Source organism: Strix uralensis, chromosome 2 (genome assembly GCF_047716275.1).
Source record: "Strix uralensis isolate ZFMK-TIS-50842 chromosome 2, bStrUra1, whole genome shotgun sequence".
In the NCBI taxonomy this organism is placed as follows: Eukaryota; Metazoa; Chordata; class Aves; order Strigiformes; family Strigidae; genus Strix; species Strix uralensis.
The window spans coordinates 118,816,954-118,886,960 of record NC_133973.1 but is presented as its reverse complement, the minus strand read 5'-3'; the positions used below and the strand labels follow the sequence as shown (position 1 = coordinate 118,886,960).

At 42.0% G+C, this 70,007-nt stretch overlaps 1 protein-coding gene across 1 annotated transcript; it reads right to left on the bottom strand.

Annotated features, from left to right (window-relative positions):
• Nucleotides 1-11,731: 11,731 nt before the first annotated feature.
• On the bottom strand, nucleotides 11,732-63,579 carry LATS2 (large tumor suppressor kinase 2). Its single transcript, XM_074860060.1, has 8 exons — nucleotides 63,411-63,579; nucleotides 58,511-59,090; nucleotides 26,104-26,236; nucleotides 20,670-22,207; nucleotides 17,316-17,898; nucleotides 16,502-16,684; nucleotides 15,146-15,252; nucleotides 11,732-14,391 (listed from the first exon to the last, which is right to left on the bottom strand). The coding sequence occupies exons 2-8, from the start codon at nucleotides 58,847-58,849 to the stop codon at nucleotides 13,897-13,899; spliced, it is 3,378 nt and encodes a 1,125-aa protein (XP_074716161.1). The 5' UTR covers nucleotides 58,850-59,090; nucleotides 63,411-63,579; the 3' UTR covers nucleotides 11,732-13,896.
• Nucleotides 63,580-70,007: the final 6,428 nt, after the last annotated feature.

Genomic DNA, 70,007 nt, shown 5'->3' with positions numbered 1-70,007 from the left:
ACCGCTGTCACAGAGGGCGTTTGAAGACATGGCAGCTGCACTGTATGATGCTGTGAAATGGCAAGAGCAAGCAGGGAGAGGCAGGATGGAGCACGAGGAACACTGGAGGGATCCCTTCAACAGCTGTCATTGCTGGAGGCAGCTTCTCATGAAACGCCATGACACTGTTCAGAGAGAGGTGGGATCCCAGGGGCAGAATGGGATCCCACCCTGGGATCCACCTTCTCTCTATTCGTGAAGCAGTTTTGGCACAGTGCTCACTCCCATGCTGGTAGCAGCCATGCAAGCTTCCCAGCTGGTCAATGGCATCCTCGACTGGAGGAATCTCTTCTAGAAACCACAGCACAGTTCAGCCTCCATGACCTGTTTAACTCAGGACTGTATCCAGACACTGCTAGTAAACTTGTCTGTGGACTACCTGAAGCTGCCTAAGAGAACACTGGCTGCCTGTGTTTGAATTCCATCCTTTTCCTCATGTTTTCTTTCCATGTAAGGCCTTACTCCAGGGGTGCTATATATTTGCAATGGTGGAGGGAGGCAGAACAGCTGCTCTAGCACAACTAAAGGCAAAAGGAAGATTGTCTCCTCCTGTCTGAGCGGAGCAATGCTCCTATGCACACTCCTCCTCACCTGATGCAGGTGAGGTGCTCCCCAACATCAGTCTGTGCTGTTACATGACCACAGATGGGAAGGAGTTGGCTGGGGACAATCACCCCAGAACTGGGGTCCAAACTGGGAAAGAGCAGGGTAAGGCTGACCCATCAAGCAACAGCAGTCCCCAGAGTAATGCAGTGATTCATCCAGTTTCTCTGGCATGAAGATAAGATGCCCTTCCCAGGTGTCTTTTTCCTTCTTTTTTTTTGTACCGAAACTATTCTTCAAATGTTTTGCTGTCACCAGTTATTTGAAGCAGAGGATTACCTTAGAGTCAACTCTGTCAATGGCTGCTTTTCTGAAAACTGAGTATTGAAAAAACAGGTAAGTAAGTGCCACTTGTTAGATATCGATATTAATTAAGCTGTAAGTAATGATCCAGCCTACAATGAGAACAATATGTGAGTAATACATAATGTAGTTCAATTTGAAGGCTTTATTAGCAAAAATCAAGAAATTAAAGCAAAAAAGAACTCCTCACTGTTTTTTAATATTTGGAAAATTCCAGAAGACAAACATTTTACTGTTGTTTACAACATGGTGTAACTTTGTTTTAAGCACCTACTGAGGTGACAGTTATCTTTGCTCTGCTTCGAAGGAAGACAAGCTGCATGTGTCCTTGCGCTTTGGCCAGAAATGCAGCAGCAGAGTATCGCCATCACAGTTTCAAAGGTTATTCAGATCTGACACTACTATTTTCAGTTCCTTGACTGGGCATACAACAGCTGCCGTACAACAGCCTGCGATGCTGTTCCAGCGTGAAGATGATGACCCTGACTGCAGTAGCCTGTACTTAGCAGATTTGTTATAGTCTTGTTTTAGCTTTCCATGGAGTTGTCATAACTATGGTGTTTATTTTAAAAAGTATTCTTGGACACCATTTTTAAAGCTGCCAGGCAATTAAATTTAAAACCTGAGAAGTTTCTAAAATCTACCTGAAAAAAATAAAATTCATTTTTCTTTGCAGTCCAGCTTAGCCTGTTTCTGGGGCCCGACTGTTACTTGGCCATGTTTGCAGACCCTTGCCCAGTCTGCGTTTATTGGAAACACAGTCATCTTCATTTCTGGATTCCTAACACAGAAAGGTTGGGGGAGCTGAAATTATTCTTTTTTAACCTAATGTCATCTCCTTATGGACTGTTTTAAAATGACTGTACAATCGTCTTACCACAAGATGGCCCTTACCAACCGCAGCTCACGTGTAGCTGACCACTGCGTGGCAGCCTATGGAAGTGTGGACCATTGGCTTCTCTTCCTACAGGGTCTGGGAATTATTATCATTATGTTTTACTCTACAAAACACTTTCCCAATGTATCAAGCCTATGGGATGTGATTACCCTTGTCTCCACAGTGACTAAATGCCGAGTCCTCTCTACCCAGTTCCTGAGGTGATAAACATAGCAAACATAAATTCTTCACAGAGTTAACTTGATTGTAGTTATGTGAAGACTGCACAATGTCTAAAGTGATCAGATTTAGGATGAGATTTTAGCACTGTATCAGCAGGTCCCTCAAAGGCAGTGGCTGAGGCATTTTGTGAGGAGACAGTCCAGCGAGAGGGACAAGGCCCACACAGGATGCTCGTCCTGAGAGATTAAATTAGATTTCCAGAGCATTTTTCCTCTCCTTGGCTGCTGGAGTGGGAATGTCTTGATCAGCAGTTACTAAGGTTAGTGCTTAATCTAATGAGGTCACGGGGTGCTCTCAGCTCTCATTAGCATCAGTGGTTGCTGAGGACACCCAGACCTCAACCTTAAAGATCACTGAGAGTACACCAACGAAAGGGACATCAGTGCCTGAACTTGTGGTGTCACTTATTATCTATAGCCTTAAATTACATAGCCATGTCCCATAAATAATTCTTAGAAGCTTATAATAAATACTGTCCTTTGTTGAGGGAGCCACCTGAAACAGCCCAGTCTGATATAGAGAAAAAAAACAACACTTATGTCACCCATTTGGTACCTCTGTCCAGAGATCTGCATCTGTTCATGGGCAGTAGACACCCAAAGTCCAGCTTTCTTACCTGGAAACAAATAGGAAGCTGCTTTCACTTGAACGTAGTCAGTAGCCTCAGGGGTGGACGTGGGAGAGGGGTCTCATGTTGGACCTCTGCCTCTCCTGGGGCCAGAAGTTTCTCTTATCCCCCTTGTGACAGTCCACCTCATCAGACCACTGGCTGTCATATCATGGAAGCTCTCTTGATTTCACATGTTAAAGATTTTATTTTGTATAAATAGCAATATTAAGCTAGAGAGGGACCAACTCTATTTCCAGTTAATAAGACACTCCTTTAAAAGATGAATACATGCCCTTACCAAAAAAATCTCTTGCAAAAAACCCGTATGAATTTTAACAGGTTATACAGTAGCATCTGCCTTCAGATATGGAAGAAAGAACTGAAAAATCTTGCTCTGAAGCAGAAACTTCACTTTACACCCCACTCCAGTACGCTAATGAGTAACACACAATTAGCCACCCTTTGCCTTAGAGATACCCAGAACATGACTAACAAAACTGACTCTGACACTCAGGTAAGCAGTCCCTTGTCTAGCTTTTGTGCCAACCTGGCATCAGCTTGAAGAAGGACCCTCAACAGCTTGTAAGGAGTGCGGCAAGGTTTGGCATTTGAACATCTTTGTCCCATGAATTCAGGGACCCCATGAGATTTGGACTTAGGGGGGCCTTTTGTGGCAGATGTGCAGCAACCTGAGAGTTGCCAGAGCTGTCTATATGAGGCAAGAGGCAACTGTAAGCACCTTTTAGGAACTGGGTTTCAGCTCCTTTCAAAGATATGACACGAGTCATCCATCTTTCAATCCACTGCTCAAAAGTCTGTTAGCGAGAGCTGTGATGGGGAAGGGAAAATAATCCTAGAGACAAGCCTTTGGCTCTCCTCTGCTTAACCTCAGTGATAAAAGTGATGCCAAAGGCAAAGGCAGACTGAACGGATCACTTGACAACACACTTTCTGAACCTGCATCTCCTCTCCTTTGACTTTTTGTCCATTGACAGCAAGCACGAAAGAGGAAGGAAAGCGTGCTGCCCAGGAACAGACATTTTCCAAAAAAATCTCCACTGATTGCATACTGGCCACCTTGTGCTCCTTCTCAAGGGAGCCGATCAGCTACAGTTGCCCTGTGCAGGGACTCAAAGGGAAATGTTTCACCTTTGGCTATATCACAGGATTCAAAAATAAACTAGAAGCTGATTTGCAAAGGCACAGGTGTTCTTTAATGTCTTTTCACTGGGCTTTAAACATCCTTCTCTGCCTTTACATTTCTACTGCTTTTGTCTTGGGACATTTACCAGTATCTGCTCTGACAGATTCTGGTATCCCCCTTGTGAGCACTTAACTGCTGTTATTTGCTTTAAAAATAAATACAGACACTAGAGGAAAGAGTCTTAATAGAAGCACAATATGTTCATGTTAATATAAGTACATATTAACTCTGGGCTTCCCAGAGCAACAGAAAGCCGTCTGAAAATCAGGCTACAGAGACTGAATAAACCTATGCTATTCTCCCTGGTGTTCTGTAAGCAATTAAAACTCATGCCGACAATATGACTTTGTGATCCACAGTGTCCTGCAGCATGGAGTGGTTCGGTGCCCACAGGAACTGTAGAAGAAGAACAGTGGGACACAGAAACTATCACTGACTGTGGAAGTCCTTCATAGGCAAGCCACTGTTAATTGTAAAGGAAGGTACAAACAGCATGTGGAATTTGGGGTATTAAAGTATATTTTGCTGTGTACAAAACCATTCCATCACTGTGCTCCCAATGCTGAGATAATTCAGTATCTGTTGGTGGTAGAGTATCTTGCCAGAGCAGTAATTATCCTACCCAAAAGAGGGCAGCAGTTAAACTTCTATAGCCTATTCCATGTTATATTAAAAAATGGTTTTTAGCAATGACAAATGTTGTTTCAACTACCTCAATAACTGGGAACTGTGCCAGAGCCTGACAGGAGAAGCTGTTATTTTATTGATATTTCTCAAAAGGAAGTCAAGCCTGATTATGCATGTTGACACTCAGAAAATTCAAAGTAACATTTAAATTCATAATAAAGGGATGAAGAAGCTTTATGTAAGAGTCAGGATGTTAATAATTTAAATTGTCGGTCATTTAGCTGCAAAGTGAATTTGAATGTATTAGAAAAGAGGGGGAAAAACCAGAGATCTGCAATCTGTTTTAGAACATTTCTTCCCTGTCCCTTGAACTCCAGCTGCTGTCGCTGGGGTTGTCCTTTCTGTACTGCACTACAGCTCTTCTTTAGCAGGGAACCACAAAGTTACTTCAAGGCTCACTAAACATCACTGTTTTCTTCTTCTCGCTGGGTACAGCCGTGCTTCATTTTTCCTGCTGGTTCTCAGCTGCTAGAAAAGAGGATTTTTCCTTCCAGATGATAAACCATTTTCCATGTTATTTACTGATCCTTTTTTCTGCTGCTGAGACTTCCACCCTCTGGACAGGGGAGCCTCCAGCAGGTCCTGGCCATCCTTGGCCCAGAGCCACAGACTCCTCCAGGTTGGAAGGGGCCCCGCAGGTCTTTAGTCCACCTCCCATCCTGAATTCAGACCGGGCTGCTTAGGGCAGCGTAAGGTCACCTCAAGGTGTCTTACCGCTGAGGTGAAACAGGAACCAAAGCCGGAATGTGCTGGAAGCAATTTACTCTGCTTTGACAAAACCACTTATTAAATCAGCTGATTCCCAAATCAGCTGTTAAAAATTCCTCCAAGCAATCTCCACACTGAACAATTATAATTTTGCAGCTTGTCACTAAGTTTCTCACCCTATGTAGGAGGTTTTGAAGTAGGCTCAATTTAATAGAGACCAAACACAAGAGTAAAGCACTGTAGACACAGAGGCACTGCAATCACGGCTGCTCAGCAGATTGCCTCTAGTAGGTCTCCTCCAACTTGCTTGATGTTCTTCATTTTACTGTGACTTTGAGTAATTGGGCTTCAAGGTCGTTGACTCTATTAATTACCAGGGCCGAGCGCAAGACTGTTAGGAACATGGAATTGGCTTTGGCTAGGGAGCTACATGTGGCAGGGATTGCTCTCGATTGCTGTGACTATGTGGGCTTTGTTTTCAGTCAAGGAACACCAGGAGGCCCCTCTGTCAAACAGCAACAGTCTGTGGGGGTAGGAAAGATGGTGGTGCCCCAGAAAGCTGCTTCCTGTGGGCATCACATGCTGTGCTCAGCCTGACATCTGCCAGGCACTCCATGTGCCATGCTCATCTGTGAGAGGGGAGATGAATGGCTACATGTCCCCCTTACTGTGTCTTTCTGTAACAGCGAGATGACAGATCTCCTGGGCTGTGACCATCCACTGCTCAGCTACTCACTGGCCCTGTGTTAGGCTGTCCCAGCTAGTGGGGACAGAAAAACATCCCTGGAGATGGGAGGCTAGTCCCAGCCCGTGTGGACACAAGCCCATTGGGTACCACTCGGCTTTCAGGAGCAGTGATCGGTCCCAGGTTCACTACTGTCAGAACAGGTATAGCCCACACCGAAGTCATGCCCTTGCAACATGCTCACTCCTTCCTCTCTGCTTATGGCCTTAGGTCAGTATGCTTTAAATTTACCAACCCTGAAATGCTTTCACATCACTGTGTCTTGTCACCTGTATTACTTTTTACCTTCCATTGGGAAAGCTGCAAATCAAATCTGGGCAACAGTTCATTTTGAAAACAACAATAATAAAACATTCCTGCATTGCTGCAAACACACAGCCACTCAGGACACTGATTCCAGTGACCACCATTACCCTGAGCTGAATCATAATAGAAAAAAACCACTTACAAATCAGCAGACAACAGCATTTCAGTAAACTAAAGTCAACTGTGTGCACAGTAGTGTCAATCCCTCAGCTACGAGCTTGGGAAAATAAGCTCTTGCCTGTCTCATGTTGGCCCTTTACAAAGCGATGCTTCCCAGCGATTGGCTCTGCCACGGGTATCAGCTGCTGTGGTGCAAGTCTGGCTGCTTGGCTTAACCCCCCATCGGTCAGGGTGCTGTGACTGTGCTGCTGTGTGTGCATGTGGACTGGCCCCCTGGCATGTGACACCCTCTGCTGAAGGATGGTGTGGACACCGGCCCAGCACATCACAACCTCGGTACCGTTTCTGCCGTGACCCCCAATCCTAGCCCTGGCTGGGTTATGGTTTATGTTTAAAAAGAGGGCAAGAAGACTGATGGCATCAGAGTTACATGCGAGATGAGGTTGTCAATTAATTTCATTTTAATTTCAGATATTACTTAGATTTGTTTGACCTCTTTTGTTATTTTTAGAGCTAGTTTAAATTGGCAGGTTCTGTTATGTGGGAAATTGAATGTTAAAAAAAAAGTCCTTTAGGACTAAATTGGAACGCACAGTTGGAAATTTCCAAGAAATTATATTTCCAAAATCTGTTCTGGAAACATCAAAATGACCTAGTCACAGCAGTTCATTTATATTTTTATAATTTTGAATATAATGTATTATATACAATAGAAGACCTTGGTCTTTTTATTACATTTTTTGCTTTGGTTTTTTTGGAAACAAAATATTTTTATCATTTTTTGGAAGCATGATTGTAAACGCACCAGTAGGTTCCCCCAAAATATTTCCATTTTGTCAAAACAATATTTTCCTATGAGAAGCGTTTTCTTTGGGAAAAAAACATACTATGGATTTGAAGTTGCCTCTTTCTGCCCAGTGAGTTGGTCTTCAGTGACACAAATAGAGTTCCCTGAGGGAAACGGCCTGTCCCCACCCGATCCCTGGGAACGGAAAGACAACTTTCTTCTGGGAGATACTTTTATTTAGATAATTCCTCCAGTATTAAGCATTTGGGGGGCAGAGCACTGACTTGTGTCAGTGTTACAGTCCTTCTGCGCAGCCCGGACAAGGCATACGTTGAGAAGTTGAATATAGAAAAGGCATCACTCTCCCTGGTGACGTGCCACGGGTGTCCCGCAAGGCTCGCAGCAGATCATCGTCATGCCTACCAGTGCTCTGCCATTCCTCTGGCACTTCCATCTGTGAAATGGTGTCCAGTGGCTGGCAGTCACCCCATTTACCTACAGCTATGTGGGTGCACATTTTCTGAAAAGGATCCCTTTTAGGTGAGACTGGTGTTCTGGCTGTGCATGGCTCTGCTTAGTGGTGGGCAAAGTCTGGGGACGTAGGCAGGATGATGTGTGCACCAGCATCTCAACAGCTTTGTAATCGTTCATGCACCCCTTTAGCTGTGCTTTCTTTCCAGATCTGTTTGCTGGACGTTGCCTCTCCATACATTCCTCCAGCTACAGTACAATGCTCAACGGCGATACGAGGCTTTTGTGCAGTGCCACAATGCCAAGAACACCACCACTGCCAGGCTTCTCTGAAGGGCTTGGAGAGCAACAGATCTGGCTGATGACAGCTATCTCCTCCTCCGCTCAGCCTCAGCCCCTTGTGCTGGGGGAGGATGTGCCATCCCCAATGGCTTTCGCTGGATAAAGCGCTGGCTGGCCAGACCCAGCACTGGCTGTGGGCCCACAGTGAGTAGGAGGTCGGACTGTGGATCTCCAGAGGTCCCTGCCAACCAGCACTTCTGTGGTCCTATTGTTTATTCACCCCTGGCCCCATCCAAAGCAAATGCAGCTGTGAAGCCCGCCTTGATACCCACTGCTGCTTCTGTCACTCCCTGTTCGGTTTGGGTATCTGCAGTCTCCCCAGTTCCCACCCAAATTAGTTCCTTCTTCATGTTGGAGTTTCATCATAACATCAGGTTAAACTACACTCTATGCAGATGCTTTTGAAGCTGTTATCGTGTAAATCAGTCCTGAATTTTGACGTTTCTTATCTGTTAGATTTCATGTCTAGAAAACCAAACCAAACCAAAAAAACTTACCAATCCCCCAATGTTGAGCTAAACCCTAACACTATAACAGCTGGTGGACATACCTGTAAGATATTGGACAACTGAGCCTTTCGTAAGAATGTGCTGATCAATGTTTGCCCTTGTGATGAGGTCCCAGTAGCAAAGCTAGACACATAGAAAGTAAACGTGTGTTCCTTTCTTTCCTTTTTGATGGCTGTATTATTCAGCACAATCAGGTATCTTTTTAGTGAAATTAACTACTCTGAAATTGTCATCAGACCAACGAAAACCCCAGGCAGTTACTGACCCGAGCTCACTGTTGCTTTTAAGGCCAAGAATGACCAATGCTATGGAAAGCAATTATCAAAAAGACAAGAACTCATCAGACCATGAGACTACTGCAATGAGAGGCTGAGATATTGCCCTCAGGAGCAGTGATTTAATTTTCAGACTTTGCATTACTAAAGGGATCCTATCAGACTTGTCATGTTACTGAGTGACCTGCAGATCCTTCTCCTCTCTAGCCCAACTTCCCCTCTGGCCACAGAAAGTTATCGCTGCTCCCTTTGGAAAGGAGCAGAGTTGTGCAGTCAGCTGTTGTGCTGAAAAAGAAAAAAAACCCCAACACCCATAGCTACCCAACAGCACAGAAGTAGGAAAAAAAGAAAAGCTATTACTTATAACAAGCATATTTATGGGACAGTTGATGCAGCCTTCAGAAGCACAGTCAGGAGTTTAGGGGAAAAACTTACCATCTGTGGTAAGCACTTCATGGCAGATGGTGAGCTCGTTTGGGGCACGCGGCTGGGTGAACCAGCAGCATGGTAGTGAGCTATGGCTCTGCTCTCCTTGCAAGCAGCCCAGGGGTGGAAGCTGTGTGGGAGCTGGGTGGCAATGCAGCCGCTTTCTTCCCCGTACAGCGTGACCCAAAGCTGTGGGTCTGGTTCGCTACGTGACCGTGTGCGCAGGCTCCCTCCTGCCCCGCAGGACGCTCTGAGGAGGGCGGTGTGTGCTGTTGTGTGCTCCCAAAAAGCCTAAGACGAACAGGAGGTGCCGACATAAATGTTCCCCTCAACACACGCGCCCCCGTGGGACAACCGCTGCACGCTGCAGCAAGGCTGGACCATCTTTAAAGTCTTCTTCCTGGCTGCCACTTGTGATCTAACACCATCAGCTGTTTCCCCTCACCCATGTGTACCCCTCACATGCAATTCCCCCTTTTCTTACAACAGCCAATGGGGCCAAGTGCCTGGGCTTTCCTGGGTCATGGAGATCCCAGGACCAAGACCAGGAGATGAGATAGCCTTACACCCTGCTATTTTTTGAGACGCACTGAAGTTTAAGAAATACTTAAGATCACAAAGGCCTCCTTCATGAAGTCGCATTTTCTCCACATTTCTAAAAATTAACAGATGCTGGCACAGGTATTTTTCATCTCACAGAACTTCCAGACCACGAGAGCTGACAAGTCAGTGCATCCATCAGTCCATTTAAATGTCAATTGTCCGTGTCACCAGGCTCCAGTTTCTTCTGCAGGGCTTGGAACTACTGTTGCATTTGCAGAAGGTGACCACAGCTTTATGGATCAGATCCTCAGTTTATTTTCATAAGAATGAGCCCAGGACTCCATTTTTACCGAGTGCTGCTCACTGCTCATTCACTGCTCAGAACAGAAACCAGAGGAAGGCACAATTTCCATGTTCGTGCTGCAGCAGATTTCTTTGCCAGGAAAAACATTTTTACACTTTTTTTTGGTGTGTTTTAACGGTTGCTATTTCTACATAATCTATTCCTGAGATTATTTCCTGTGGGAAAGATTTAATATTTTTAATTCCAATAATAATTTTAGTAACAGTTGCCATTTTCTGCCAATGTTTCTGCATTTTGGGATAGAACCAAATTATATGTTCTAAATTCACTTCTCATTACAGTTTCTCTAGGAAAGCTTTTAAGGCAGTTATTTCATACCTCAAAAATTACAGGGAGAACAGAATTTTTTTTATGAGACTGAGTTTCCATCAAGTTCCAGGCTATCGCCTGCTTCCTGCATAGTTAACCTCATTCTTCTATTTCCATTTAAAAGTCAAATGCTTCTCTTCCTCACTTAGCTTTCATGTTATTCAAGCGAGGTACCTGGTTATAACTTCTACTGCTAGTTCTTCTGCATCCAACTAGGAATAATTTCCTTATCAAGAATTGTTGCTGCTGCTCGGCAAGTCTGGCCACACTGAGGAGTACAGGTGTGACAGGCTGCAGAGGCCCTTTCTGTTCCTGTGCCACTGGCACCCTTGCATTATAGTTTCCATACTGGAAACAGCAATTACTTACACTTTTTGAGGTGATTATGTACACTTTTGTACACAGAGTAAGTGTGTACGCACATGTGTCTTTGCTGAAACCCAGGAATGAAATTCCTGTCTTTCTGAGATCGGTAGCAGGTTCAACCTTGACTTAGTAAAGTTAGGGTTACATCTCAAAAGCCACCTGTGGCCTTAACCAAGAACATCACTTCAGAATTAATAAACTCCTTACTTTCAGTCTGGAATCTGCGGGGCTTTTTGTTGTTTGTTTTTTTAAAAGGAAAAGACTTTTAAAATACAAATATTGAATCGATATAACTTCTTAAAAGTAGATATTAGATGCTTTTTGCAGAAGTTCAGCAGAACCGAAAATGCTTAGAGCCAGTCCCAATATATGGCATATTGTTTACTTGTCCAAATTTCATAAAATTTACTCCAAGTTTCTGTTTACCCCTGAAATGTCTGCAAAGGATGTGAACCTTCCAGAGACGGTGCCTGATAAGCTTGAAAGATTTGTTTTTCAAATCAGTTCTTCAGGTGAAAAGGGAGTTGGCTTCTGTTCCCTGCAGCATAGATTTTAAATGAGTAATATACTGATTGTGGAAGCACCTGTTTCCTTCTGGGCTAGTTTCCCTTGTTTTGCTTAGTTGCAAAGATTCTGTATTTGCAGGTGAATTATTTACATTTTAAAAATACATCAGAGGCAACAGCCAGAGGGGCAAGCACACGGGTTGTGGTTGCCCTGGCAGAGCCACCACTGCAGAGGAAGTGACTGTGCTGAATTTTATGCTGCAGGAGAGGTGAGATTCGGATCTCATGTTTGTAGCTCAAACCCATCACTAACATTACAAAACCAAACCCATTAAAAATTCTGCCTTAAAATAGGCAGAAAGCATCCTTTCCAAGAACACATAACACATTTTAGATTTCGATTCCGATTTTTAATAAATTGTGCCAGTAGAAGCTTTCAAAGGCAATGATATATCAATAAATAACAGTTAAATTGAGTTCCTGAGAAAGGACCTACCACATGAAAGAATGTCAGATAGATGTAAATAACAAAAAATGGCATTACTATATAAAAAAGCAGTAATACTGAATCTTACATGAACTGTCACAACACAAGCACTGCATACCTCAGAACATTCCTTTCATACAAATGTAAACAAATACACAATCATTTTTGTTTAGTTTAGGCTGATGAATTTATATGTTGTTGCTTAGATATCTAAACAATGGATAGGATAGGATATGCTAAAACATTAAGGAATAATATGTGGAATAATATATGGAAAAAATAATGAAGCTCCAGATTTAAAAATAAAATAAAGCAAAAACACATTAAAGGAGTGTTTTCCTCAAATGTTATTACGTCAATCACTTTAAATAGGACTGTTACACTAATCTGAATTAAGGATTTTTGTGTGTGTTTACTTATTTAGTTATATATAATATATATGCAAATATGTATGGCTTAATTATCTTTAGTATTCTGATATCACCTTGAATAATTCTCACTTATACATATAAGAAAAATGCCTATTTTAACATAGTTAAGAATTGATATTTCAAAGTATGCCTATAATTTGACAGAAATGAAGGACTATTGTGCTCCATCACAGCAACATTTTTACCTACAGACAACAGGACAGAATGAGCTATGAACAATGTTAACATTTTCATATGTCAGTGCCTAAAACATTGGGATCCTAAACAGATACACAGCCAGTCACACGTAGGGATCTGATGTCTGGAAAAGCCACGTACCTCCAGGTCCCGCAGACGTCCGCGGAGCTGCATGCACTCAACATCTGCCTCATCACACTCAGGATCTCGATGTGCTACAGAGGCACAGCATTCCACATTCTGTTTTGAAGATGTTGAGCTACATCTGTTAGTACTGGTGCTCTGCATTACTGCTAGTATTAAACAATGGACACTGTGCTGCATGCTACGTGAATAAGCCCGACCTAGACTGTTGCCACAAATCAGCTTTGTAATAATGGTCTTGCTATTGATCCTTTGTGGGGATACGTGTGTGCCGATGATACATGTTACTAAAATGATCTATTACATCAGACCACAAAGTTGCTATTCAGTTATAACCTTTGCAATCTGTTTTACAAAATTAATATTGGATACAATCATAAAGAGGAAACCATCCACACAATACATTATCAACACACGGTTTAAAATGGTCTAATTTTAGACCCTCAGTAAAAATGGATCCACAGGACCTGCCTGTGAATGGCAAGAAAAGGCCATTTCAAATAGAAAAACACTGCTCATGCAACATTCTTCACACACTAGACAATGAAATCACACCCAAATTGTCACTTGCTCACACTTTCTATTACACTCCAATAAGCAGAAGGAAGTAAAGCAGCTTTAAGGTTATGTCACAATTTTGAAATGTGGAAAATACATACAATAAACAAAAATCACGGTGCGAATACAATGGCATCAGTAAATTTAGAAAATTAGAGAGCAGTTTTCTTTTTTTCATTTTTCTTCTTTTTTTTTTTTTTTCTTTCTTTCTTACATTATTGCACAGAAACCTTTCATCACATGTTCTTCAGCTTTATGCATCTTCCTAAATGTGAAATAAGTGCTATGGATAAAATAAAAATGTAGAAAGGAAGAACAGCAGCATGATTTGTCAAAGTTAATCCCTATAATTTAGTAGGAAAAAAACCCCTGCTATAAACAAAATATAAGTGCTCTTTATTTATTTAAAAAATAACGCTGACAGTTGCAGAAGTCTGTAAATGTTAATCTGAGTAGGGGGATGCTGACCTCAAATAAAAATAGGCCTAGAAATGATAGACTGCTGGCCTTGCAGATTTTGGTGAAGACCAGGATTTCAAGTGTAATTATCAACAAAGTATTTACAGTAAAACTGACCTGAACTTTCAAGAGTGCCATTTTCAGGACCTGGCCCTGCAAGCTTCTGACTCCCCAGGATGCCTCCAGCCTCAGCTGAAGTTACACCTAACAAGCGCTGCAGGATCAACTCCTAAAGGATCAGTTAAAGGCCCTACTGGATCTGAGATTAGTCTTATCTGGAGTACTCTATACAATAATTTACACATATACAGGCTGACAAGCTCCAGTCTGATCCACCACACCTTTGTCTTCTACATCAGATTTCTCAGACTGGCCAACTTCCATTCCAGAAGGTTTGGGATACCTGAACGGATACCCATTGTCATCAAAGAACCTTCGGAAAGTAAACTCGTAGAAAGCATGTTCTGTGTGTTTGCTATTGGAAGAGGCTAGTGGATCCCACGTCCTGGTGCTGTCACCGCTAGCATCGTTCCAAGGACTTTCTTCTTCAACTGGATCAAAATTTGAAGTGTCCATTGGATGGCTGATCTTTGGAACATAGGGAGCTGGCTGCCTACGGATATCGGTAGAGAAGTCCATAGAGTGGAAGAAAGAATGGGCCTTAATATCATCTGCTCCATTTCTTCCAAGCCTGTCCTCAGCAGCACAGCAGAGCTTTGTGATGAGATCAGTTGCCTCAGGGCTTAGCTTGATCTGTGAGGGAATGTGCAGTGTGCTTTCCCAATTTATCACCTGGATGTAAGAAAGGTATTAAACAACTTCTAATCCTCCAATCAGCATTCTTCCAATTGCCAACATTAACTGTACAGAAGTATACACGTAACTAGTCAACTCACAGTCTGTGTATTTATTTTAGAGGTTCAAGAACCCAATGATTAGATTGCATTAGCTGTTAATAATTAATGAATCAAGAAATACTGACAGATAGCAGATAAAAGGAGCAATTCCATTTTTAAAGAGGCAGATTCCTTCCTGAATGCTCCCAGAGTCAGATTTGAGAACATATTCAGTTTACACATGACTTAATGGAATGACTTCAAGGAATTACTTCATTTTGTCTCCAAAACGTAAACTCGGAAAAGTAGTTGAGATACATCCTTTCTAACAAAAAACTACTCACTACTTGACTTCGAAACACATTACCAACTGCAATTATCACTGGCACATCAGCTTACTTAAATCTGATAGGCACTCTAGGGAATTTAGATGGATGAACTTGTGCTTAAGAAATCAGAATTGTGCTGAGAAGACTCATAAAACTAGTAACTATCTATGCAGTTGGACAAGTCAGTTCTAGTCTGATATTCAGTACCTTCATTGATTGGGAAAGGAGTTGTGCCTGCATAGAGCTATTTAAAATCAGGCTTTTGTAGTCACTACTCCCTTCTCTAGTAAAACAAAAGGAGATAGGTCTGTGCATGGAGGAGAAGGGAAGGGAAAAGGTTAACATTTTGCTAGCACAGATTGGAATTTTGATTCAACTTACCTTCAGTTGGGTTTCAGTGGGTGTAGGAGCCAGAAAAGGAGGCTGTCCCACTAACATCTCAAAGAGGATCACACCAACACTCCACCAGTCGCAGAGCTGAGTGTATCCTGAAAGGCAAGTCAAAAGGTTGTTCTCCACCAGCCAAGGAGAATGTGTATAGAGCTACTTGCAATTAAGTATCAAAACATACAGCACAGATATCCACCTTCATCATAAAGCTGCTTCTGCTTGTTGACCTCAACTCTACTGCTGTAAGTAAAGATCTAATCCTGTTGTCTGGAAATCTGTCTGAATAAATTTAGTTCTCAACAAAAGTGAGTGGTGAAATCGTATAACTAGAAACAATGAAGTTTTTTTTTCATGCCCTGTCCCACAACTACATCACTACACAGCACAAACTGGACCTCAAAGAATAACAAAAAAGGTTTAGTGACTGATGTCCCCCCTAGGTTCAGTGGAAGTGACACCATGAGTTTGAAAACTTGCTGAAAGACACAACCTGGCTCTAGAGACGGAAGAAAGCAACAGATGACATTTTGAGCAGGTTCCAAGCAGAGGAACAATTTCAGTCACTTAATTGCTGTGACAAGACAAGTAATCTGTATGTTTGAGATCTCTGAAAAGGAATGGAGGATTTAAACACTGATTTCAATGGAGATTTGTGTCATTGGATGATGTAGGGTCCAACATGAAATCTCTCAACTTGAGAAAGATCAGGCTTAGGATCTGGCTTGCAGACAACTGAACATCTAATCTCCTTACTACAGTGACCACGTCTGTTCTGCATGGATAGCCATCAAGTACTGTCTAAATTCCTCAGGATGAGCTTTTCCATGGAGGGTGTCCATTGTAAATTGTGGAAGACTTTTTGTTGGGTTTCCTCAAGATTCTGGCTGGGCATCTGGAGGACATGTTTCCACAAGTTTACATCATCCATATTTAAGTGGCCTGTCTGAATCAGCGATTCAGAACCATCAGCTGGCTACTCACCAGCCTATGTAAACTTGCTAGCAGTCATAGTCATACTCCATGAGTTCAGATAATCTGCTTCACACTTGAAAAATATTACTGCCAATATCATCTGACACATTTACTGGCAGTCTCTTCCAAAGGCCTCAGAGTGTAGATATACACAGACACAGAGTATGACCACCATCAGTGTCAGTGATGTGATGTTAAACAGTGGAGCGTGTAGAAAAATCTCTTCTCCTTAATCTGACCTAAGTGTTTGTGGCCTTTAGAATGACAATCTTCCACAGCAACAAGCTTATTTAAGGGGAAAAAAAAAAAAAAAAAGTAGTAGTATTTCAAAGCAACGACGTTCATGTAAACAGGAGAAAAATACAGGTGATCTACCTTTACGAAGCAGGACTTCGGGAGCAATATAATTAGGGGTTCCAACTAATGAGTGGGCTAGACATCTCTGATGTTGCTTCTTAGCTCTTTGTTCCAATGTCTTCAGCCTATCTCCACATCTACAATTGGACACATCATCCCATAGATCACTGGGCTCCATGCTGTCTTGTCTGATATGGCTCCCTTTCAAATGGGAGAGAAAGTTTACATTAACAGTCATAAAACACAACACACGAAGAGAAAAATATTTATCTAGGTCTAGCTGTGCCCTCTTCTACTCTCACTGAAGAACATAATTTAAACTTTAAACCCAAGGCATTTCCTTCTGACCTTGCCTTCACAATTGGTTTCCCATAACCAGCAAAATGTCTCTGTCTCAGCTCAAGGAAGCATGCTCCCATATGGGAGGTACAGAACAATGGAGTATATTTGAGTTAGCTATACCAATTGTTTATGACCTTTTTGCCAATAGACGCCAATACTCCTCAATGGCACAAACAGGACTACTTTAAATCTGTGATTAAATTATTTCACCATCAAAAGAGACCCTCCAAACAAGTATAAACTGAAAAATTGCTGCTACTGCAGTGGTCAACCACATTACTGATAGGGATTTGAACAGTATTGGAAACAAAAGGCTGGAAACAAACTGACTGAATGAGTCAGAGGGAGACAGACATAGCATGTTGTCATTGACTGTTTGTCAAAGTACACACCACCTCTGCTTTTTGAGCTGGCATTTCTGCCAAGAGATTCACATTTGTTTCAAAATAAATAACACAGTGCCATCACAAATAAAGTCTAACAACACTACCTTTCTGATAGTATTTTGAATTGTGAGTCCACCTGAATCCAGTACACAGTCCAAAGTCAGTCAGTTTGATGTGCCCATCGAGGTCTATCAGAATGTTGTCAGGCTTTATGTCTCGATGAATAAACCCCATTTTGTGCACACTCTCTATAGCCAAAGTGAGCTCTGCAATATAAAATCTAGCCAGACGCTCTGGAAAGACCTCCATCCGAATCAGTAGACTCATCATATCCCCACCAGGGATGTAGTCCATCACAAAGTACAAGTTCTCTTTATCTTGGAAGGAATAATAGAGTTTAACCACCCATTCATTGTCTGCCTCAGCAAGTATGTCCCTCTCCGCTTTGACATGAGCCACCTGGTTCCGGTTTAGCACATCTTTCTTTCGCAGAGTCTTCATGGCATACAGGGCATGGGTATCCACTTTGCAGGCCAGGCATACTTCTCCAAATGCACCAATACCCAGAGTCTTGATTTTCACAAACATAGATTTGTCCATTTTGGCCCTTTTAAGTCTGTTGTAGTTGGACTCCTTCTGGTAGAGAATTTTCCTCATTTGCTCCTGTTCTGCTTCACAAAGGCCAGCCTTTACAAAGGAAAGCAAACCACAAGAGCTAGTACTGTTACATTCATAGCAACAGAACAATAAACAAGCGTTCCCAAAACACATTTCTCAGCAAAATTAACCAAGAACCTTCTAGACAAATTCATGAGAGACATATTCTCTTGTCTGTCTGTTGAGGTATTTCTGAAATACTGGCAAATTCACTGTGCCCTAACTCATTACCTGCATTTGCTGTATCTGAGATTGGTCTGCATTTCTCTTTTGACGGAACGAAGAGGCATGGGGCAATACTGTCAGAGAGGACAATATAACATACCAAACCTGATCACAGGATTTGGTTTACAACTTTCAAATGTGTACTTTGTCACTGCACTCCACTATATGTAGACACACAGGGGTACAGCTTAACTTAAACTGAAACTTAAACCTAGACGCAGCAGTCCACTTTGTTCATAAACGGTTCTCCAGGGCAACTCACATGAATAGTTCCTACCTCAAGTGCTGTTTGACTGTTGGTTTCTGTGTTGTAATTAAGAAGCTGGTTTTGACCTACATGTTCCCAAGTTCCTTGGGAACCTTATTCTTTAGAAACTTTTTTTTCCTCTGCCGTATACAGCCTCCACTCTCAAGGTTTGCAGATCTCCTGACCATCTGTTCTATAAACTTCTCCCTTTTCCCTCCCAAAACACGTGTGTATAACCCTCAGGTCTGGCCTCTCCCCAGACACTGCAGTCCAGACCCTGATGCTATTTCCCCCCTAAATGTATTATTTCCCCTCTGCATCTAAGATGTAAAAAAGCTGCTTATTTACCTCCTGTCCCCAGAGAACCTCCAAATAACTGCAAGTAACATTTCACATGGCTGTGGGAAGAGACCTCCTGAAAAGGGGAGAAGCAGCAGTATCCAACCAGACCTTCCCCACCCTTCAAGACAGAGCCTGCATACTGCCAACTCTGCCAACTTCGGTGCCTGTCCCTCTCCTGAGAACCACTGGTGGTCTCCACTAGCAGAAGCCCCTGGGCTGATCCCCAGTATCCTCTGACAACTCATCCTCTGCAGCATGCCCTTTTCTTATTGCATACCCCATTTCCAAAATCCTGAATTAAATGTCACCAATTCAACCACTCTGAGAGGAAGATTAGTGCCTGGTGAGAAGGGGCAATGGGGAGGAGGGCAGAGGGAGTTGAAGTTGACTGATTAGCAGGCTAGAAACCCACGCATAGGCCCACAGGGCTGCTGCTTAGATTGATTTAATTTCACATCTGTAGTCTAGCTCTTTAAAGGTGAATGTGGGCAGTTAGACTATGCACTGAGATCCCCATGGTATAAAAATGAAATCTCTATAAGGATGGAGGAGGTTTGCAGAAACTTGCAGAACAGGTAGTATGAATTTTCATACTCAACACAACAGCCATATCAAAGCAAGTAATAACTGTTTTTAAAATGCAAGGCAAGTACATCAATCCATAATAAATGAAGTGTTTATTATTTTAAGGCAAAATAATTAGTGTGTTGTGTTCTTGGTTAATTCTACAATAATGTGATATTCAGATAGCCAGAATCTCCAGAGTTTATTATTCCAGCCAGTGATGAGGTTGCTAGGGGAAGGAGTTGTTTTTGTTTATAGCTGAATTATCTCTGAGTTACGGAGTGAGGGAAAGCTGAAGAGTCAGAAGAGAAACTAATGCAATTAGCTGCTGCTTTACTTCTCTAGAGATCATTCCCTATCTCAATCTCAGGAAAATATTCACTAAATCCAAGCAATGCAACACACTCTGTACTTGCAGTGAGGACAAACTGTTAACTGTCACTAAAATGCCGACCTTTCAAGAGATTTTAGAAGCGTATTTGTTTAATTTTAACCTCAACAAACAAATGGCTGAGTTTTCTGGAGCAATGTGAGCATCAAATTAATTGACTCTGGAAATTGACTGTGCTAGGGAAGATTGGGTAGTTAATTATTATCCATTATGCATTAATAATAGCTTTCTTTATAGAGTTTATCCTTAAATACAAAAGTAGACTAGTCATATTCTAGTCATGCCTGGGAAAAAAACCTCTTCCACATTTAAAAATTAAAACCAAAACTGCCAGAGCAACCATCAGAACTTGTCAGGTTTGTTTTAAGCAGTCCTGTCAGTGAATCAGCTTAGGTCTGAGAGCTACAATTAGGCATGAAAGAAGCTCTCTCACTGAAGTACACCTCCCTGAGATCTGCTTCTGCAACAAGTTCCAGCAAGGGTCCCCAGACCAGTTCAAGCTGGCCAAGATATGATTACTTGCATGATCTTATTACTTACATGAGTTCAACAGACAACCTCCAGTTAAGTATTACATATTCATCTAAAAATATGGCACAGTGAATATACTGCCAAGTTGAACCATGGCTTTGGTGAATGAGTGGCTATCATGGAACAGGGAGGAAGAATTGGAGGCAAAGGGAAAACATTTTTCAGTGTTTTGAAAGAGCTGCCAAAGTATTGCCAGAGTTACCTCAGTCTCAAACCTGGCTGCTGAGTTCTTGCCTAAGCAAACCTAATGCTTTCCTACTATGGGGGATTTTGCTTCATTTTACTTTTCTGGTATGAAGATACATTATTTCCCATTTCAGGTTTTTCAAACAGCCTCCCAGACCTGCATCCATGCTCCTAAGTGAGTATAGTCTGGCACAGGGAGGTGTTGGATACCTACTGCTTCTGGAGTCTACCTTTATACATTTCTTGACTGATTAAAAATAGTAATAATCAATTTGACCCCATTATCTTTTATTATAACAAAACAAGGATAATTACTTTAGCCATTTCTTGCTCCAATTGTAATCTTCTGTTAATTTTCTGCTGGTAGGTCTTTATGACATTTTCTACATGTTGCTCCATGTAGAACTTGAAGGCAAAAGGTGAGTAGCTCTTTATTCGGGATTCTCGCTTTTCCTCATCTTTGCCATTTTTTCGTACAGGCACTGGAGACGTCTGAATCTGCTTTTTATCCTTGCTTGGTTTTTCAGCTTTAGTGTTCTTGCTGCTTTTATCATTTCGCTCACTGTTCTCCTCAGCCTTATTGCACGTTGAACTGGGGACTACACGGAGGGTCTGCTCTACACCCATGCACAAGCAGTTGATATCAAACTGCTCAGAGCTACCGGGAAGTAACAAATGCTTGGGATATGGTGGTGGTGGACACCGCAGTTCCTGGTTACCGTAATCCACATCTAGTTGATAGGCATTAGTGGCTCCAACAGGTGGCACATGCTGCTCAATGATCTCCAAGCCATCCACAGCCGGTGCCTGTGCAGGTAACCAACCAGGATGGGAAGGTCCCACCGCAGTCTGAGGCTCAGGTCTCATCACTCGCATGCTCTTCACTGGCTGGAGAATATGAGCAGATGTGACTGCTGTGATCGTATTTGGAGATGTAATTGAAGGATCAGGTTTTCCTGGAGGAACCTGTCTTATAGACACTGTCACTTGTGGCTGTTGCTGGTGGTTGTTAAAGGAGTTTGTTCTGCTCGGCACTGTGGCATCAGGTCTGAAGGATACATGTTGCCGTGGAGATGTTTCTATTCCTGGATTTTGTAAAGAATCTCGGCGCGATGGCGTTGCTGCCTGCCACTGCTGAACTTGAGGATTATTCATGTCATAGAGGTCCATGTTTAGGCTATTTCTAGACGGAGTTAATAGATTTTGTGGTGGACTGTCTGAAAAATCATTAGCAAAGGCTGGACCTCTGGATATCACATGCATCTGATGAGAAGAAGGACTTGTCTGTTTGTGATGAGAATGTGATATATACAGGCTTGACGTTGCCTGCTGAAATGCATGACCAGAATTATTCTGAACAACTGCCCCTTTATTTGGGAGATTGGTGTATCCTCCCTCCTGCTGCATCTTGTTTTGGAAGGACGGGCTCCGTTGAACACCATACCCCATAGGTTCCCCCTGCACCATCATGTGCTGCCTACTGTAATGCTGGCTGTTGGAACCATGGGATGCCTGCAGCTGCAAGGCTTGACTGCTGTGATTAGCCACTGGGTAATTAATCACAGAAGACTCAATATTTGCAGGGTATGTTTTCTGCTGATGGCTTGTTGGTGTGCTGTGAGTGCCTACTCCAGAGGGTCGCTGTACCGGAGCATTCATAGCTGTAGACTGTGAAGTAGAGATTAAATAGTCCATGTATGGCCTTGGAACTTCTGTAAGCATATTTGCACCTTCTGCTCCAAAGCCTGTCCCTTCATAGGCTGCATTACTGATTTGGTGGTAGGACGGAAAAGATTCGTTTGATCCTTCAAAGCTTGGCCTGCGGGTTACATTATTTGGCACAATACCCTTTCCTTCATAAAAAGAACACAGAAGAATGTTAGGAAACAATTCAGGTGAATCAATTACTTTGCATTACTCATCCATCTATACGTACAGACATACACACACACATGCACACACGCTGTGTAGGGAGTATGTGTTATAAAAACACCTTCCAAAATCTAAATTAAGCACTCTGAACATTTAAAGTTATAGGTGCCAAGTATTACTACTGATAACAAGCTACTGGCTCACAACACTGCGCGTGCCAGGAATCATCAGGGAGTCCTATCAAATAATGAAAATAGAAGCACAAAGTCCTTAACTGTTAAATCATCAGATTACACTACAGCCTGGTTTTTAAAGCTGGAGCAGTATTACCAATCATTACTCACAGACAGGAGGAAGCTACAGACCAGGGGGTTAAGTACAGCACCAACGGGAGGAAAAAAGCTCCTGGAAGGACTGTCACTACAACTTAAAGTCAACATTACTATAAGCTACTAGGTCATCACATAGTCCGCATCTGTACACTGAGCTCACTGCTCACACTGGGGATCTGTTTACATCTCTCTGTTCCATCGTTCTCCTCAAAAATCCTTGTTTCCCTCTCCTTCATTTACAACAAAGGCATCATCCAGTTTGTCCTGTATTCTTTCTAATGTGTTGGACACAACAGTATCCCCTCATATTACTTATCTTCCATCTGTTTGGAAGGCAAATCTTTCAGGGTGTCAACATGTTAATCTTAGCTTGAAGAATGTGGAGAGACAAGATAGCATTCCTACAGTGGAAGTGTTAACAGCACTTTTCATCAATTCTTTGATCTGAGGACAAATTGCAGGTGTATAAAGCACTGGCTGTGCTAAAAAGACAAGGGGAAACTCTGTGCTGTCACTGGTTTTTTGTTCCCCTTCTGGTTCTTTAGTTTTCACAAATCACAGGACTATGCCTAAACAATTTCCTTTTAAAATCTTGACTTCACAAGATCTGCGACAACAGTCGTAATGAGCTAAGAGGCTTGAACAGTGGATTGAAAGCTTTTCCAATTATCTGCTTTACAGCATGTTCCAGCCAGGCCAGATACAGCACACCTGAGCATAGCTGTGGACTCCTCACCTTGACACACAAGCCCTGTTATATACAGACACACAAAGATGTACATGTTATTAAGGCAGGTCTATGCACCATCTCTGCACACTGAAGAGGCTGCCCCCACACTAAACGACACTTTCATAAACAACGTTTTGAAATGTAATCGAGTTGGACAAATAATCAGTGTTCTTTAAAGTGAAATCTATAATCAGCAGCTCTTTTTCCCATGATAGCACAAGGCCATTCTTAGTGAGATTGTACTTATAACAGCACTCCCTTGATAGCTCATCTATTGGGACACAGTGAGATGCAGTGATGAGGCTGTGGCAATCCAGAGCATCCTAAGAAGTGGCTACTCTGGTCTGGAGGTGGGAGGCAGCCATAAGATCCATTTGTCATCTGCCAGTAGGATTCATGTTGAGCCTCTGGGGCAAACCAACTTTGTTTTTCCCTATCTGAGGCCATGAAGAAAAGTAGCAGCAATATTTGTCCTCCTTTGGGACACATACTTAAGCTGTGTAAGGAAACTTGCTGATGTAAGGAGATACAATGTCCACCTCCTAGATCTGTATAGCAGTAAGTCTGTTCTGGTCTGATGGAGGAGTATTTGGATTTGTGAAGATACCAAATGTGGCAGTTGCAGATGATTCTTTTTTCCACACATTCCTATCCAACACGGTAACTGTTATGACTATCTCTTGCCTGTGAAGATTTTAGATCAGAGTGTATTCTCAAGATTAATCAACTATACTCATGGGATCATCTATTTTTATACGTAACTCTCTGTGGCACAGTAATATCTGGTAAGTTTTCAGTCTTGTCAGTATGCTGAAACTCCTGTTAGCTTTACTAGTTAAGTTAAAGCAGGAAAAAATTTGAAAAATCTACTTCCATACACCAATATATGGAATTCAAAAACAGAAGATTTAAATTCTCAAACTGCAAATGAAAAGTTCCCAAGCAGCATTACATGCTTCCTAATGAACTAGAGGAGACCTATGCTATCCTAGCACAAACAATACCAGACCAAACAAATCAGTATGATTTCGTGGCACCTCAGGCAGGCAAACATCAATCACATGATATTTAAGTTTTGCATCCTGCGTACCCTAAAAGCAAAGGTGGATCTTCGACTCAAAAGGTTAAGTATTCAAAACAGCTGCATACATTGGAACATTAAGAAAGCAAAACCAAATGCAAATGAAAGACAACTGAGTAATAGAAATGTTAGCCTAGAAAGATTTTACAACCCTTTCAGAGGAAATGTATGCTCTTTAGAACTGAGTGTGTTTTTTCACTTTCAGGAATAAAGCCTTTATAATATAAAGCAAAATACAGTTCAGTAATTTTGTCAGTTATTTTAAATTCTCCTTAAGGCCCAGTTGAGGCCACGTTTGTGCATGTATTGGGACTGAGCGTACCCTGTGGGGTAACACACTCGGAAATGTTTTCTTATGGTTTTCCAGAATTTCCCCAAATAATAGAACAGGGAGTCTCAAGACTGATAGAAGGGGCAGCTGAGCTGCTCCTTACACAGAGCCACCACCCTTTCCCACCACATCTGAAGCTCCATTCCTGAGAGTGACCACCTGGAAAATAAGTTTCTTCCCCGTTTCTGTCTTCCCTAAATGTGGATAACCTCAGAGTCTACCAGGAAAAGAAGTGGCTTTACTGAAGACCTCCTTTCTGTCCAGGGATTTCTCTTTGTAGACTGAATGGGCTTTCTCTTCCTCAGCTTTCCTCATCTCTGGACATGCCTCTCTATCAACTACACCAAATTTAACACCCTTCCCAACAAAGATCTTCGGTTTGATCAAGAGGCAAGAAGGCAGGTGCTGCTGAGGTGGCCAAGAAGAGAACTCTGTCATGGGGAAATCACTTGCACTCAGTAAACTCAATTTATGACCACTCTTAGAGATACATTCAAACAATCTGATTACAGTAGTATGGATTTGTTAGTTTCAACAAGCCCAACACAGACAAGACCTTCAAGTCTAGATGTTGCCACTGATACAAGAGGAGTTCCTTGTCCAATGAAACAGGCCCCTGACAACAGCTCTCCAATTCGTTCAACCCTTTGTCCACTAACTCCTTGAGCAGCATGTAACATGTGATTACATTACCATGTGATTACACAGGTTCAGCCCATCAGAGGACAGCTATTTGTCTGCTTGGCCCATTTTTGAAACTGAAAGAAGATAAAGGTAACAAACTGTATGCAAACCAGAGTGTATCCTGATCGCAGATCAAAAGCATTCTGCAGTGCTGTAAGTGCTAGTATCTGAATGAAAACAACTCATGAAAGGCCTTTTTTCAGCTGTGGTCTGATGTTTGCTGATGAGGCATACACAGGGCCCAAATCCTCCAATTTGCTAATTTACATGAAACAGAGCTGAACCAGACTAGCAGGGATGAGTGGAAAAGCTTCTGCTATCTTGGCCCAAGCTATTTTTGCAGTGTACTTACAAGGCTGTTAACATGAATGAATTCCTATGAAGTGAGCTATCTCACAAATCCACAGCAATTACCTATGCACAACCTTTTACTTCATGGTAAACTTGAGATGATTGAGCTGACTTGCACCAAATGATAAAAAGCTTTCTCTTTAAGAAGATGGACTAAGAACGTGCACATGGACAACTCCTGTGAAGCAGGTGAGTTGTATTCAGCTCCCAGCCCAGCCCACCTTGCCAGGCCATGTTCACTTCACTGTCTTCTGCAAGGCTACTACTGAATACTGCCAATCCACTACTCACCAGCAATGACTCTACTTTAAAAACTATCTTATTGCAAGAAAGAACACAATTTTTTTTTAAAAGAAGTTCATGCTTACCTGGTGAGGTCTGCTTAATTACACGTACTATCTGTTCATTCCTAGGATCCAAGTAGCTCATCTTACTGATATACTCCAAAGCTGCCTCAATACTTCTGCTACCCGTCTGCTTCAGTGCTCGGACAGCCATCTCCTGTATAAAGCAAACAAGAACTGCATCACATTGAGACAAAACCCAAGCACTGTACTGCAGGCTAGAAAGCAGTAAGAAACATTTTATAATTCACACCAGATCACAGCTGCCTCAAGCCAAACGGACTCATATTTTGAAAACATTTGCACGCGTTATACAACACAAAAATTAAAATAAGAAAATAACAGAAAACACAAGCTACCCAAACTCCAGCAGTTAAATAAGCATCAAATTGAAACGTGTTCTTTAAGATTCCTTAAAATAAACTTTGAATCAGGTCTGGAAAAGGCAGCATAGTTTGACATAGGATGAAATAGAATGAAATATTTAGCTTTTGGTATTTGAAAGCATGCCTCTCAGCCACACCCGAACACAATAAAGCTTTACCCTTTCACAGATGCCACAAGAAGCTAATTAGGCAGGGGTTGATTTCTGCTGACTAGAATCAATGTGGAAGAAAGACTGCTGTTTTCAGTACAGCTGGGACATCATTCACTATCTCTTTGCAAAATGACAAGGCACACCAAACTGCATGTGGCATTGTTAGTCTTTTTAGTTGTATTTTACTGGGCGCACATCCATCACTGAGAAGTTAATATGGGTCCCAGACATACAACCTGAAAACTAAAACTGGGGCAAATATGGATGTTCTAGTTAAACTAACACAACCATAGTTAGCACCCCCTGCTCTACAGCCCGCAAGTCACACTCTCCTGCAGTTTGTTTATACTTTTAACTATAGCTCAGGTATACAGAATACCTTTCAACAATGACTCTAGCCTCTGGTCACAAAGCAAAATTCACAAACCCTCACAAGGCTGCATGGTCTTTTCTGAAATGATGGAGAAACTGAAATCCAGAGCTTTAATGTTGAATTCAACTCACTGAACTTCACCCATTAAGAAGTTAGATACCTTGTCAAAAGTAGTTGCTGAGAACCTTTCTATAATCACCTCCAAAAGGCAATTCATAAAATAGGTATAACAGGAGATACACTGACCTTTGGTGACAGAAGATTAGTGATTTGAACCAAACTCCTAGCTCTTAGAAGACTAAAGTTGGATGAAATGAACATCACCATCAAGGACTTGCCTGAAAATATCAGTATCCTATTATCTTGCCACTTTACAGCCATTTTGGGGGGAATTCTGTCATTGCAACCTGTCCACTGAGCACTGAATCAGATGGAGTTTGTGCCTTCCTGGCTTGGCTTACCAACTGCAGATGTGACAGCCAGGTTGGCACAAGTGCGCTGCTCTCCCACGGGTCAGTTCTGCACACTAGCTAACAGTCATGTAGCCCCAACATATATGTCCCTTTCAGTATCATCTGCAGAAAAGAGCAACTTTGCTTGACTGAACTGCAAGTACATGTAACATACTCGCTAATTGTTTACTTAGCAAGGGAGGATCATCTCAGATGACACTAATTCACACTTAGCACAGAGCCACATGCTGGCACTTGGCATTTTGATTTGCTTAGCTCAGTCCCCTCCTACTCCCCCCCAAATGGCAGCATTTTCTCCATTACTCAGAGGTTCTGCTTAGGGAATAGCTATAGCAAGTTTGAATATTTTTCATACAATTTATGACTCATAATTCATAGAAAGGCAGTAGTTGGTTTCACATTTCCTATAGCTGAAATATTTCACTGGCATCAACACATTACTAAGGGCAATTTTAAATCAACAGAAAACTATTATGTATGAAGGAAGGAATTTCCCACAATGGTTTTTTCCTCTCTTTCTTTCTTTTTTCTTCTTCTGGATGCATTTCTAAAGTATTAGCAAATTTGCATCCTCGCGCTCAGCATTCTCATCATCCAGGGACTCTGGGCTTTACAGCCCAGTTCCACAGGGCTGCTAACATACTCTGCCCATTTACACCAGCCTTAGATCACAAGTCCTAAAATTTCCTAAACCAATTGTGCTCCATACACACATTTGGGCTGGCTTGGATATTTTTTTGGGTTTTGTCAGCAATGGAGTACCAAGAGAATAAATGCTCATACAATCCATTTCTCTCTCTTAGCTGTGTTGGCTATATACAATTTGAAGGGGCTAAAATAGGTTAGTTTTTTTATCACCAACATAGTGGTATCATCTCTGAAAACAATCCTTTCCCCCCTGCTATACTGTGGCACTCCTTTCTCCTCTTTTGCCATTGCCTGTCAGAAAAGCAGAGTAAAAATGACACTGGTCTATTTGAAGCCACATGTTCTACCTTCAGCAGATATGTTAGGGGTTTCATATTTAAACTTCAGTTGGAATAATGGGAGGAGAAAAGCCCAACACATTTCACTGTGGACTGTATAATAACCTAAGAGGGCCAGCAAGAACTTGGGACCAGCAGATGTGTCACTGGCAATCTCACCCCCGCAAGCCCGCAGTGCCGCAGCAGCCCTGTGCTCCAGTTCACTGCCTCTCATCTTTCATTAGGTCAGCTCCCACTCTCCAAAGTTTCCTCATTACATACCCTGTTTCCTTAGTATTTACATTACTGCTGGAAAAAATGAAGTAATTTTTTTTGTGGTTCAAAAGAACACCTGTGATTCTCCTGTACACCATCCCATAGCTTTGGCACTTTCCCCCGTAGCTATCACGAGACACAAATAGCCCTAGTTTCTGATGCTGGTTCACAAAAGCCTCGCATCATCTCCAAGCAAATGGAGAGTGACCAACAAAAAATACACATTCCGCATAAAAAAGGAAAGGGTTCTTCTCAGAGGCAGATCACATAATCATAATTCTCCACCCAGGAGACAAATCCCTCTGGGGGTATGAGATACTCCAGGAGAATGGAGGGCAACAAGAAGCTCCAGCATGGTTATAGCTGGCCTTTTGCCTCCTCTGCACTGTTTTTCCCACTGCCATCCTCCATGCCCACAGCGCTCTCCTCTCTGGCAGCCACCTGAAAAGCACTCCACTCATTCCAGCAGCTTTTCATGAGGGAGCGGGGACAAGCTGAGGCATGGCTGAGGCTTGTGGAGGGTGTGCTCTGTGCCCAAGGTGGCTGCTGGCTAATGGGGCATGGTGACCCTCTCCTTCCTACATGCAATGTAGCGATGAGCTCTGCTGAGTGAGGGAGCGTGGCTGGGACAGGCAGTGACGGGCTGGACTCCAGGAGCCTGGTGAAGGGAAGCTGGCTCCCTGCTGTGGCAGGGGCCAGAGCCTGGGCTGCATTTGCTGGAAATCGATACAAGGACTGTTTTGAATGAGGGGAAGAAGGGCAGAAGATCAATTAGGCAGTATCAGTAATTATAACTGATGGAGAGAAGAGGCTTAAGTGAAATGGAGGGTGTTTGTGAGAAGCAGTAGAATGGCTCCAGAAGGAGGAGAGAAATCAATGCCAAAATCTTGCAAACTAATATTGTAGACAGTAGACAGCTGAGGAAATAAGAGGGCAAGGACAAAAGTGCACAGCTACACTGACACAGAGAGAGCTGTCTTGATTTTACACCACTCTAAGGTAAGTACATTTTAGAAAGAGAAGGGAAAAAAGACCAGAAATGAGACATGGAAAAAAAAAAAAAATCTGCTCGGAGCCATATCCACGCCAAAACATTCAAGTAGGCACGGGATCAAATCCAGCTCCCACTGAGGTCAACAAAGATTTCCATTAACTGCAAGGTACACTGCATCAGGCCCTCCGCTTCAGATTGTTTCCTTTTCACCAGGCCAAATGCTGTCAGCCGCAGTATGGTTTGAGAAACCTGGCCGCTAGCTGCATTCTGCTAACCCCACAGCCAGCTGTCAGGCTGCAAGGAGAAACACAAGCCACTGGCAGCGTGTACATAAACCACAAGGGAACAGACCGGTCCCGGCCCCAACTCATTCTTTGCATTCTGTCTACTCCCTTCCGAGGATTCAAACAACTCCCCATGCAGGCTTTTATGCACCTTTTAGCTTTCAGACATCACTAGCTATTGGTGAAAAAAGAAACCAGAAAAAGGTGAAAAGCTACAAGGGAAAAATATCTTTTTACAATTAACTCTAATAATTTTGTAATTAATGTTACAGCTGCAATATTAAAATGAGGTTTCAGTGGTCAGCTGCGGTTCTGGACAGATGTAATGGAAAACCAGTCAGGCCATGAACCATGAAACAGACTGAGGCAACTCTGCAAATTTGTGGGTTCATAGAGAAAAATGGGGAGCGGGTGTTTCCCAGCTAGTTCCTACAGTGTGCTACCCAAACCAGACAGCTGCAGGGTCAACATGCTCTCCGTTACTTCCCCAGTCTCGGACTAGTAGAAGGCAGCTTTCCAACAGATTTCAAGACTTTGCTAGAAGGAAGGCCACCTTTGAGCTCAGATGCTCAACAGGGAAAATCCTTGTTTGATGGTAAACAGATATTTGGATGTGTACATATACAGACTTCATCTCACTCTGCTCTGTAGGCAATGTGAAAGGCTTTCCCCATTTTACCCTCCCGCCTGGCTGTACTCCACCAGCATTGGCAGTGGCTTGCGTTCTTGCTGTACTACAGGGTTGTCCAGCAACATTTTTCATTCAGAAAGCTCCTCGTTGCCAAGATGTATTTATCATCCAAGTGAAGATTGCACAAGAGGTTACAATAAGTAAGACTTTTTCCCAAGAACATTGTGTCTGAAGGAGACAATAGATCCTCCAAGATTTGGCAAGGGTAATTAATTGTTAACAACAATAAAAATTAATTACTTGCTTTCCATTCACAAAGAAGGATGGGTGACAGATGCAGGAAACAGATACAGGTTCCCTGCGGAAGGAAAGAAACTAAAGCCCATGCCAGAAGAGATGATCCAGAATTGATTACAAACCTTTCTGCGATAGCCCACCATTGTAGGAATTTTCATTCATTATTTTAAACATACAAAATGTAAGAAATTCAGGAAACAATGCGTACAATATGCTCTGTCAGGATTGCTGCAGCCCCACTGAACAGAGAAATTTATTTGTAATATTCTCTATCTGTAATTATTCTCTAGTTGGATGCTTCATCCACTTTTGTACTCTACTTTTGTTTTGCCTATTTTCAGGTTGCTAACACCAGGGGCTAAATTTTGCCCACAAATTCCCATGCCTAACTATAATCCTGATTAAAATATTCTAGCCACGTAATGAAGAAGCTATCCTGAGAATCATTAGCACTCTTCAGTTTTAGTGTATCAAAAAGGCAGGAGGAAATCAGCACTCAGAAACCTACTGAGTGCCCATTTGTTTGCCACAAGGTCACTTAGACCATTCATAAACCATGTAACCCATTCAGAAACTAACGGAGATCTACCCCACCGCTAGTTAAGTTTTCTGCTCCCGCTGCTCCTGTTACAAAGTTCCTCCAAAGCCCTCCTGCTTTGGAGGTGATAAACCTCCCTCTTACTTTCAGCCCAAATTATGCAGGGTGTTTATTCCCTCTGCCTTTAGTTTCAATTGTCTTTTAACTTCAGCAGCTCTGCTGTTATCTACAGAGACCAAGACCTCTTCATCCTAACGGATGCTTGCATCTTGGCCTCCTGGGCTAAACAAACAACATTCTTTTCATTTTCTCTTGTAAAACAGGCTCTTCACTCTATCACTGTAGTAGCCCATCTCTCTATCAAAAAAGATCAGACTGGGACATGGTTTTGTTAAGAGCTGCGCACACCATTGACGATGTGCAAACAGTGGTGGAAAAATTATCCTCGTGGTAAAGTCATTCCTTTTCTTTGTTGATTTCAGCAGAGGAAGTTTGAGTTTGGGGTTTTAATCCTGGCTTTTAGTCCTTGCTTTTAGTCCTTGTTTGCAGGATTTCTACCCTTTGTGCTCCTGAATTTATTTTCAGTTCTGGTAGCACTCCAGCCCTTAAGGTCATCCATTATTTTGATAGGATGCTCCAGCCCTGCTTTGCACTGACTGTCCGTTCCCACTTCACATTGTCAGAGTGCTTCCTTTTTCTTTAAAATACCAGATTACTAATGGAAAAAGTATGCAGAAGAGTACATAAGTTGGTACATATTAGTACATAAAGTTGCGGCAGACAGAAAAAGAATATGGGTAGGTGGTGAAATATAAGTGTCACCAAGTCACATCAACATACCAAAAAAATAACGGACAGTAAATTAGGAATGGGAAATTACAGGTAAGGAACAACTTTAACAGGAAGGTTTTTATATAATGTTTTCAAGGGACATTTGAAGAACTAACAAAGGGAGTATGCCCAAAAGATAGAGGAAGGATTCTGGACATGATACAATGCTCTGGTAAACATCCTATCAGAAGAAAAACATAAATAAAAATAAAACTAACATGACACTCCCTGCTATGCCACTGCTCATTCTCCTTACCATCAAACTCTTTATTTTATTTAGATAGTCACCTACAGAAGGTAGATGTATTTACTATTCTGTGTTTGTGCAGCATCCAGTAAAACAGGGTCCTGCTATTGTTCTACTTATGGCAGTATGACAACTTACTATTAATGTAATTAAGTCCAGCCCAAAATATTCAACTTGTAGTAGTAGGCAAAAAGATGGTGGAGAGCTAAAGCGTCAATTCTCCTGGGTCCCAGGTTAGAAACCCTCATATCGCTACCACCAAAAACCAACCCTGAAATAAGATTACCTTAATCCTCTAAGCCCCAGGACATGGCACATTTCCTAGAGCTATGGAAGGAATGAGGCAAAATAAAACAAAAGTAACTAGAGATTGAGAAGCATCTTTTGATGATCAAGATTACAGCTGTTCAAAATGTTTCCAGTATCTTTCCAGATTTAAAACAGCTCTGGATTACTAAAAAACAAATCAACCAGAGAAATGAAATCAACATTTGAAATTCATCACATTAGTTTTTGTATTCTACCAGCCCTAGAGCTAATACAAAGTTCCTTCACAAGTATCACAAAAAAAAAATCAAAGGGCCATCATGACACTTCTCTACTGTTTTTTCCCAGCTGCTTTTCCTTAAGTTCATGACTAATCAAAGCTATTTAAATTCTTTCAAGAGAAGAAAAAATACTCTAAAGACTTAGCAGCAGGGTACTTATGAAGAACAACCACCGTAAAACTTTCACCAACTTGGAAAGGGCAAGAGAGAAAAAAAACAAGAGCTGAGAACAGTAACTGGAAATATGACACAGCTCCTTAGCAGGTGTCTCAAAAGGCACCAGTTACATCAAAATACTTTTTAACACTATGTAATTTATATCAAGTAGCAGCACATAACTTCCTTTGGTGTTGGGGTTTTTTTTTGTTCTTTTAACTGAACAAAAAACCCCACCCACTGCAGCTCCTTGTAAGACACACTGCGTTTGGCCATGTGTGTTCCATGGAGGACGCCTGCCATTTTACACTACAGTCCTTGTGTTTCACGAGTTGATCAATTACAGCTCTTAGCATGAAAAGGAGAGATACAAACTTCAGGCTATAAGCCAATCCAGGGTCCCAAAGTTAAGACATTTGGAAATAAACCAAGCATGGCTGTTCAACATATTTCCAAACAAATGCTTGTAAAATGATGGGAGTATTTATAACAAGGTATCTCCAGACAAAGAGCATGTATGTAAACACTTCAAGAAGCTCTGATGAACTATTCAAGAGATCCAACCTTTAAAGAAAAAACACACACACACTGCCATGTCAATTTTCAAATCCAATCAGAACATTTAATCAGACAACTCTTGTTGATGTCCCAGAGAGTACATGTGTGTACATACAGACATACATGTAGATATTATATGTGTGCATGTCTGTGTATGTGATTTGGTTGAAATTAATCTAATTTCAAGTAGGCCTGTGAGCCCTTTGAAAGCAATATATTAAAAAAAAGACATGACACCTTTCATGAAGAAATAAGGCTCTTATTTGTCTCACCAGTCAGACAAGTAATTTAATCATATATATTTATATATACATTTATTATAGCATTTCTGGAAGCATGTCAGGCACTCTGGAAAGGATTTGGAAAGGGGAAGGCCTGCAAGAGACTGGAAGAGGTCCTGCCCCAGGCAACAATCCTGTACTCTGCATGAAGCTCAAGTGCCATAAAAGAACAGTTACAAACAGGCAAGGAAAGAGGAGCCACAACGGTAACAACAATAATGGAAAAATGGTGAAAATAATCAAAAGCCATCACAAATACTACTTTTTTTTTTTTGCTTTCTTCCAAGTAGGGTGGGAAGCAAGAACAGAGCTGAGCTGCTCCTTCCCAACCAGGACATGGGCATGAGAAGAAGGGAAGCAGAGTGCAGAGAGCCCCATCACAGAGGCAGCTTAATGGACAGACCTGAGGAACAGTGACAAAGAGCCTGTTCTCCCTGTCCCCCCGGCCTTGGAAAAAGCACCATCTGTGGCTGAAGAGCTGGTGGTAGAAGCCTTGTTTCCCTAGATATTTGGTGGAGAGGGTGACACTGTTAGCACCCAAGACACACAGTGAGTTGCTGCCTGCCTCAAAGGCTCGAATGACCCTTTCTGAAGGCACCCACTCTTTCCCCCAACTTTGTGAAAGAGGCACAGGCTCCTGATTTAGCAGTCAAACCTGGCCAACAGTAATAGGCAGCAGCAGTATCTCCCTGAGTACAGAATGTCCGCATTCTGGAAAACACACACCTTGCTTCAGATCCAACATCAGAACAGAGGTGTAAGGAGTGAGCACACAACATTCAGTTCAACATTTGCAGTACACCAGGACTGTCTATATACCAAAATTCACAGGTCAGGTTTGCATTAATGGTAAAATAAAGAGGGGAAGGTATGTATTTGTACGTCTTCACTGCTCAAGTTATCTCCTAGCTGCACAAAATCCCTTCTACTGTGATGGTACCCGAAGCCTTCTGCACTGTGCTGAGCCCTACACAAACACAAGGGAAGAATCCTATTCTAAAAAGGATTTCTAATTTAAAACAGAACAAACAATTGTATATACAGCCATAACTGTACATCATTACTCTTTAAGTCTGCTCATTGGAGAGCTATTTAAACTATTTAGAGTTCAGTCTAACCAAATGACCCATGGCGGGTGCATCAACAGACAGAAAGTTGTATAAACCTCTCCTAATCTTTCCTCAGCACTGGAGCAGAGGGAACTCAAACCAGGAGCACTATTATATGCTAATTCAGGAATCTTATACTGAGGCTAAATCATGTTATATAAACAGCATTTATAAATTACTGCATTGTCAGGTTTATGTTACAGAGCAGCATGGAATAGCCTTGCTTACTTCATGCATGTGTGAATGCACATGCACACACACGCGAGTGTGTACATAGCTTCTTTCTAAAGGTGCTACTTTACTGCCCTGAAATCCCCTCACTTTGGTTACAGGAACAGGAAACTTCCCACCCTCTGGACATGGTCTGTAGCAGGTTCAGCCTCAGCTCCAGTTCACTCCTGTTCCTCCTGACCGGCAGCCACTGCGGTGACCTGTACTCTGTCACACGGTGCCTGAGCCATATGCCTTGCATTGCCATCCAGAGGGATCCTGACAGGCTTGAGAGATGGGCCCATGCAAACCTCATGAAGTTCAACAAGGCCAAGTGCAAGGTCGTGTGCATGGGTCAAGGCAATCCCATGCACAAATACAGGCTGGGCGATGAGTGGATTGAGAGCAGCCCTGCGGAGAAGAACTTGTGGGTAGTAGTGGATGGAAAACTGAGTATCAGTCAGCAGTATGCACTTGAGGCCAGCTGGGCTGCATCAAGAGAAGCGTGGCCAGCAGGTCGAGGGAGGTGATTCTGCCCCTCTGCTCTGGTGAGACCCCACCTGGAGTACTGTGTTCAGCTCTGGGGCCCCCAACATGAAAAAGGCATGTCGCTGTTGGAGCGGGTCCAGAGGAGGACCATGGAGATGATCAGAGGGATGGAACAGCTCTCCTATGAAGACATACTGAGAGAGTTGAGGTTGTTCAGCCTGGAGAAGAGAAGGCTCCAGGGAGACCTTGTAGCAGCCTTCCAGTATCTAAAGGGGGCCTACAGGAAAGATGGAGAGGGACTCTTTATCAGGGAGTGTAATGATAGGACAAGGGGTAATGGTTTTAAACTGGAAGAGGATAGACTTAGATTTGATATAAGGAAGAAGTTCTTCACTGTGAGGGTGGTGAGACACTGGAACAGGTTGCCCAGAGAAGCTGTGGCTGCCCCCTCCCTGGAAGGCTCAAGGCAGGTTGGACGGGGCTTTGGGCAACCTGGGCTAGTGGAAGGTGTCCCTGCCTGTGGCAGGGGGGTGGGACTGGACGATCTTTCAGGCCCCTTCCAACCCAAACCATTCTATGATTCTGTGATTAACCCGTGAGGCTTAAGAGTTTCTCCTGTCAACTAGGGCAAGCCACAGCACTATTCATCAATACTTTTAATACTATAAAGGTAATATAACATCCTTTTGAACTCTGAAGAAAAGGAAATAGAGGGCAATTAGAAAACAAATTCAAGTACAAGCAAATGAGTTGTCCCAAACCAAAAAGCATCATCATCTTCCTGTGATATTCACTGAAAACCACTTATAGGTTCCTGTTCATATTTTTTAATAACTAGAGGTGTTACCAAACATGCCATCCCCTTTTCATACCAAGCCCAACAATGGGAAAGCTCTGAGTCTTACGACTGTAACTAATGAACAGGAGTTGCCTACCTGGTACTCCAAATCAAATCCTATGCACACAGCAGAGAAGTCCAAGCCAGTGGAGAGCTTGTTACCAAGCCTCTGTATTTTGATTCAAGTTGCTATTCTTGAATGCAACACCTCCCATCTCCCTGTCTTCTACCTTCTTTATCATAACAGTAATGCAGTCGAGTTGATGCAAAGAGCAGCAAATCCTTCCAGCAGCAGCACTGAGTAGCAGGGTTTGCCAAAAGCTATTAGCAGACAATGGTGTTATATAGCCTTTATAACTAGGAGAAAGATACACACGGGGTAAGAATCTTCAAATACTCAGTCACTATTTGGTTTGAAACCTTCCTCTGGATTGGTATGATTTACACCCAGAAAGCAATAATGGATCCAGAAACTCAATTTAAAGACAGAAATCAGCTTGAAAAGACAAGAACAGGAAGCATTTTCCTATCACTTCTTCCTAAGGTGTACTGAAATCATTAGGAGGGCAGGACAGGTGCTGTGCATTTCACCCATGCAATCATAAAGTTTTCCCACCCAAGAGAACAGGCAGACTTCAGCCAGATTAATTCCTCCTTACTCCACACTTCTGCCCTTGTCTGATTCAGCCTAACGAAGCATGCAAATGTGTCCAACAGTGCTGACATTAATACCAATATAAGTATTAAAGGCCAATTTGAGAACATTAATAAACACTGCACCACCCAGCAAAGAACCAATACAAGTTCCTGGGAAAAAAATCTTAGCAAGTTGCCTTCAGGAATTTATTGACTCCACTGAAATCTCACAAAGTCTCAACAGATGTAGAACACACACAGTGAAGAGCCTTGCACAGAAGGCATCTTCAAAGTTGAGGTAGAACTGGACCCAACCTTGAGGGAAAAGTGCACCACACGGTTGAACAGCACTGTTTCTTAAGAAAGGCACTCCAGTATAGCTTCATTTGCACTTGTGTACCAGGATCCTCACACATGAAATCCAGCCATGAATAAAAAATGGCACCTGCTACTCTACTCCAGGGGTCCAAGTGAGTGTCCCTACCCTCAAGGTGTGCAATCTTAAAAAACAAAACCAAAAATCAACCTACTCCTGACATAATGCACCTTAAATTACTAAATATATTAAGATGGCAGTTCCAGCAAAAGCGACACCTTGCTGTGCAAAGGCCAGCTGCCATCTAAATAAAGCACTCTAAAAACTCTTTTAAGTATTCTCTTGGAATCAGGTTCTTTCTCTCAGGTGGGATGTTTAGTGGTCTTAGTATTTTACACATATTAGTACACAGGGCACATTTGCTACAAGAGCAGCAGGCCATCCCTGTTCTACCCCAGACCCACTTTTCACATACTGAGCTGTCCGAATGATAGCATAACTCCTTCCTACCAGAACCCACACCCCCCCCTCCTTTTTTTTCTGAGACAGCAGTTTCTTACTCTATCAGGGCAAGTAAACCAAGCTGGATAGAATAGCAGTTCAGTGAAAGTCTCATGATGAGCTTATTCCTCTTCATTAGCAGCAAGTGATGTGTTTGCTAATTTTATTGCTCATGCGTTAGCCAAAAATGCGTTTGGCTGACATTACATTTACAATAATGCTATTTGTGTATCAAAGCATTTCTTTCCAGTGGCCACAGACACTAGATGAGTGCTTCCCAATGCTTTTCCTTCTACTATAAAGATGCATACGTATTGAGTTACATATAAAAGAGGATTTTTACAAATATTCACAGAGCTTGCAAATGATTTCTCAACCAAACTGGATACAAGGGACTTGTAAACTGGGCATTTAGATTCAGCAAGATGAGTTATGAGGTTTGTTGTTCAGGAATAAAGCCCCAAAGCACAGAAAAGAATTCTGTCAAAGACTGGAAGAGCTTTTTGGTCTGTGAAAGTCAGCTGTTCCCCAGAAAGTCACATGGTGCTGCTAATTTGCTATGCTTTAGTACTGTTTATTGCCATTTTTCCATATCCAACTCTACAAACTGAATTTTGCATTTAGTCCTGTTAAAGTTGCCTCTGTCCTTTATACTGAGTGCTGCCTACTTAAGGCATTACAAGTCTTCTTATATTTCATAAGATTTTAACATTTAAAGAGTGATACTCCTCTCCCCTCTTCTTTTAACTTATTATATGGGTTTTTTTCAAGTTTTAAACCACCAGAACTTTCAAGTGTTATTTTAAAACCTCTTCTCCAAGGCAAGAAAAAATCAGGTAAAAACAGTAAAACTAAGTTGGCCATTCATATTCAAGGTCAAATACTAACATAATTTTCCAAAAAAGGTTCAAGCATATTCCTGATACGGCCTTTAGAAGTTTAGGAGAGTTTTGTTCCCCCTAATTTTTCTTTGGGGCGTACTTTAATAGAGCTATGAAACCTCCAAGATATCTGGTTGGAATGCATCACCACTGACCTGTTCTCTCCTTTGAGGATTTATGCCACAATGGGACCCCAACTGACATCAAGCAGTAATGCACAGTCAAAAAGAAAAAAAATATATCTGAGAAATATAGCTCCATTGTGAGACAAGTGAAGGCTACTTCTCTCTCAGCCTCACAGTCCAATGCAGCATGTCTCACGTGACTGAAGAAACATCTGGGGTTTATCTTGAGATTCCTAATATTTTTCAGTACAGACACATACATACACGCAGAATGCAAGCGTGCTGGGCAAGACAACTTGGTATATTTATTGTTCAAGGAGTAGGAAGATGTAGAACTTTTACATACAGTATTACTTTTTAAAAAATTGTTGGCATTTTTTAGTTTTATGTATTAACTGCAATGCTAGCTTTCATTTTTTCAAATTCTCATTCAGAAATACAAAAAAGACATTTCGCCTCTAACATTTTAAAATCAATATGCTCAACCTTGTAATATAATATACTCAAACTCTGCAGCACTAGGGATTTCATTAGACATTTTCCAGAAGTCTCCATGCAGCGCTTACTTTTATTAACTCTATCAAATACACATGTATAACCACACATCCAAAAGTAAGAATTGCTAAACACCACCAACTGCCACTTAATGGATTTTTAAGACTACAAAAATACCCCTTTATACTAAACACTTTATATGACTGCTAGTCACTGCAGCTTTCTGCAGTTGCAAGATAAAACTCTCAACTCCACCAGTGCTAGAGGCAAAAAATAAAAAGAGAAAGAAAAAAACCCAGCTGGATAAAATATCTTAAGGTCAGGCTTTTTACATGTAAAGCAGCCGCAGCAAAATTATTCACATTCTTAACACATAGCTGACCGGGACAAGATTCCACAGAGAGGTAAACAATTCCCCCAAGAGAGCAGCTGAGTCTTCCTCAGCTGGGGAGCTACTGCGGGGAGGGAGAAATGCCTGCTGGAATCCCCGAAACTGACCAGAAGTGGGAAGAAAATGAAGGACTGTTTCTGCACCATGGTAATGCTTCACACAACTGCTCCTTTTCTGTGCTCAGTGAGAATACAAAAGTGTAAAAATAAGTAGATAAATACATAAATAAAAATTAAAGCCAGTTGGTAACACACACTTTAATCAATGTCCTAGAGGAACCTTGTAAGCAGACACCCAAGTGCAGTTCAACACAGAAGAATAGGGGAAGAAATATTAGATAATATTTAACAGAATAACTGAAAGGAATATAGGCTTTGCTTTTATTAAGTAATTATTTTCAAAACCATCTTTTGAAAGTATAAAACCATTTCTTTCTAGGTTTCCACAATATCTCTCTTGAATTGTCCTTTCCTATCTGGTATTTCCTTAGCAGTATCTTTACTCACTTCAATGCTATTTCTGTTGGCTACCAGCCAAGTGGCACACTTTAATAGGCAAGACACACAGTACTGAAAAGGCATCTTTCTCGCTCTGCTCCATTTATGTGCAAAGGCTGTGATATGTATTAGGTTGTTGTAAGAAAAGAAATCCTCTTGCAAGATCCTCCTCAATGCCATCCCCTTAACATTAGTATCTCCTCACAAACCTGCCATTAGCCATCAATGAAATCACTCCTTTCAGCATTCATAACTTAGTATTCACATACTATCTTCCAGCTGCAAGTGTGTCAGCAGAAAACTACTTCTTCCACCTTGTCCCTGTTCCTTGTGCTGGAGGTATCACCTGCCTCTCTCTTGCCTGACCACACTGCGGTCCGGTCGCCGCCAGAGAGCTGGGTTAGCACAGACCTATGATTTAGCTGTTGAAGCTACCTCAGCTCATTTTGACCCAAGTGAGCTAGGGTTAACTCCAGCAGCAGCTCAGCTGGGACAGTAAGACCTGGGTGAGAGGAGGAGTCAGAAGAGACAGCACTGAGCAGATGGCCATCTCTGGAGCACAGCTGGAAGGAGGAGAGCACGTGAGCACAGGCTGAGCTTTCTCTCGGCATTTCCTCTGATGGTGGTTTGACAGCCAAGGCAGCTGCCACTGCTCTCAACTTCTCTGCTCCTTTCTGTGCACTCCTGCCATAGCCCCCAATTGTGCTCGTGTCCCTCCCACCATCCCCGAAAAGTTATTTTTAACCTGGATCGGTTTCCCTGATCAGTCACTGCTCAGCTCCACAAACACTGCTGGCACAGCCTGCAGGAATGAACCGGGGAGGAACAAGCAGGAAGACAGGCAGCTCCGGCAGCATCACCAAAAGCTGCTCTCCTGGAGCCCCAGCCCAGGAGTCTCCTCTCCTTCCCTCAGATCACACCAACCTACAAACTTCCCGGGTGAATGGAATATACTTGTGATACCTCAGACCATAAGGTTTGGGGTTTTTTTTCCTCTATGCTGCCTTAAGAAAGTTTTTAATTGCAGTCTGCTGGTGTCATATTAGGTTTAACAAGCTAATCCCTCTCTTACTTGTGCAGTTATCACCTAATATTTCAAGGCAACAACAGGACATTTTTCAGAAATATATTTGATCATCTTAAAAAGATATAGCCAAGGGGAAACAGTCTTACATGACAGGCTATAAATCAACATGTTAGACAAGTAATTTTAAACCACAGGAGGAAGAAAAAAAACCTCACTGTATCAAGCCAATAAAATCCCTGTAACAATGACTCTAGAAGATATTGGACCTATTCCATAACAACTGTATTTCTTAGGAAAATACAGTATTCTGAAGTCTGAACTTGATTAGACTGAAACAAAGGAGAGGGAGGAAAGCGGAGCAGAAGACATGATTCCACTCATCCTTGCTCCACAGTTGAAGTCTGAGGAGGAAGCTTGAGAAGGCAGAGAAAGAAGCTGTTCCCTTGACCAAGTCACTCAGTGTAGCTCCCAGTAATCCTGCCAGTGGATCAATGTTCCTCACCTCCCTCTTTCAAGCCTTTACTTGAACTTTTAGGAGACTGTTGTTTTCCAATGCTCTCAACCCGTTTCACTTGATAGGAGAACAACTGGCAATTGTTTTTCAGGCTTCATTATTATTATTACAGCACATGCTCAGTTGCATGAATACTATTTCAAGACAGCAATGTTTCTTCTGAGATCTTTAAGGGTGCAAAATATTAAGAAACCAGTAAGAGACAGGTAATCACTTTTCTTTCTTAAGAAAAAATATTCTTTGAAGTGAGGTCTACAGCAAAATCACACTGGTCAAAATTCTTCTTGAATATTTCAAATATGAAATGGAACCTGGCCAGTGCTTTGACGGGATAACACTAGCAGTAACAAGCATGACGCTACATAGCATGGAAGGGAGGCTTCATAATACAGAGTCCCAGAAACTAAGATTCAGCAACGTGCAGTAGTACACTGGTGAACGTCTCAGTTTCTGGAGGAAGAAAAAAAAAACACAGTTTCTATGCACCTCTTTGACAAAACTGCCAAAGGTAAGGATATATGTCTGGTTAGGCAATAAAGTTCCAAGTTCTTAAATTTCCCCTACGAGAATTAGGTGGAGACAGTACTCCTACTGGTTTCTAACCTGTTTGCAGGTTGTCAGGTACTGTTAAACAGATGTCATTGCATCACACCACACTGCAGGTTCATGAGAAGATCTGTGTTCATACTCCTTGAGCATGCCAAGCCCAAAACAAAGCTAAACCTCCATGGTAATGATACATGGTGATGGTCGCTGTATTTTGATGATTGAGTTCATACTATACCAGTAAACTACGAGAGGTCATCTTGGAGTAATTTCTGTAGCTCCAGAGAAATACTCCTTCCTCACTTCTACTGTGTGTGCATTGTACTTGGGCTCCTGTCTGTATGCACACTGCCTTGGATAACGCTGTGAGACACAACTACAGATGCAATGATTCCTGAACAGCAGTGTTCAGAAGACACGGATTCCAAGGTCAGCATTCACTTCCTGTATCAAGCATTGCAACTGTCTAGTCCTTTTCTCCAAGGCACCCATCAGCTCTTAAAATCATTGACATCATGATTAATTATTTTTAATCAAGCTTTCCAGTATCTGGCACCACATTCAGAGACTAACCACAGAGGCCAATGATAAGCAAGCTTAGAAGTATATGTGTGTGTGTATATATATATATAGTACATATATACAATTATGTGTGAAAACATGAATTTAGGCAATTTTTTTCCACAACTGAAATTTGTAGGATTTATGTTCCAGAACATGCAATATCTGAGATGCTGGAACTATGAAGTATTGCCATGCAAAGAAAACAGTAATACAGTCAAAGTAGTTCCATATGCAGCCCATTACTTGAATGACTATAATGATTCTTGCATATCAATTCTAATACTTTTCAACTTCCAGATTGCCTCTGCAAAAGGGTAGAGCTAAGAATCCAGAGTAAAAGTACCCTAATCTATAATAATCTGACAACCTACATCTTAAATAGGATCTATGTCTACATATGTCTTAAATAGGATCTATGTATTACAATGATCCCATCTAAGCAATCTATCTGCCAAGCAACTTCTGCGCTTTCTAACCTGAAGCATACAGGCTGGGACATCCCACCAGCTGACTACTCATTTACTCCTGCTCGAAACATTTATACACTTTTTCAATACAACCTCAAGCTCTCCTCTTGAAGAACATTAAGTAAGCAGACAGTAAGAATGACAGAGATATCCACGCGAACAATGAAAGCACTAAATAGCATTATCCTTTATCTTCTCTGTGTCGCAACCTTCCTACATCCCTACCCTAGAAACATCAATTCTGGCTGTAATGTCTTCTGGGTAGAGACCTCATTTTTCACAATGATGTTGCACCACACAGCTTTACCGCAATGCTGGTATAACAGTAGCTTTGCATTTGATTACTGCTGTAATGGAGCAATGCAAATGTGAAACCCAAGGTGAACAGTAAAACTCTTGTTAGCAATTTACACTGGTAACACAATCCATACCACACCAAACTTTTGCTAGTTTCCAAGACGCAGTTCATAGACCAAAGATCCTGTTCTGCCAGAAAAGGTACCATCATGTTTTCTTGTAATGTCATTACAAATGCTTGGAAAACTCTGTGGACACCAACATCGTAATTTAGAGAAGAAAGAAGGAAAATACCAGGTACTCTTCAAATTACAGGAATATCTTAACTGGTTATTCATTATCACATATAGCTGGGTTTAACCATCCATGTAATCTGAAATCCAAGCTACCAATATTAAATGGATTTGAACTGATTTCCATTTAAGGCCAAAATCTGTGCCAAAACCTAAGTCTAAGTAAATGGACTTAGCATGTGTGTGTACTGGTGGAACAGAAAGACTCTTTTACTGCTCTGGCAGTAAAAATCTCTGGCCTGATGAAATCAATAGGAATTTTGCTGCTGATTTCAATGAGGACCAAATTTCAGCCCAAGAATCTTCACCTTCCAACATGGTGGGGCTGGGGATACAGTCCCAGCCTACATATGCACAGTTGATCTGCAATCCCAAACACACTACTCGTCCCAACTTTCTCACCTCACTGCACTCTGCACAGCAGTGCTCAGAGAACAGAGTCAAGTACTACCAGAAACTCAGATTGCACAGGCTCTTCACACTTTGTCTGCTGACCCAAGCATCCAAGGGACCCTCTGTTGTTGCAGGTGGGGTCTGAGGAAGGAGAACACTGTTACTCAGTAGCTGATGAAATGAAAAGGCCTCCCCACTCCCCTCCCCAGCACTTCCTGCAATGCTCCATACACTAAAGTCATATAACACTACAAGCTGGATTGCAGCTCAGTGCATTCCACTGCACTTTGTCACGCTTCCCTGACCGATACTATGCCAAAAATGACTAGCTTTAACAGTTCTCTGGTGAATAAAAGAGCTTTTGCAACTCTGAAACAGAGCTGAGTTTTTAATTCATGTTAAATCTGCTTTTCTGTTCTGAAGGAACATTTTTAACGCTGCCTGTAATTCCTCTTCTGTGCTTTTTTCTTACTTCTGTAGTGACTTTTGTGAAGATAAAGGGAAAATTCAAGCTGACTTGTTTTTAAAAGCCTTAAAGAGACCTCTAAAATATGCCTGAAGGAAGTAAAAATATGAACTAGCAAAATACAAAGATGAAAAAGATCCCATCATGTTCATATAAATCTAGAAATACATGGCAATGAGCCAGAAGATTCACAAGACAGCTACCATAGAGGACAAAATCCAAAGTACAGCTGGACTATATAAACAAGCATAGAGCAACATTATCCAAGATTTGCACATTTACTGTTTATTTACTCAGTACCCAACTGAGCAGAGTCTTGTGGAATAATACAGACTGCTCCTGCAAACATCCCTTCTACTGAGATACTCTAAGCACTTGTAGTTACTGACCATGCCCTAAGAAACTTACTTCTGTAATCTTTTATTCAAAACTCATGCCTACAATTACCAAAAGAACGTGATTATGAGAAAACTGTAAAACTAACATAAGTACCGAACAGAGTAAAGTGCTCATTATGTCAATGCTTGGCTCCTGTCCATAGCAGAATACCAGCATGTTGCATGTGCACCCAAAAAAGGGATCCCACTTCTCTCCAAGCCAGTTAGCTTTGCTCAGCACATCAAGAACTGTTGCTGGTTCCAGCCCATTTTTGGAACAGAGGGTTTCACTATCCAACCCCATCTCCAGGCTGACCTGGAAATATGCCTACCCTGATTGCTACTCACGTATGGAAATAATAAAGCTATTTTTACATGAAAAGAAAATCCTTTATTTTCCCAAAAGCAAGAACAGCCATTGCAACAAGCATAGAAACCAGGCGTTTAGAACAGAGGAGGGTGTTACCTAAAAGTACAAAAAGCAATTAAGCCTTGTGAACTGAGCATGTAGGCAGGATAAGGGGTTAAGCATGACTTTAGACAGCAAGCACACAAAAAACACCGAAAAGAGGGAAGTAGGGAGGAGAAAAGCAAGGCAATCTGGAGCTTTAAAATTCAATAGGCTGGGGAGGTGGGGAAGACGCCTCTCCTCCTCTGCAGTGCCTGCCAGCTAAAGCAAGCAGCACTCACTCACTGTGGGGGCACTGCTGGGAACCCTGCGCTGCTTTCACTGATGTGCAGGGAGCAGCTCTGGCTCAGGCTGCTGTTTCTTCCACACTGCAGAGCTGAAAAAAGGACTTTCCTAATGCCTGAGCACGAGCCCTCGCTGAACACACGCTGGTGTCAGTCGTGCAGGTGGCTTGGGGGCTGAGAGACCAAAACAGCACTTCAGTGTGCATACTTAAAATTTTCATCCTCAAAACTACATCCAACCTGCAAGGCAGATACTTCATTAGCACTAACATTCCTCCAGTTAAAACAACCAGTTTGCTATTAATGGCTGAACTCAGCACTACCAGCTCTGTGACCCAATTGCCCTCCTCCCCAAGTAAATGCCAGACATCATCCTCTCTGCTCATACATCCAGTTCCTGCTTTTTAGCAGGGGCTTCATCCTTCTTACGCTTTCCATTTGCCCTCATGATTGTCAGTTACCACTTTCCTGTCAAGAGTTTAAACCTCAGCAGTAATACCTCCTCTATCCATTAGCTGCCACGATCTGAGAGTCAAGGGGAAAAAAAAAAAGGGGGAGGGGGGAAGTAAAAATTAGTTCCATTGAGCCTCTTCCCTGACTGGGAAACCACAAAGCTACTATGTGATCATGGCAAACCAAACCAAATCTGTGGTCTAGTGGCAGGGTTTTCCCAAAATTCACGGGCTCAAAAGTTTGTGTGCAAGGAGGGTTGATAGTGCCCTGCTAGTTTGACTCAGGGTTTTGTCTAGTGCTGGGCAATAGTCCTATTTCAAGGTAATGGGAGAAATAAAGAGAAGGAGGTTTTATGCATAGTTGAAAGTAAGATAATGGGCCTCCCCTAGATGCTGTTGTTTGCCTCATGTAGGGCAGGATGATGACTGAGTTCAAACTCCAGCAGACAGTGGTGAGCTTGGGAGCCCAAACCCTCCTCCATGAGGCAAGAGGAAGAAAATAATGGCTCTCTGCAAAAAAACAAGGAATCCTGTTACAACACATAGCGCTACTATTTGCCCAATATAGCATTCCTGGAGATGCTGAACACATAGCAGGACATTCTGACCTTCCCAGGAATCTGGGAGAAGGTAGCTCTGCCACAGACTGTGCTGCAGCTCAGACTCTCCTCTGCCTCCTGAGCAGAGGTGTTGCAGGCTCAGGAGGCAACAGCTTCTCCCTGGCAGTAAAACTGAGCACCCATTTCTGCATAAGTGTAGAGCAGGGCCTGCAACAGCAAGTTCTCAACCTCCAGCAGTTTCTAACGCTTATGAACCACAGCGAAGTTCCTGGAAAAGTGGAACTGATTTGTTACAGAAGGTTTTATAGCACCAAAGTAGTACTGAAAAATACTTTTTCTAGTTTACTTTCATGTGGTTAAAAACCCTGAAGGTTCACTTCTCAGTAAACAGAGAGATGGGGGGCGGGGGGAGGCACACCAACGCAAATGAAAATTCTTGTGGCTTGCTTTTGAATTTGCTGGCATTTCCCAGTGAGGTCCTGCTTTTGTAGTATGGGGAGCTGGCTTGCCACGTGCCCTGGCAGAAACTGATGATTTCTGCACGCTTGTAAACTAGGCTCTAAGTCTTCAATTTGTTGAGCACTGCACCAACAACATCTGTCCACCATTTGCATGACTGCAACACCTCACGTTTCACAAATTCTTCATAAAAACACATTCAAGAAAGCACTCAATGAACTTACGGCTTGCATTAGAGAACATAATAAAAAGATTTTCAGAATGGGAGGGATGGCCAAGGTGCAAGAAATGATCACACAAAGGAGATGGAGGTGAGTCCCAGCACAGCAACTGAAAGAAAAAGAGGAATTCCACCCTGCTCCAGCACACAGCCAGCTGGTCACTACCATGTCTGGGCAGCATACATTACACAGGCAATCAAGGGATCATCTATAAGCACGATCAAGAAACTGTGCTGGACAATCAGAAAAAACAGGCTCCAGCAAGGTGGAATGCATGTCTCCTGAGAAAATTATTCAGCACTCATTTGGAGCCACGACACAAATAGCCCAATATGGAATGGATTTGTCTTGATTCAAAGATCTCTGTCATACTGCCGCAACTTTTTATATTTTTAATTGGAACAGCCAGATTTTTTTTTGGTTTTGTAAACCAGGATACCCTGCACGTAATAGTATTTCCAGGGTTACAGTTACATCGATTAAATTAGATTTTACGCATCTTTATTAGGCTGACATCTGGCAGGAGGGTGGAATGAACAGTGACTGTGGCAAAGCTGGAAGAAAAGCATGAATGGGACAGGCAGCTAGTTTAAGTACAGACGATGGAGTCCTGACACTGAATGGAAGAAAAGATGCAGAAATGAAAATACACGGGGTGTGCTGTCAAAGTCACATTACGGTTGCATCTATAATTCTTTAGGATGTCACATCAAATCTAAAGAATAAGGTTGAAGACTATAAAAAAGTTCTTTCTTAATAGTTTGCAATTATATTAAAAGAAATAATGCATTTAGGGTATTCAGAGGCACACGGAGAAAAGCATGTAGGTGTTGAATATTAGTCATTCAAACCAACAGAGCAGAAAAAAAAATGCAATAGGACAACAGGTAAAGGAAGATATAGACTTGAAAAGCTTTGAAGATATTTAAAGAGTTGATACAGTGGAAGAACAAAACGAACAGGGAGAAAAAGAAGCTGCACAGCAGCTGAGTCTGTGCTGACATTTTCTTCTGTTTTGAAGTAACACACATCCAACGGATTCATAAATGGTGGATAAAACCTGAACCGAACCATATAAAGACTTAAACAGGAGTAATTTTACACTGCTATTTGTCGTACAGAAGTCAATCTCTTTGAAGGGCAAGAACTTAACTATATTATTACTTAGTATCAGCAGTCTTCTTTCTAGCATTTTATGTGTGAGGAGTAATACACTGCACCTTTGCATGCTCCGGATTAAATGAGTAATTTACAAATCACGCATTAGAGTGACAAAGGATACAGAAAGAGTTGCAAAATGCTTGGTCATTCAAGCAATCTAAATGGAAAAATGTGGAGATTTAAATGTAGATTGTGTTTATATTTCTCTAAATGCGAAGACAATATGTGTTGAAGTAACAGTTTCACATACGCACACATATGCTGATAACAAAGCAGCACAGAACAGGTCTCTACCATAGCCGTTACCTGATTCACAAAGTTATGGGTACACAGTGTTCTTTGGCTTCAGCCTTCTGAAAATTAACTGACCCAGAAATAATTTTTTTAAAAAAGTATTTTCATATCCTCTCCTGTTCTATTCATTCTTCACCTCCCTGGGGAAATATTTTTAATTGCTTGGATTCAGTTAAAATGAAGAGCACAAGTTTCTCATCAGGAAAAAATCTATCTCTTACACTGCAGGGAAGCAGAACACAGCCTCAAACATTAGAATGATTACTTAGCCTGAAAAAGAAGACTTCAGTGCAGTACCAAATCCTGTGGATTAAGTTCTTCACAAACAGCTGGTACCATACAAACACTGCAGTTGTCATAATACATATATGCACACATGCATCTCTTGGGTGAAACCTAATTTCTATGTGTCAGTTTGTATACAAGGTTTCTTGTGAACTCCCAGTGACAGTCCAGATGGCAGGACAAGACCATTAGGACAAAAACAGTTTTGCTGTGCTGCAACTATAGCTGTGTGATCCCATAAAGATCAGAGCTGACAGAACCACCTCAGCAGAAGCCACATGGTACCAGGGAAGACATATCAGCTGCCAAGTGACATGAAGCTGAAAATATTCCAGGAGCAACAGTATTGCGGGTGACCAGCAGCAGATGTGTAGAGCAAGCAGACAGCAAGAGTCCAACTGGTTGACTTTCACTAGGCTTTTATTTAAGCATCTTCTGAAGATGCGAAATTGGGATCCCTCTCAAGTCTGGACAATACAAGCCTGCTGGTGCTATGGTAGGACAACACCAAAGACCACAATGCCACAGCAACTTCAGCCTCTATTTTGGTAATCAGAGGCATTTTTAATCTTTTTTTTTTTTTTTCCAAAAAGCTAAGAAATGATGAAAACCTAGAAATAAGGACCAGCATTTTCCACTCCAAGCCTCAGTTCCAAGCAACATAAAATTGAGAGATTTAATCTATGCTCACAATCAGATTATGAACATAAGCAGAAAGGGAGAAAAACATGGAATGTATTTCACATGCTGTACACGTGACTTATGTAAGGGTAAGGCCCAAATTGACACAAACATCTGCAGCTTTAAGCAAACAGACAGGGTGTCTGTCCCTCCTTGATTTTACCAGTGCAAATTGTATTTGTTGCTCGATAGTAAAACATCTACTCTAGAGTAGCTATATCCATGGTGAGGCAGCTCACAATCCAGCCAGAATTGTTACCTAAGTCAAATAAAGGAAACCTGAGCCTGCCCAGCTGCTTTTTTTTTTAATCTCTCTTAACGAAAAGAGGAAATGGTGGGGAATTAATGGACAGACCCAATAAATGAGAAAAACAGCAGCTGCCATCACCAAGAAAACTCGACTTGAAGGTCTCTTTAATGTCTCTCCTCATCTATTTTAGATAGCATTGTGTACATGCATTTGCAAGTCACAGAGACAGCCAGTACCCAAGGAACAAAGACTATATGTACTGGAGCCTGATTTATGGTAGGCTGGGGGGATGCACAGACAACACACATGGGACATGGACATTCTGGAGGAGTCACCACCACCACAAGCAGCTGCTTGAGCAGGATTTGAATACTGTGCCCAAGGAAGCACCAACAAGCTCTGGTTTGCTTGAGAGTGACATGATCAACCTCACAACCAAAAAGTGCTTCTGCTGCGTTTTGTAGCACATCACCAGTCACCTTCAGAGCAACAGCGGTGTGATCCTTAGTCCCTACCTCCTGGGCATGACGATGCTGGTCACTGTTTCTTCTTCCAACAGTGGTCTGGTAAGAATTTAGCCAGCATCTTGAATACTTCCAGAAAACAGACACACAGTAGTAATACTACCATGCTTTCAGAAAATGCAGTCACAGTAACTTCATTCTGTACTGGGGCAAATATGACAGTATCTGGCAATGATATTTTATAAATAAAATGGAAGAAAAAGTAGTTTAGTTCCCTTCAGTTTATCAGATTATATTATGCAACTGAATGCCTGGGTACTCTCTTGCAATTTAAATTACTATAAACTCACATACCTGGTGACAGTATTAGTATTTCTACACAGGGTACAGATTAAATTCCCCATTTTTTTTTTCTTCCTGTTAACTTAAGTTTCAGTTCTGATGATCAACTAATTTCAAAATGTCTGCAAAAATAATTTTTCTTATGGGTACAGCAAGAAAAAAAAGTGAGGAAAAGGACTGCCATTGTAAGTTACTTTATGTATATTCAGTGATGATTTAGGAAAAAAAAAAAGGTTAAAAAAAACCCAAAACCACTCCACACAAGTATGGCATATACCTGTGTATCACATGAGAAGTAGTCATGGCCTTTTATTTGCATTCTACTGACATTCAATTAGCAGCTTTAACATAAGCTTTTATTTAGTTTGGCAACTATCAGAAAAGCATTCTTAGGTTGACATAAATGAGTTTTAAATGCGTACCTTGGATTACCTAAAAACTGAGGCATGCAAAAGCCTTGCATCCAGTCCTTCCACTGAAATCTAAGTTTAAAAATCTCATTCCATTTTTTTTTAAGAAAAAAACCCCCACAAACAAAACTGAAAAAAACCACCCCACCCTCATACCCCCCCCATGCAGAGAGGCTATTTTTCAGTCTCTGCATAAAATCACATTGGTTCCTCTCAGATACAAGCTGAAAAGAACAGCAGAGATTTAGGCTGAGAACAACAAAAAAACTGCAAAAGGAACAGTTACACCCTACTACTATTGTGATATCAACTTCCTGTTATAATAATGGCAATCTTCACTTTTGGTCACAAGGGCTTTTTTATTCAGAGACTGAAGTTAGTGCTTATACAGAATTTTTAGTGACTGTGATGAACTCATTTTGGTTTTTATTTAAAAAAAAAAATCCATAGCTCAACCTTCTTCTGGCAACTAATTTTTAATAAATACAATTTAAGTATCCAATGCAAGCTAATCCTGCACCCTGTTACAGCAATATATAATTCTAGACTGTTAACTCCCAAGCTGCTAGAATGATTATCTGACATGAGGAACAGGGAAGCATTAGTTTAACATAACTCAAGATTCACACTTATCTACAGTTGAAGTCTGGCATCTGATTCCTGTTCTGTCATTTCAAACATAATCCTACTACCAAGATGCAATTTATTCTATAGTTTGCCAAAGAAGAAAGGAGACTAACAAGAATAAAGGGCAGAGTTTAAAACATAATGCAGTCTTGTTCACTGCCATATTACTGCCCAGCTGTCAAGAAGCCACATCTTGTCATGTGAAGGAGCACATGCAATCACCTACTAGTGCCAAAGGTTATTTGTACAAGTGTGAAAATGCAAGGGAAAAGACAAAATTATTTTTCTTTCTTCTGCAGGACAAGAGCATACTCTGAGACACGCTCACAGAACAAATCCAAAAGCACCTTCCCAAATATACTGCAGGAACTGCATCACGACATGGAAGATTTAAGTATATTCACAAGACAGCGTCATCAATAAGTGACAGCAACATAGGAAGACTGGAGACAGGAGAAACTGGATATAAGAGAGGTGTCGGCAGGTATCGGCTCAAGAGCAGTCCTTGCCTCTTGCTTTCAGCCCCTGGAAAGCTATGACTCACTTTTTTCTGAAGCAGCTGAAAAATGAAATGACTTAACGGGCTAACTTCAGATGTATTGGTGGGAAAACACATTGCCTTACATGCCTTGATGGAAGAACCTAGAAGCTTCTCAGCAACGTGAAAGAGGTTGAAACCAAAAAGGGAGGTTAGAGTGAAAAGAAGTATAGGAAAAGGTTATGAAACAAGCTCTCAACACAGCTAGCAAAGAGAAGACAGAGTAACTTACCTTCAAATGAGGCAGGCAAATGAACACACAAGAGACTGTTGGCCTGAATTAGCAAATCTACTTCAGCTGCTAAAATAAAATCCTTCTCCTGCATTCAGCAGTGAGTGCCCTCATTTGAAGGTCCCTTTTTTCTCCTTGTAACCTGCAACATAGCTTGTAATGACTCTTGCCACCTTTAATGTATGCCCCACAGAATAACCTAGGCAATCTTGTAACAGCTCATTCTTCAGCCAATTTTCATTAACAAAACTATCTGGACCCAAAACACCCAGATGATGACTAAAATGTTCATCCTGGAGGTTTTGGTACATAGCTGGGCAAGCAGAATTCTTAACACAGGTCAAGTTTACCCAATCAAAAGACAAAATTTTGTTATGAGACAGGCCAGTGTTATGAAATTAATTCCCCCATTTGCGCAGGGCTATTACAAAATTTGCTGCCCTTCACCTTGAAGGCAAGCTGTCTTTTTAGACTTGTCCTCTTAACAAACACATCGCAACAGAGATTTTACTACAAGCAAAACTCCAGCCTTCCATTGTCTGTTCCCAAAACAAAACTTTGCACTGTATCTGCTTCCTCTCATTGCTCCAACAATAGGATGAAAAGTCATACTGCTCAGTAACACACTGCTAGATGGCACATGGATTATATGTGAACAAGCATGACGTAAAACGCTATATAGAAAGGAAAAAACTAGAATACTAAAAAAATTAGAATACTAATTCCACATGCAAAACATAAAACAGACTTCCTGCCCAAGCTCTATTTTGCATAGCAGGATTTCCCTCACTTAAAGAAGTGCAAATACTTGTTCAAATTGAGGTAAGTATTGTATTCCCCATTCTCAAAGTTTCCCAAAAATCAAGTGGGAGTTCCCAAATCAGGGTAGCATCTTTGCCAAATGGGTTAAATAAAAAGGATGTCATCCATGATGAAGAGATCAAAAGAATCCTGGAATGCAAGAAGGGGGAATTAAAAAAAAAAAACAACACCCGAACAACCCCAACACCCCCCTTCTACAATGTGAATTCCACGAACTCAGTGTAACACAGATGACAAGATAGTCAGCTTGATACTCTTAGTCACATTACAATACCCACAAATACCATTCCAGTTCCTTGAAAGATGCTATAATTAGTGTCCAAAGGACAGATCTTCCCCTCAGGAATGTCCTGGTATTGGCACAGGTGGGGTGTACGTGTTTTATTACAGAGATATTTATAAAATCCTCTGGAAAAAATGAAGCGTAAGAACTTCCCCGCTTCACATATTCACATAAGTATTCAGTGCAGAGTACATGATGCATGTTACTGGAGGTACATAGCCTGTAAACCCTAACACATCATTTTTTCTTAAAAATAGCTGCCCGAACTATGTCTAGAAATCTTCACCCAGGAAAGGCACCCTTGATCAAAGAAAAGAAATTCGCTTGAGGGAAAGAAAAAAAAAAAAGTGACAAGTGTGTAATGTTCCACAGTTCATCTAGAACTGCTTCAGCCCACTCTAAATTACAATGTCAGTGGCTGTTTATGCTCTAAGGAAGTACAGTAAGTACAGTACAGCCCATTCAGGTTGCTGGAATGTCACTGATCATATGCTCAATTGCATCTATTCATTAGAAAAATTCAATTCACAACAGCAGCTGCATTTACCACCACACCCAAAACGCCATCCAGTTGCCCCAGGTGATTCCAGCGGTTTACCAGCCTGCAGGACAGATACTCCATGCTCCTGTCCCTCTGCAGTGACTGCAAGTTACATTTCCAAGCCCAAGGAGTTGTATTTACTAAAAAACAGTATATTAGCAGTGCTTTTGGCTTCAAGCTTTTGCAACAAAAAAGGTCCAGCCTTTTGCAGTCATGTCCTACAAGTTTCAAAACAATTTATGCTGCACTAATTATTTTTGACTCAAACTTGCTAAATAATTACTGTTGAAAAGATGACTTAAGCAAACAACAGACAAGTTACTCCATTTGTTTAGGAAGAACTGTGACTAATTAGGTGTGTAATTTTGTTTTGTATCTCTTAAAAAAAAAAAGTGTGTAATCATGGCTTCTTTCAGGTCAACAGCAAAAGTCCCCATTAAGTTTTGGGGATCAGATTTCACTACAAAATCATAAGCTACACAACGGCTGAAAAGAAAACCTTGTGAAAGAACATCGGTCATTTAAAAGGAACTGGGAGCTTCCTAATCAATTTAAAAAAAAAAAAGTTTTCACATATAACACCTGTGATGACTGTAACTGAAAGACACAAAAATTTTGTATTTACTTCATGAATTATACTGCATTTTATATAGTTGTTAAGTTTATCAACCAGCTTATCACCAATTTCCTGCCTGCATGGGTCTTTCATAGAACAAGAATAAAATAATAAAATGTTATGATGTTTTCATTTTATTTAATTAAACCAATTTCATCTTAAAACTTAGGCCGAACAAGGAGCTACAAACCCTACATTTATCTTACCTAATACACAATGTCTCTTGCAGTATGTAAAATGGTTGTTGTTAAAATCTAACCATGCTACAGATATGCTAGATGAGTGAAGCTAATAAAAGTAATAAACAGAAGTAGCCTTTCCCCAGCCTCTAAAATTTATTCTCCTTCCTTCTAATTGTCACTTTTCCAATTCACCCTTTCAGAAATCCTTACTGTGGCCCAATAAACAGACTGAAGAATCCTGGTCTTTGCGTGGTGTCCACCAGAACAGATTACCGACAAGGTCAGGATTACCTTCCAGTGTTCCATCTAGAACACCAAAGAGCATCAGCACAAATCCAACTTGAAAATGGAGTTCGCATAAGATCAAACTGAATAATGTTATAGCCATCTATTCATTCTTCACAACTTCCTAGAACACCCATGATTAGTGCTTCCTATGACAAATTGCCAACTTCAGGATACTTGCAGCTGTTGGAACAGCTGATTACTGTACCATGCAACAGGATCAGGAGGTGTAAGATCTTGTACTCCACAGAGTAGCTGTAGGGGAAGGCTCAAGTAGATCATTAGGTATTCACGGACAGAAATCCTTAACGTCTAGACACTTGCTCCTGGCTTTGGGGGGGGGTGGGGAGGCAGGACGGACACAACTTCAATGCCCATTTACCAACCTCCACTAGCATTGGGTCCAGAGGTAAAGAAACTGAGGCTGCCTTCACTTCTCTGTTAAATCAGAGGTCTGTTAGCTGCCTGCAGGACTACAGAAGATGTCCATATCATGGGCATTTAAAGGCTTTGATTCACAAGCAGGAACAGGGTAGCTGGGGATGGCTGATTTACTACACATCATGCTCTGAAACAGTTCAGCATTTGATTCAAAACAGCTCAGGCACCAGGAGGAAAGGAAGAATCTAGAGGTAGTAATCAAGTCTGTCACCCTACACCATTCCATCCTCAGGGCCAGGTACCATTCACACCATCTGAAGAAGCTCCATTCATTCATAACCCTCCAGGACAGCCAACCTTCATATGGCCTGGGCCCGCATTAGGAAACCCAGCATTTTTAGTCACAAGACTCCAGTTTTGGAACCTCTATCTGGACTCTGGCCAATTGTGATCCTGCTTATGCTTAGGTTTGAATGCCAAACACACCTAAGGGATAGGCCCAATAATGCTATCTCCAGGCAACAAGTCACAGCTAGGGAGAAAAGCTAAACGTGAGGATCACGGCCAATGAGGGAAAAAAAACCACCACACCAAAAATGTGCAGCCAAATTTAAGGAGGTAGCAAAAATCTCCACATAAGAGTAAGAATCAGGCTCATTTTCAGTGCTCTATAAGGAGCAGTCATTGTATGACTGTTTAAGTCAAAATAGCTAAAGATATTAAAAACTTTACATACACAGTGCATTATACTGCCTTTAATACATTTTAACAGGTGCTCAGGTATTTCTGTTTTATACGTTGGCTTAACATTTCTGTGCTGTAGTGTGCTCAGAGTACTTTCCAAGATTTCAGTCCAACAAGCCTGTTACTGTGTGTGAACGATCTGTCCATGTAACCTACCAAATGCAGATTTCCAATCCAGAATCCAGCTGTGCTCATTTAACCTTGGCTCATACACACAGGGAGTGTTCTCATCCTAAATAGCTAGGGAAATTTAGAGGGTAGAGTTCTAAAAAACACTGTGTTTTCATGGCATGCTTGACATCAGAGAAAATCCTTGGTTACTCCAGTTAAATAATTCAGTACAGCATCTCGGTTCACTGGACTAGGAAGCATTTAGTTGTACTGCAATACTTCTCATTGGATCTGCAATCTACTCTAACCCCCATTATCTCACATAGCATAAACTCTTCGGAATAGAAACAGCACTAATTAATGTCTCTATAGCTCCAGAGAAATGCAGACTGTTTATAGTAATACCTGATGTTAGTTTTATTACACAGATTCAGCATATGGTCCAGGAGAGTCAAGAGACTCACACTCTGCCATGAGTCAATGGAGGTTAAGTTTTGAAATCGAGGAAATGCCACTGAAAGCACTGCAGTTTTAAATCTCTGCAATTTATATCAAGGACTATAAATGGAAGTGTTGCTGGTCAATAACAATCACATGGGAAAAAAAGTTGTTTCTACAATAATTAGAATCTGAACCCAAAACAGCACTTCATCTCTAAAAAGCAAAACTTTGAACAATTCTGGACAGAGGTGAAAGTCAATACCAACACTGGAAGCAGCTCAACACAAGACCATGTGAATGGTCTTTGAATTAAGAATATGTTCTAGCATCAATCTCAGAACAACAAAAGCAGGCATCTCTGTGCTAAGCCCCTTATCTAAGACAGGGCTACCATCTCTTGATAGAAGCAGAGGTGATGAAGAAAAGGTGTGCACCCAACCACTGCTGCTTGCTGAACATCCAATCACTTCCACGTGCTTCTGGCAAACAGCAAGTGAGCTTCTTTAAAGACCGTATACTGCCTCTGTTGTTTCTTCTATTTGCTTCTGACAGTGAACTGCACTTAGGTGTACTAGACAAAATTCTACCTTCTTACTCATAGCTAAGGCTTGTTCTGGTATTGAAGGAAAAAAAGAAGAAAAAAAAAAAAAAAGACAAGCTACCATGTTTAGCCTTATACCTCAACTGTAGAAATCATAAGTGAATCCTAGAGGTCGCCATGACCATCTTTAACGTGAATTAACCCCATACTAGGCACGTCTCTCAACAGCAAGTCCATCTACTCTCCCAGTCATACAGCAACACGACTGTCAGAAGAATCGGTGCATTTTGTCAACTGGCAAGCTTGATAACTTCCATGAAAATCCTTTCTTCAGTCCTGAGTATAAGCCTGTTTTGAAGGCAGTGACAATCCCCCCTCCAAACTCATACGTACCTGATCGCAACCGGCATTCACCAGTTCCTGGAGCATCTGCCTGTTTACTTCAACAGCTGCTGTAGTGCTCGACTCATTAGCAAAAGGCAGCAAAGAGTATCTAATTTCTCGCAGAGCTTTCTGATATGGTCCAAACTTAGGCGTTTGTCTCATCTGCTGCTGCCTTGCAGCATCCTTCCCTATTAAAATCTTAGGCTCCAGAGAAATTTCACTGCCTGGTCCAATAGGTAGTCCCTGACCTGAAGATTTGGATGGTTGCTTTAAACCTTCTCGAATCTCTTGTAATCTCTGTCTGCTGTTTCCAGAATATGTTGTAGCAGGAAAAGTCTTTGGCCTCATTGTTAATCCAGTTTTCTCTGAGCATAAATACAGCTTTATCCTTAGTTTTTTAAAATGACTTTATTTTGCAAAAGTGTCGCTTGATGGTATCAATTTCTTGTAAACGTAATCCTTCAAAGAGAAAAAGAGAAGGCAAAATTCTCAAGAAATTTCTGCCAAGGTTTTACTTCAGCTCACGATCTTCACGTTTCCTACAGAAAATGAAAATCCTTGGAATCATCATTTTGCAGACTGACAGTGTCTGAAACAAAAGAAAATAGAAAGTACATGCAATTAAGTTGGTATTGTAAATGCCTCTGAAGGAACGGCATGACAATTAATTAAGTGAAAGTGAATCAGTTCAACCTATTAAGCTGTCACAGCTGGATTCTCTTTAACGATTTTCACTTTATCTGTTTCCAAGAACAGGATTCCAAAAGGTTTTTTCAATATAACCAATAAATAATTCCTTTTTTCTTTAGTTTCATTTTCAAAATAAATGTAAATAAAACCCTTAAAAATTACAACACTTAAGAATTTTACAGTACCTAACTGCAGCAAGTTTCCCACCCAATTGCATAACCAAATCCTGGACAAGCCTATCCTATTTCATAATTAGGGAAGAGTATGCTCATGAAATGTTTTTCCCCCACTTAAGATTTTGTTTGTTTTACACTAGCTGAGCTCAGTTTCAGCAGTTTATGAAAAAGATTTATAATGGAAATATTGATGACTCTAACCATAGCAACTTCTAGTATTTCAATAACAAAGTGAATAACAGAAAGACAAGATATTTTGCCTTTCCACATGAATATCTTAGCAAAGCCTGAAGGTAAGAATTCTCCCCAGAACTGGGAGGAGGAGGGTAAAAAAAAAAAAAAAGGGGGGGGGGGGATTTACAGTATTTCATTAGCTGTGCCTTATAGGGAAGAAAGGGAAAAGAGGGGTAGATGGAGCTATTCAGTAATAGCAGAAGAGGCAGAACCAGCTCAGTTAACATCCCAACACAGAAAAAAGACTTTGAGACAGCTTTATGCTTCTCTTCTGACATGCGGCAAAGAACAACTACGCAGCAGAGCTGAGCTACTGTGCAACTTGTGATCTCTGTGCAGCATGAAGTTACAAGAATCCTACCTTAACTAAGTCTTCTGGCATCACCGTAACAGAAACATTAAATAATGGTGCATTCAGAAGAGGATTAAAAAGATAGCTTAATCAGAAATGTCATCTCGCTATTGATGCTGCTCATTCAAGTTTGCTTCTGCTGCTGCTATTAGCACTTACAAAGTGACTCCTGAATGGTGCTCAAGCCACTTTGGTGGGAAGGTTAGAATTTTGTTCACTTGTTTTCAAACCACAAATACAGAAGATAGTAACACACTGTATGTATGTTCCTCTTGGTCACTCAGAAGTCAACTGGATTTTTTTTTTTTTTTTTTTTTTTTCAAAAAGGCACTTCACTTCTGATCATAGCACATTTATCATTGGAGAGAGTTTCTCCAGAAAGTATTGTTCTTTATTTTCACATGCTTACACTGGAACTCAACTCACTGCAACAACTCTTCCTGTGATAGCTACAGTATTTCCCAACAAAACAACCATTTCCATACATTTACCATCACTTCTCACTGCCAAGCAAACAGCTTACTATTGTGAAGGCCAAGAGAATCTGGACACATTCGCCTCCGAAACTCATCACCACTTCCTCATTAGTAGAGAGTCCAGTTCAAGCTTTCCTCTACAATCAAAGACTGAAATGCAACAGTGAAGTCAGACCCCAGACTCTTTTATGATGGCTCACCACTTTGAAATGCAGGAGCACAGATTAATCACTTGAGATGAATCCACGTCAAGCTCTTTCACTAAGATTGAAATGCTCAGTTAACTAAAAGACACCTATAATGTATTTGCGGTCTTGAGCTCCTCCACTCAGTAGTCTCTAAGGATATCCTGCAATCCTAATTCATAGAGAACTAAGAGTGACATAAATGCCCACATACACATTGGACAGGGTTTGTCACTTGTTTTGAAGGGAAGTGCTAAAACTGTTCATCTAGATTTTGGTATTTCCACAAACAACGTTGTTAGTCAATAACAGATCAAGTTTTCATTGTTCTCAACGAAGATGAAAGCAACTGAAGGATCCCAAGAACAGAATATTTTCTACTTAGAATATAGTAAAAGATAATGCATAGCCTTGTTAAAAAAAACCCACAATAGTATTGCAGCCTTTTTAGGATTACATCATAACTAGCTAGTGCTTAAAAGATACAGAGCAATTAATTGGTGTGTAACTGTCCTTCTTTTTCTGACAGCAGCAGGCACCATATGGCCGGGTTTAGGAATCTGGGTTGTTCTTCCTTTTCAGCCCCTGTGCCAATCCTCAAGCCTGGGATGTGCTGGAAAAGCTTGCAACCCCCCCACCTTTTTTCAGCAAAGGACTGCTTTCCCGCTTACACACATGCTTCACATAAAGAACTTTTGTGACCTTTAGCCTAAGCTCGAGTCTAATAATGCTAGGTCAAGCCAGCTGGCAACTTCCTCAGCTTACATTTACAATACTGCTAAACCAGAAAGAAATGTTGATCGTTTAGACAGAATGAATGAGAACAGTAACAACAGTAAGTACTGGAGCTAATGGCAAATGTGTTTCATATTTTGCAGAAAGGTTTTTTAACTAAATATGTAAAATAAGCCAAGAAATCAGAACATTAAATATTACAGATGATTTACAAAGAAAGACAAGCTGCCTGCTTTTTAAAATCTTCCCGTGACTTGCATTTTTAGCAAAAAAGGGTTGTATGCTTTAAAAGATATTCATTGTGTCTAATTCTCACTTCTGACTGTACATCTGGATTTGGATGACTCCAAATCCTTCTAATCTGCACCTTGCCTACAGCATGAATGTATCAGTAGCCTTCCTGCCACGACGAGAAAGGATTTTTCAGAATTTATTTTTGAGCTTCAAACCATTCTGACTAAACCTAAGGTTTTTTTCCAAAATGTTATATATTCTGCACTAATTAGAAGCTTGTCCATTATTTGAAATATTATATCTTCAGGATAAGCACAGCATTACTTTAACTGCATCAAGTTAGAACAATTTTTGAGTAACTCATTATTCTTCTTCATTTGAGAAATACCAAAAGCTGCTCTGGCAGCAACCAACCAACCACACTGAAATTATATGCTGATGTCTGTTGTCCCAGCAGCACTAGCTATTCACTCTCCTGTTTCTTCATTCACCAACAGGCTGCATGTGCTACTGTGTCTGTGGAGCTGGGACACAGGCAGGAAACTAAAGCTCAGTTTCAGGAGCTTTCAGGAGCTAAGTCCCAAACCCGGAGCTGGTGAGCTGTTTCCCCGTCTATAACCGTGCAGGCACTGTAGTGAGCTGACCTAGAGATCACAGCAGAAGGAAGGAGTAAAGTTTTAAGAAACTGCTACAACTGCCTTCCCTCGTTCAATTTACAGTTAATTGCTTTGGGGTTTTTTGGATCACAAATTCATGAAAGCAGGGACGTCCACTTTGTACTGGAGGTCTAAGATTGTCGGCTGGGGGGCAGAGTGTTTCAAGAATTTCATTATTATACAAACCACGCTGCCCTTTATGAGTGGGCACACGGTGAAAGTGCCAAGAACTGAAGTGAGGATCTTCCCCCAAATCATTCCTCCTTCCTCCTGCAAAAGTAACTGTGCCTGCGTCCCACTGCCAACCGTAAGCACTGGCCCAATCCAGCGCGGTGGGAAACAGCTCACCTTCCCCATCCCAGCAGACCAGCAGTAATTGACCGCAGAGACTGGCCACTCCAAACAAGTTTGGAGGTTTTTTTTGCGTCATTTGCGCGAGTGCCTACGCCGGGGAAGGGGGTATTTCAACACGCACACCACTCACGAGGCAGGAGAGAGGGTGTTGAAGTGCAGAATTTTGGCAGTGACCTTCAACTGACTGGGAACAGCAGGGCCCCGCCGCAGCCAGATGGGACTCGGCGGGCTCCGGATGCCCCCACTCGGCTCCCCCCGGCCCTCACCTCCAGAGACAACCCTCGGCGGGGTCTGGCCCAGCTTCGTCGCCTCCAACCCCCGCGCCGGCGGGGAGTACCCCCGGGGAACGCGGGCGCCCCGACTCCTTCTCTCCAGCCCCTGACACACTCCTTTCGCAGGCAGCAAGTTCCCAAAATAAACTCCGGCCATTCACCAGCAGCTCCGGCCTGCTGGGGCAGCCCGCGGAGCTGGTCCCCACGCCGCGGCGGGGGGGGAGTCGGGCTGCCCAGCCTGGGGCAGAGGCCTCAAGCGGGCGGGACAGCCCCCCCCCCCCCCACTAGGGCTGGGCTGTCACACGGGTGTCCGGAAAATGTCGGAGAGTGCAGGCAGAGCGCCGAGGCTGCCCCCGGCAGCGGGACACACACACGGGACACTCACTCCCGCTTCAAGGACGGACCCGCCTTCGCGCTCCCCCCCTTCTCCACACGACTTTCCCCTCAGGGAAAAGCACTTAGCGGGGGGGGGAGGAGCGCTCACACCCGGAGTTGAGGGGAAACCGCGGCGCCGCGCCCCCCCCCTCGCCGCCGCCTTCACTCACCTCCTCGGGGCGCCCAGCGCCGCCGCTCGCCTACCGGGGGCCGTCACGGAACGGCTCAACGGCGGCGGCGACCCCGACGGCGCGGGCCGGTCTCCATCTTCCCCCTTGGCCGTCCCGGGCGCCGAGTGCGGGGCGCAGTCGGGACATTCGCTACATTGTTGGCATTCCATTCGCGTCACGTGACCCACGGCGCCCGCGTCACTCCACTCCCCCCCCGCCCCCTCCCGGCGCATACCAGCGGGGGGAGGGGCTTCTAGGGCGGGAAGGGCCGTTAAGGGTTGTCGCACCCCGAGGGGACCTCCGGCCTCCGGCCTCCCCTCCGCCCTCCGGTCCCCTCGGGGTGCTCTCCCCCTGATTTACAGGCAGTTTGTGACACTCTTTCCCCTCACAACACCGCCCCCTCGCTGGGTTTTGGGGAGAGGGGTGACTGAGGTGGTGAGGGAACAGCGTTGCCTCTGCTTATTGAGGTAAAAAGGGCTGAAATAGGCGGCTTGGAGGTGCCCGTCAGCTTCCCGGACGACGCCCCGATCTCATTTTAGGTGTGAGTTTTGTGGTGATAATCTTTTATTACTATTCCACGCTGAACTAAAACCACACACGCACAAAGCACCAGGACTATCGATGCCTATTCGGGCTTTTTTTTTTTGGTTTCTGGTTTGCTGCTTTTTTTTTTTTTTTTTTTTTTCTGAGCGGGCGTTACTTATTTTTCACGTATTTTATCGTGTCAAGAGGGGTATGAGGTGCTGGAGGAGGGCAGCCAGGGAATTCACATCTGGATCAAAAAACGCAGGCTCAAGCTGCAAAGGATTTTTGGATGCAAAGCGCGTGTTTGACCTCGTTATGGATGGAGCTGCCTGGATCTGAGCCTGTTTTTCACAAAAGCAGGAATATTCTGATTTTAGATATCTCTATGGTCTTTAATAAAGACAATTATCAATGAGAAATAATCCACACACATCCAAATACAGCAATATTTGGATGTGGGAGGCTTGGTTCTGACCCCTTAGTGTGACAGATATGCACACTAGCCATAACCAGGGAATACTAATACGGAGTAAGGGCAATAAGAAAGTAAGCTTTCCTATATATATGCTTATATCTTTAGATCATTAACATGGAAGAAGCCTGCAGTCCTGAAATAATACTTAAAAATTCTTGAAATCCTGTTGCAAAGCTGATAGGTGCTCATTGCAGAGGCACTCTGGCAGGGAAAATGTAAGTCTTGCAAACACTTAAGACACATCTTTAATCATGTGACTAGTCCCCGTGTCTTCAGCAGGACCAAGAACACATATAAAGAGAAGTCTGTGCATAACTGTCTTTCCAGGATGAGAGCTGTATTTACAGCCTTTTCCAAGCCATGGGGACTATTTTTATAAGTAATATTACTCATGGACAGTCCTATCCAAGGATGTTCTCTGAGCTTGTTTATCATAGTCTTTTTTTTTTTTTTCCCAAATGCCTTCCATGCAAACTGTCAATAGTGCTTACAAATGATGCTGGTTTGAGAGAAGTGACTGCCAATAGAGTGCTACATTTCATGAGAAAAATGCAGCCTGGTGCACAGAAATTGTTTAGCGTCTCATCTGAGGGCAGCCAGTTACTGTATATGAATTACTGTCAAAATTTCAATAGTGTAATTGACTGGAATATATTGCAGGGGGAAGGAAACCTCCGACTCTGGGGAGCTAAAGAAACCCATTAGGTTCAGAGCAGATTCCAACATCGGCAGAATATTGCAGGGTAATGTGGTTCATTTTGCAATCTTCAAATACCTGCAAAACTGAAGTAAATTTTAAATGATATGGCAGATGCAGCATGGCTTCATTTTCTGAATTACTGCTGTGCTTAACCGATGAAGCATAGCAACTGATTGCCCAAACCAGAGATTGCTCAATGGCTTGAGACCTTTTCCCAACAAAGTTCAGGCTGGTTTAAAGGAAAAGCATCGAGTTAAAAATTGCTTACTCTGTGCTAGTAGCCTCTTTCATAAGATTTGGTTGTCATCCACATTCTTAAATCTAGGTAAAACAGATATTTTCATTTATTTTTCTCCTTTGGAACTGTTTGTTTTCCTTTTGCATTCCAATCCATCTGGGAATGAAAATCAGCTGCACTATTTCACCTCCTAGTTCCAGCCAGCTGCACTTTCTGAATTTCACGCATTTGCACAGAGATGCTGAGTTTGAATTCCCACCAGCAGAGCAGCAGGTACAGGAGAGATGGCTTCAGTCTGCTCTCTAGAATGTACCTGTATTTGGCTGGTCCGCCACAGACTTAGACTATTTCTGCTTTTAGCCTTTAGAAACCCAAGCTATTAGAAATCACATTCCTCAAAAATACTAAGGAAATGGAATTTAGTTGGGCTGTAGCATGATACAACTCTGTTAAAACATGATTTGATCTCTAAGTTTTTGGAGATTACTGTGTATCAGTCAAGTTTTTCCTCCCAACTATGTTCTCCACAGTAAGGTATCTCCAGAAGGAAAGATGCTACATAAAATGAACAATACAATTTGTCTGTACGAGCAAATCTGTTCACAGACTAGACCATGAGATAATAATCTACCATGAGCAAGGGTCAGTGTGTTTATTCCTGGCTCTGCTTCAGTGACTGCTGGATCTATGGTGATTACAGCACTCATCTCCTGACTCGCCTGGGCAGCTGTCTGCTCCACTATGTGGGTAAGGTGGGAGGGACCACAGCTCCACCATTTCACACTCTTTCTCCTTCCACCTGAGACAGTGAGGGAAGCTGGAGCTCTGTGCAGCTCCATCCCCTCACATCTAATGCTGTGAGTCGCCTCGTCCCCTCTCCATACCTCTTAGCTGGGCCACAGCGTGATTCTTTCTGAACTATTTTATTTGGAACCAATTACCAAATCGTGCTGCTAAAAATACTCCTAGCAACCAAATAATTGTGATGTGGGTGGATGAACTTTTTCTTTAGACAGTACTGATAGCCAGTAAAAGCTTGAACCTATTCAGAAAACTTGAAAAAGAAAGATAAAGCAATATCAGCAATGTCTAGTTCTCTGCTAGTCTTTTTTCAAAAAGAGGAATATATACACACACGTGAAATGATTATGAACATGTGAACATATGTGTGTATGAGCATATAGACACAAAGAATTTGCTGACAGTGACATCCTTCACTAGGATAACACATCTACAACAAACCACTGAGTTTGTTGGATGAATTATGTGCAAGGAAAAAAGACTTAGGTAAACATCACTGAAATGTTCTTGTTTTAATATATTGATTTTCTTTGCAGAATGATTCTAGGGAATCATCCTTCCCAAATCACCAATGCAAAACAGAAACAGGAGTTCTGAGTCCTCCAGCGCAGTACAGACAACACAACCTATATGTGAATATAAAGTATATGTTTAACTGTGATGCAAAATTACATTTGTGGCACTCAAAGTTAGGCTCATTGCTTCAAGAATTGAGTGGGTGAAAAAATGAACTCTAACCAAATTCTAACTATGGTTTACATATGCTTTTTTTTTTTTTTTGTCAGGACTATGTCTACGAGAACTATCACAGCATTCTTTTGGGGCAGCAGAGATGTAGCGAACATAAGAGCCAATACTTCAGAAATACATTTGATTTCAGCACAAAGTAGATGAAATAGGACAAATCTGACTGGGAAACTGCCTCAGCTTTGCAGAGGAAACATGAACCCAGGCTCATGTTAGCTGGGTAAGGCATTCTGGATGCTCAGACTGCCTTTATAGCCCTCACACAGAAAGTTCAAAACTCTGTTTCACAAGGACCCATGTCCCTATGTACTCTGCCCCCAGCCCCACACTGCATATCAATCATTGACTGCAGCTGGAGCCCAGGCAGCGCCCGAGAGGACATCAGGAATGTCGGAACTTTGTGTGGAATTTCACCAGCACGAGCCAGTTGTGCTCTCCATTTGGGAATGAATCGACCAAAGTCTCAAGTCCCTACAAACAGCTTGATGGCATCGCTTTGTTCAGATGCAATGCAGACGGCTTTTGAACATCACACCCAACTGATTCCAAAGTTTTAGGAAATGTTTTTAGGCATCCGTAGGCAGCGCCTTTCTGATCCTGGAGAAAATGAGAAGGGGGTAATGCAGGACACATGAAGCCCTGGCATCTGGTGAGGGCATCCAGCAACCATCAATCTGGCCTGTAATTATCTTTTCATCAAAGGCCTGGCACAGTAGCTGTTAGCATCTCCCAACATAACAATACCCCCACCACAGCTCTGCCCTTCCTGCCTCAGACGCCCTGAATGATTCACCCTCCAGACAGAAAGGTGTGGGAGGAACATGAGCACATTCAAAGCCCTTGGTCTGGTACAGAAAATGAGGGACTCTGGAACTGGTGAGGACAAGGGTAGCTTCCCAAAATGCCTGTGTGGGGAGGAAAAAAATTGAGGGAGCTGTGAGGAACCCCTACCCTGAGGGAACAAACGAGGCATTTTTCTTCTGCAGTACTCTGGAGAAGAAAATACAAAGAAATTCCCAGAGCCGCTGGTATAGAGCTGAGTGTTTGGGACTGGGAAACTCCTAGAGGAGTACAGGATGGGAAAGCAGCACCAAAGCATGTGGGGAGAAATGACCATGACACCCATGGAGACTACAGACTGCCCCCTGCCCCACGCACACACATACACACACCAGTGAAAGTGTGTTTTACAACCGTAAGAGACCATCTGAGGCTTCAGAAGGGTGATACTCTACTAAAACATTTCATGTTGATTTGGAAAGAGGGGGTAGTAGCCAGGTCTGTTGAGCCAAAGATAGCATAGATCAGCTTTTCTCCATTCCCTGTCCCACTTTGGAACTGTCAGCAAACCACTTCACTTCTTAACCTCAGCTTCCCTGTCTGTAAGGAAAGAGGAATGATTCCCACAGAAAGACCAGGAAGGCTCTGGATGAATAGCTCCTGCTGTGAGCTATCGTTATGTTAAATTGATGCCTCAAAGCCCAGGGTCATAATTTATCATTAATTTAAAAGAAAGCTGTGTTCATTTCTGTGGTAATTTACTGTACCTCTTTAGAAGGCCTCGTATTAAAGTCCTGTGTAGCTCTTCCCATGAGAAAATTAAGTATTTGTTAAAGTATCTATCAAATTTGCATTTTGCATTAGACTGATCTATCAATTTAAAAACTGTTGGCTGCTAAGGAATTTATATTGTCACCTCTACGATAAATAAAACATATTTTGAAGTGAGTTTATCAAGGAAAAGATGTCTTTAATATGTTTCAACTGTTAACTTGAATCCAGTGTTTTGTTGTTTGCTGTTACCAACAGTGCAGGAGAAAAATCTCCTATTTCCTGTGATATATTTGGTTTATGGAAAATCTGAAGTCTGGAAAGCAGAAAAAAATGGTGTCTCGTTTCACTGAGAATATAGAAATAAGGTATTACGTCAGCATAAAATGACACATGCTTTGTCCACTGAGTAGCTCATACATAGGGGAAATCTGAGATTTTTTAGATAAGACCCTGGAAGAAGAGACAAAAATGACTTGTGACAGAGACCACAAGCTACTCAAATGAAGCCCAAAATGGCAGTGAACAAAACTGTCTTGAAATGGGTACTTTCAGTTAATTACCTGCTTGCAATTAATGCCTGGTCACTAAAGCTAAATGACACACTCCCCGAAAGCACCACTAGAAACGTACCTACTAGACACCTCACCAGAGAAACCTGCCAGATAATTGCCAATAGGGAGAGCAAATGTCACACAGATGCAGCAGTCACAGCAGGGGGTTGCACAAGACTTGCATCCTCGGAGTTAGTTGGGAACCCACGTCCATTTGGTTGCAAACCAGACTGAGTCACAGGCATTTTACCACAATTACTCCAAACCCTTCTCTGAACAAAAACAAGACCATTTCAGAAAGCCTCAAGGTGTCCACATCTTAGAAACTTAGCAATATCCTTCTTGTCCTTCCTTAGGACAAGAAGGTACAGCCAGAGGGAATAAATGTACTAACAAAGGATTTCAACAGTGAGGGCTGTCAGTCCAGTATCCTTGGAAAATAAAACTAGACAGGCTATAACCCTGTCAGCTTACAAACATATGAATGGTTGTCTCCCAGCTAAAGGGAAGCCAGAATTGAGCCAGAAGTCAGCACTTTTAATAGACTGCCTTATCAAAAGTGATACAAGGAAAAGCGATAGTTCAGAAAAGGGCAAGAAACTGTCAGATTAGATATCATTTGAACACATTTTGGGTTCCCAACATAATATGTGGTTTGGTCGAGATGTGGGACTCAGAGGAAACCATTCCTCTTCTGAGATGATGTTGGAGCTGCCAGAGTCTGTAGAAGCAGGGCAGTGTAGTTGGAAGATTATAAAAAAAATAGTGACCATGGTAATGAGTTTTGGATCAGATCTTTCAACAAGACTTGGATCTTTCCCTGTAAGCCTTGTTATTATGACTAAATCAGCTCAAAAGGAAAAAAAAAAATAACAGAAATTAATTTCAACTCATTAAATTCTGAGAGAAAACTGGACATGGAACAGAGTAAAGGAAGGCATGGCATAGAAAAATGGGCACTGGCATGTGTTCAGAAGTACTATTAATGTGTATTCAAAGACAATTA

Bases quoted from the DNA above. Each gene is read 5' to 3' on its own strand.
- LATS2 (XM_074860060.1), bottom strand. From the start codon at position 58,849: ATGAGGCCAAAGACTTTTCCTGCTACAACATATTCTGGAAACAGCAGA. The intron at 17,899-20,669 runs GTAATTATCCTT...TCCTTTGTAAAG, and splicing joins TGGAGCAAGAAATGGCTAAA to GCTGGCCTTTGTGAAGCAGA. The intron at 15,253-16,501 runs GTAGATCACCTG...CTTGCCTTTCAG, and splicing joins CGAAGTCCTGCTTCGTAAAG to GATACACTCAGCTCTGCGAC.